Source organism: Crocuta crocuta, unplaced genomic scaffold (assembly GCF_008692635.1).
Source record: "Crocuta crocuta isolate KB4526 unplaced genomic scaffold, BGI_CrCroc_1.0 scaffold25, whole genome shotgun sequence".
In the NCBI taxonomy this organism is placed as follows: domain Eukaryota; kingdom Metazoa; phylum Chordata; class Mammalia; order Carnivora; family Hyaenidae; genus Crocuta; species Crocuta crocuta.
In genome coordinates, this window is record NW_027532015.1 from 2,673,796 (window position 1) to 2,741,394 (window position 67,599).

The 67,599-nt window shown below is 44.4% G+C and overlaps 1 protein-coding gene across 1 annotated transcript; it reads right to left on the reverse strand.

Moving 5' to 3' along the window:
• Window positions 1-40,474: 40,474 nt before the first annotated feature.
• IYD (iodotyrosine deiodinase) lies at window positions 40,475-58,780 on the reverse strand. Its single transcript, XM_077776095.1, has 5 exons — window positions 58,603-58,780; window positions 48,884-49,075; window positions 46,430-46,589; window positions 42,632-42,788; window positions 40,475-40,874 (listed from the first exon to the last, which is right to left on the reverse strand). Exons 1-5 carry the CDS (start codon window positions 58,778-58,780, stop codon window positions 40,692-40,694), a joined length of 870 nt encoding a protein of 289 aa, XP_077632221.1. The 3' UTR covers window positions 40,475-40,691.
• Between the last annotated feature and the right edge of the window lie 8,819 nt (window positions 58,781-67,599).

Here is a 67,599-nt window from a genome sequence, read left to right on the forward strand (position 1 = left end):
AGTTTTAAAACAACTGTTAATTGACTAACAGTCAATTTAAAAATGAGCAAAAGCATGGAGTAGATGCTGCTTCAAGGAAAATACACAGTTGCCAGTAAGTATATGAAAAGATGCTTAGCATCATCAATCATTGGGGAAATGCAAATTTAAACCACAATGACATACAGGGCTTCTGGGTGGCTCAGTTGGTGAAGCATCAGACTTCAGATTGGGTCGTGATCTCACGGTTCATGAGTTCAAGACCCGCATCGGGCTCTGTGCTGACAGCTCAGAGCCTGGAGCCTGCTTCAGATTCTGTGTCTCCCCCTCTCTCTCTCTGCCCCTGCCTGGCACTCTGTCTCTCTCTTTCAAAAATAAATAAACATTAAAAAAATTTAAACCACAATGAGATACAACTATATTAGAATGACAGAAAAACCAAACCAGATCAAACCAAAACGGAACTGACATCATTAGTGCTGATGGGGATGTGAAGCCACTGGAACTTTCATACATTATTGCTGCAAAATGGCACAGATACTTGACAATTTCTTGTATAGTCAAACATGCGCTTTCCATACAACTCAACAATCCCACTCTTTCATATTTATTCAAGTGAAAATGAAATCTTATGTTCACACAAAAATCTGAATGTGATTGTCTATGATGGCTTGATTGGTAACTGCCAGAGACTGGAAACAAGCCAAATGTCCATGAATCGGTGAATATATAATCAATCTGTAGTACACCCATACATAAAAATTCTACTCAGCACTAAAAAGGAACCAAGAACTGATACATGCAGTAACAAAGAGGAATCTCTTCTGTCCCCTATGCCCCAGGAGGCTATCAAGCCAGAAGCTCAAGTTCACCTGGATTGGCAACTGCTCTCAGAGCAAAAGCTCTTTGGTGTTTCTCCTTACCACTACAGGTTTCAAATTTCACTTATATTTTTGGCCTGATCATTCCCTACTATCTTCTCATTGCTTTGATGCTTTCAAGAAAATATCCCAAAATCTTTTTATTGAGAATGTTTCATTTTCAGCGGAAGAGCTGATCCAGATAACATAGGCTACCATATTACCAGAAACAGAGGTCGAGTAATTGTATTTAATAACAGTCAGAGAAAAGACTTGGTGTGGGTGGATTTCAGGAAACTGGACAGAGAGTCAGGAGACTCTTTCCCCTTTAGGGAAAAGGGATGCTCTGCCTGTGCTACTCATATGTCATCACAGAAGACTATGTCCTCAGAGTGCTGGCAAGAGACATTGCCATGCAGAAGGTGTATCCTTTAGGGAACAGCATGAGAATAATCTACCATGTGTAATGAGCCTGATGCCGTAATTTCCTTTAATTCGCCACCACGTCTCCCAGTTTCTGTAGGCAGGACTGTGGGAAAATGGGACCTTGATGCCCTGTCTGCTGGTGACCTCAGTCCGCTTACTCCAGCTCGGCCACTGCACTGGTCTTGTCCTGCTACTTCAGATTCAGTCTCCCTTTCTCCCATCGCCAGCATCCTTTGCCTTGTCATACTTGGTACTTGTCCCTTTCTTCCATGTGGCTTTGGCTCCTCTCCCCAGGTCTGGGCTCCTGCTTCCTGAGTCTGCCTCCCTGGGTGTGACTCTTTAGAGATGGCCGCTTTTACCTTCATCAGAGCTGTGGGCAGGACCCAGACGCTCCGGGCGGGTCCCATAGCCCCTTGCGCAAGAATTTTCTATCAAAATTCATATATGAAAGTTGAATAATTTCCATCTCCAGAACCTGCTTTCACAGCCAAGTGATTCATTTCCAGGGTCAGTGACATTTTAGAAGCTACTGGAAAGTGTGAGTTTCAATTTCTTACACTTGAATACCTTGCGCGATTCATTTAAAAAATTTGACGGAGGAACAAGGGGGAGAAGAAGGGCGGAAATGGTGGGGGAAAGGGAGAGAAGCAAACCATGAGAGACTCTTGAATGCTGACAAAAACTGAGGACTGATGGATGTGGGGGGAGGGGGGGATGGGCATGGAGGAGGACACTTGTGGGGATGAGCACTGAGTGTTATGTGGAAACTAATTTGACAATAAACTATTAAAAAAAAAATTTGAATAGAAATGAGTTAGATGCCACTCCAGCTTTAATGCCTTTTACATGCAGTCTCTACATCTCATCACAACCTGACAGTCATCGATCACTAAGAGAGCTGCGAAGATCAGCTTTGGGAGCATACAAGGGTAAACAGTTAGAATCCTATTTGGTTGGGGCTGAAATAACTTTTTCCCAATATCTAACATGGGCTTATGCAATACAAATGTATCATCTGATCATAAAATGCTGAGCCTGGAAGGAGATGGCCCCAGGAGAGCTCAGCCTTTCAGCACCTTCCTGCTATCCCCAGCTAGGAAGCGTGTCCTGGGGGCATCACAGAACAGAGCCAGAGCTCTGAGCCCCCAGGCTTCTTGCCTCATAAGACAGCAAGAGGGAGTTGGTATACAGCAGCCATGACACAGTAGCCTGGAGTGAGTGGCTTCTACAATGGTGATGTGGCATCTCATGGTGCCGGGGGCTGGCAGCCAGGAATCAAGCTGCCGGCAGATTGGTTCTTTTTGAAGCTTGTGAAGGACAATCTGTCCAGGCCTCTCTCTTTGGCTTGTCCATAGCTGTCTTCTGCCCACATCTCTTCATGTGGTCTTCCCTCTGTGCATACCTTTCTCCGTCCAGATTTCCCAGATTTTACTAATCACTCTGGACTAGAGGTCGCCCTCTTGACCTCGTTTTAACTTGATTACTGCTGTGAAGGCCCTCCCTCCACTGAGGTCAGATCTGAGGTGCTGGGGCTTAAGACTCTAGCGTGTGTGTGTGTGTGTGTGTGTGTGTGTGTGTGTGTGTGTGTTGGGGGTGGGGAATGTTTCAACGCATGCCTACCCCTAAATCAAATACTAGAAAAGGGGAATTGCCCTGCTTGGGTCCAACCAGCAAGATTCGTGCCCTAGGCTTAACAGCAGGACCCACCTTCCCCGACTATGTGGCCACCGGAACAAACTAATTTTTTTAGTAGAACATTTATTTAGTTTTTAAATTTTTTTATTTATTTTTGAGACAGAGAGAGACAGAGCATGAGTGGGGGAGGGTCAGAGAGAGAGGGAGACACAGAATGTGAAACAGGCTCCAGGCTCCGAGCTAGCCGTCAGCACAGAACTCGATGCGGAGCTCGAACCCATGAACCGTGAGATCATGACCTGAGCCGACGTCGGACGCTTAACCGACTGAGCCCCCCAGGGGCCCTGGGAACAATTATTTTTTATAGACGAGAGGGAAAGGGGCATAGCCGTCAGGTGGGGAGCGGACGGTGTCTACCGTGTGCACCCATTCAGTTTCCTCACGGGACAGTGGAGGCCCAGGGAAGTGAAGTGGCACGTTCAAAGTCACATAACCTGTTATGACAGCTCGGTGCCTGCTCTTTCTCTGACACCGTGCTGAGATGTGTCGGATTATCGTAGGACTTACCAGTGCTTTCTTTTCCTGGAAATGGGCTCTCTCTTCCTTTTCCTTCCCACCTAAACATCTACACTCAGGGCGGAAGAGGGGAGGGAAAGGCCGCAGTTATGCCTTAGTCATCTCTGCCACCTGCCCCCGCCCTCCAAACCATCTACTTTCCCCTTTGCTTCTTCTCATCCCCGTGACCCCTGAGACACAACTATGATAGAATTCAAGTTTTGAGATAAAACTCGTAAACAAGACCACACAACCTTAGAGCTTCCACCTGGTGCCTAAAGATAGAAATGGCCGTTGCCTCGATGTCTCCTGACCAGAATGAGGTAATACCCAAGCGCGTCAGAGGGAACAGCATTGACCGGACTGCGGCACCCTGTGGCTGAGACGCTCTGCAGAGGGAATCTCCGACATAGGATGATGCAATCGAGCTTTGCAAGCTGTTCTCAAAAGTGAAATCTTCAAAATTCGGCTGGACCTTCCAGTCAGCACCTGCTGTCCTTGAGCCAGCTGCCCCCTCCCCCACCCCCAGCTGTCCTGCCTTGCGACGCTCTTTCCCTAAAAGCAGAAACCACACGCAGGCGTAGTTCCCCAGGCTCAATGTGGATTCTCAGGGAAGGAACAAAACAGGAGCAGAGGAAGCCTATGCAACGTACTTATGTTTATGATTAAGTGCCAGTGATTAAATACGCGGGTAGTTCACAACATATAGAGTGACCTCCTGTGTGTGTGGCCCTCCTGGATGTAAATGATGATTTGGTCCCAGAGTATCCTCAAAAACCCTAGTCTGTAATGCTTCTGAAGTATGAAACTGTGTGTGTATGTGTATATATGTGTGTATGTGTGTGTATTCATACTAGCTACACAAGTGTGCAAGTATGTATACATACATGTATACACACTTATGTACGTAAGTATAGAAGTAGAGGCCAGACATGTCGCCTACGTGAAGCGGCCTCGTGAAAACTTCTGCCTGTGCTTTGTCCCTGGCTCTCCCTCCTCATATCTGGTCCTGCTCTGCTTCTCATTAATCTCTGGTCGGCCGAGCAAAGGCAGCAGTTGACTTTCTCCCCTGCATGCTGTCAGCAGAGCCTGACTCACGGTCCACCAGCTCTTCCTGGCATCTCACAGAGAAACCTGTAGCTCCTTCGCATGCAATGAGATTTTTATTTAGAGGCAAGTAAATGATTTCATGCCTTAATGACTTCAGACCACTTCTTCGTTATTGGTTTTTCTGCCCCATTCCTGGCCTAGCATCACCAATATTAAAAATTTTTTTTTAACGTTTATTTATTTTTGAGACAGAGAGAGGCAGCAAGCAGGGGAGGGGCAGAGAGAGAGACACACACACAGAATCCGAAGCAGGTTCCAGGCTCTGAGCTGTCAGCACAGAGCCTAACGCAGGGCTCGAACCCATGAACTGCAGGATCATGACTTGAGCCGAAGTCGGACGCTTAACCGACTGAGCCACCCAGGCGCCCCTCGTGCAATTTTATGGAGAAGGGGAAACCGACTATATGCAATTTCTGCTCTTTTCCAAATGTTTACCAGAGGTCATTTTCAAACCATGTGAAGAGCAACAGAGCCAAGGGATCAATTTCAAGTATTGTGAAACAATAGAGGGTAAACTGGTGTGTGCTGGGCCTAGCATATTCGACCTACAGTGTTACATTTAAGCTGCTGTTCAGTTTCGAGGTTTTATATCCCAACTGTTGATGTGTATGTTTGGGCTGAGGGTTCAGGCCGAGAAGTATCCAGAGACAACCGCTGAGAGGTCTAGCCACACCCAAAGACAGATGTTCTTAAGTCCCTGAAAACCAATATTTTGATAATTATCCATCCAGATAAACAAGGCCCCAAAGCCCTATGGTGGTTGTGGTTACTTAAGTTCTTTACTTCTCATTCATTCATTCATTCATTCATTCGGTATATAGGGATTGAGCATCTATATTTTGAGAATCTCCTAAAATTAGAAATAACTCCTTTCTCTGGGCTAGACCATATTTTGATTCTTTCACCTGCAATGAAATAGAAACTTTAGAATGTTTTCATGTAAAGATCCATGAAACATTTTCCCAACCTTTTTAAATTTTTTTTAACATTTATTCATTTTTTGACAGACAGAGAGAGACAGAGAGTGAGCAGGGGAGGGGCAGAGAGAGAGGGAGACACAGGAGCTGAAGCAGGTTCCAGGCTCTGAGCTGTCAGCCCAGGGCCTGATGCAGGGCTCGAACCCACGAACCGAAAGATCATAACCTGAGCTGAAGATGGCCGCTTGGCTGACTGAGCCCCCCAGGTGCCCTTCCGGATCTTTTTATTTCCTTCCAAGAGTATTGCCTGTGCTGTGGGGGATGCAGAGGAGCTGGAATAAGGGGCGATATGAGGGAAGGACTCAAGAGTTCTGGTTTTGCCATGTTTAATTTGAGATGCCCGTCAGACATTGAAAAAGTGAAGTCGAATTGGCGGTGATGGAAACTCAAAGCAGAGGTCAGGACTAGAGGAAAAGTTTGGGAGCCATCAATGTATAGATGATGTTTAATCCCATGCCTGTGACTGAGTGTCCTCGGGAAGGCTGAGGACTGAGTCTGGAGCATTCCAACAAAGACCAGGAAGGAGAAACGAGGAGATAAAAGGAAAATCATGGAAGCGTGGAGACCTGGCAGTCAAGCGTTCAAGGAGAAGTGATCAGTTGCTTCGGTGCTGCTAGGAGGTCAAGTGCATTGATTTGAGAATTGTCCACTGGACTGGCTCCATAAAAATGGTGCAGGACATGGGGTCAAGCGTGGTGTTGATGGAGAGGGGCAGGTGCAAACCTGGTCAGAATAGGTTGAGAAGAGAATGAGATAGGAAGCGCTGGAAACTTCAAGTAGGGATGATTCTTTCAAGAAATGTTTCTGGAGGCGCACCTGGGTGGCTCAGTCGGTTAAGCATCCGACTTCAGCTCGGGTCGTGATCTCACGGTTCGTGGATTCGAGCCCCGCATCGGGCTCTGTGCTGACAGCCAGCTCGGAGCCTGGAGGCTGCTTCAGATTCTGAGTCTCCCTCTCTCTCTGCCCCTCCCCTGCTCATGTGTCTCTATCTCTCTCTCAAAAGTAAATAAAATGTTAAAAAAAAAAAAAAAAGAAATGTTCCTGGAAAGCCAGCAGAAGCTACTGCCAGGAGGTATCTCTTCCTAGGGAACAGTCCTCTCATGATCTCTGATGCGAGCAACTCTTTTCTTGAACCAGGTCCCTCTTTTTTCTGTCTGTCCTGCAGCGCAGAATAAGACACTCTGCAGCTCTTCTCTTTTGGGTGAGTATCTTCCAGGCCGAGTCCAGATTAAACAACAAACGCCTCCCGAGATAGCAGTCTGAACGCTGCAGCCCTCTCTGCATAAAGCTCGTCCCTCACCCTTCCTGGCTGCGTCATGTTCACTGTCACAGGGCCCAGGGTAAAACGGGGCTGGATTCTTTCAAACAAATGTTGTAAACAAACCAGATTTCATCTCAAGTGAATTTAAATGCTGTCTGTCCTCAATTCAGTTTGAAGTAGAAACGGGAGTTCAATGCGATGCCTACACATAAAGTGAGTCCATAGATGTTATCCTCTTCGAGAGGGAAAAGGCTGGTTGTGCATTAAACTTCGGAGGAGGAAAGCAGAGTCTTAAAGCCCCTGTGAATTTTCCCAGGCAAGTCGGGGGCTTGGGAAGTGTTGTCTATCCGGTGGATAAGGCAACAATCCCTGCTAAGAGGAACAGGTAAAAGGGACAGGCTATTGGACACGTGACAGGAACGACTGCCATAGGGGGTCCATGCCCCCCAAATTCACCCACCTCACACTGTTTAAAGATGAAAAGAGGGAAATAAAGAAAAATGAGACACTCTTCTCATTTTTGAGCCTTTGGCCGTAGTAGAAGAAACCTAAGCATCATTCAGGGATAGACTGGGAAATAAAAGGAGTATCCATTAGGGAAAGGGGGCGAAGAACACAGAATCATAGAAGGCTAGAGCTAGGGAGGTGAGCTCGCTCAGCTATCATTCAGCTCACCCTCCACACTCCACAGTGAGAAACTGAGTCTGGAGCAGGAAGCTCTGAGCCCAGCCCAGCCCTCCCCAGAAGGCCGCACCTCGGGGAGGAAAATGAGACACCTGCCCAGAGGAATCCCATGTAAAAACACCATGACTTACATCTTTCCCTTTGTAAGCATTGTTTTTTAAATGTTTATTATTTTTTCAATGTTTATTTTTGAGAGAGAGATAGAGAGCGGTGGAGGGGCAAAGTGGGGGGGGGGGACAGAGGATCCAAAGAGGGCTCTGTGCTGACAGGGCGGGGCTCGAACTCACCACCGTGAGATCATGACCTGAGCCAAAATCAAGAGTCAGATGCTTAACCAACTGATTCACCCAGGTGCTCCTGTTTTGTAAGTATTTTTTAAATTGTGAACTATGTCATATATGGCAAGGAACGCTCATGGTATGTATGTACAGTTCCTTCCTGCTTCTCCTTCTCCAGCTTTCTTATGGAAAAAAAAAACACACACACAAAAACCCAGGTTGCAAAGGAGCCTTTTGCCCTCCAGTGCTCAGTGCTCAGTGCTCAGTGCTCAGAAGGGAGTGTGGTCAAGAGGAGGAGAGGCAGCTGCCCATGCTATGCATGTCACTACCGACCCCAGGGCCACAGGGCCCTGGTGCCCTAACCACCTTGGGCTCACACTGGCTCCTCACCCTCAGCAGCCCTCCCCCAGCCCCTCCCCCCACTGCTCCCCTGGCAGCTGGCTCTGCAGGGGGCCAGCAGGGCAAGGCCCAGCAGCAGAGCGAGGTTCTTCTTGTCATTGTTAGAGCTCCAGCCGCTTCCTGCAAGAGGGGAGGTCGCGCCTGCAGGAATCCCCGCTACCTCTGCACAGCCTCAGGCAAAAATTTAAAGGTACCGCACGCATATAAATCGGTTATTTGGAATTCTCACTGGAAAGAAATTTTAGAGCCCTAGATCCTGATTCCCAGCTCACACGGCAGAAGCCCGTTTATCCACACAGTATTGATTAAGAGCCCCAAACATTATTGATTAAGGGCTCACCTGGTCACCCAATTAAAAAAAGAATCCAAATGAGTGGATTGTGTAATCCTAATGGCATTATGGAAGTTGCCCTCTCTCTGACTCTTAACATGCACTGTGAACCCCACTGGTAAACGGGGGTAATTGTCCCGGGGGCTGGGTGTGCACCCCTGGGCCCGGCACAGAACTTCCGGAAGGGCCTTCTGACCAAGACATTTCCGGGCCCCATCGCTCCATCTCACGTGTGTCTTCTGTGGCCAAACTCCCTCTAGAACCCGCCTGCCACCTCGGCCCTGGTGAGCAAAACCCGCCTTTCTCCACAGGCCCGATTCCCCGCTAGTTCCTGCCTCACGGGCCTGGGGATGGATGAACGATGATGCCTCACACCCCAGCCTTAGGGAAGCTCCCTGGGGTGCCCAGCACCCTCCCTCAGCATGGCCTCCTGGCTCCACGTTGGCCCACCGGCTGCTCCCGCTTACCTCGTGATGCCCCAGCAGTCGGCATGCCAGGGCCGGGCATTCCCAGCAGAAGAATGGGTCTTTTAGGCCCTGAGGGAGTAACTGAAACCAGAACAGCCGTGTCTGGGGGTGAGCGTCCCTCAGGACCGCCCTGGCAGCTTATTTACAGCAGTCCCTGGGGACCGATGGGCGCCGAGGCCCAAGGCCTTCCGGAGCTTTCTCCACGGGTCAGGGTTTATGACAATGAGTTAGGGAGGGAAGCAGAGCCTCTGGTGGGAAGCCCTCTCACCCTGGCTGCACTGTCGTCAATCTGGATTATTCTAGATTCTTTGTTCCTCTTGCCACGTGACCGCGTAGCGTACTAGCTGGTGACATCGGGTGTGGCCACGAGAATTGTTTTGGCCGGTGAAATGTCAGCAGGCACAGCCTGACCGGAGGCCTACCCTAACTGTGGGGTTTGGCGCATCATCTTGCTGGCGTCGAGTCTGCCCTTTCCTTCGGTCCCACGCACGCTGCCTGCCTCAGTTACCTGCCTCTGGCGCAGGGAGGTGTGGGAATACAGGGCATGACTCGCCTGCTGGCCAGGTGCTACCCGAGTTTACTCCCTGGGTAGCTGTCCTGGGCGCTCCCTGCTCTGTATGTACCCCCTCCAAGGGCAGGACTCCCTGGAGTTTCCCTGGCTCTGTCTCGGGGAATGCCTCCTCTGTGGGCTGCTCGCCCACGTCCAGGGCCGCCCCCACCTGCTTTAACCTGATCCCACCTCCATGTTCGCTTTCAAGGCCTGAAAGATTTGTGTCACCTGTCGGCCCTCCGTTTGGTAGCAAAAATCACACTAGTTGCTCCTCATACTGACTTGTCAAGTAACTTCCAATAACGCGCGCAAATAGACAAAACTTTTGAGTGCAAAAGCAGACAGTAGAGAAAAAAGAATTTATTAAAGGAAAAAGCAGCCAAGGAGATAGGATTCCTAAATATCTGAGTGCATGTTCCAGACCCCATATATCAGTAGGGTTTTCTGTTTGTTTGTTTTTTTATGGAAAAGTACTACAATTACGAAGTGTGTTAAGTCCTTTCCCCAGCATGAGAATCTCACTGACAAGAGCCTGTCTCAACCAGCTTGCTATGGATGTCATAGGCAGATTCATTTCTCTGCAAGCTTAAAGAACAATTATTTCAGGACATTTTTTTCTTGCTCTATACGATAAACTCTTAGTGGGTAAATTAACTCTTTTTGAGTAAATTAGACACATCTTGAAAGCTGCCTCACACTTTCATGGGCGTGTCACCTGTACAGTTGCCCAGGGCCGGCACTCTGAAAAGCCTTCTGCTTTAAGGCTCTGCTCTCCAAATTCTTTTTTTTTTTTTTTATTTCTAGGAGAGAGAGAGAGAGAGACAGGGTGAGCGGGGGAGGGTCAGAGAGAGAGGGAGACAGACTGAAACAGGCTCCAGGCTCTGAGCTGGCAGTCAGCACAGAGCCCGACGCGGGGCTCGAACCCACGAACCGCGAGATCATGACCCAAGCGAAAGTCGGACGCTTAACCGACTAAGCCACCCAGGCGCCCCTCTCCAAATTCTTAATAGTTTGGAACTGGGGGCCCTGCATTTTTCATTTTGTGCTGGACCCCACAAATGATGTGGCTGGTCTTGCTTCCAGATCATGACGGAAGAGAGAGGTTCCAAATATTACTTCAGTGTCTTTTGTTCTCTGTCCAATTGTTTGTTAATTCACATGCACCGTGGGCATCTACTTGGGTCACTGAAACCCTCCGGGACAGTAGACTGAGCTTTCTTCCCCCACCCTTTTTAATTGTGGTGGGAAGGGTCATGGAGGTTGGTGTGATGTCACTGGTTTTCATGGTCAGTGGAGGTATCATATTCCCTAATCAATTCGAAACACACCCTTAGGATTTTGTACACGTCCCAAAGCCTGCTTTTCTGTGGCCTGCCTCCTCCCAGAAATAATACGGTAAGAATTTGGGAGAAATGGCCAGTTCAGCCAACTCAAGTTTGCCTTTGCGATAATAGTTCGAAAAGGAAATCGGAAAAGTGAAGACCTAGGAACACAGTAGGCACCACTGTGGCTCAAAGAGCTGTTGGCCTGCGACATGGGTGTGGGGCTGGCCCAGGGTAGGCCACCACTAGTGAGATTGATGTTCCTCAGTGGCAGAGGGAGACAGCCACCTCCTTGTGGAAGATGGCCCATTAAGGATGGGAGACTGTGTTTATGAATATTTAATTGGTACCTTTTAATGCGTTGAGTTATTTTTATCATCTTATTTAAAAATAATTCTGACTTCATTCCTTCCCCCCCTCCTCCCCCCCCNACAAAATAGCGCTGAAAAAGCATTTCATTCGGCTTCCAAATCATTGTGTTTGTCTGCCTGCCCGGACGCAGTGCTCCTTGCTTATACTTGAGGTTAAAGCTGCTGTGAAGTGCCTCATCCTTCCTCGCTCTCCTCCCGCACTTCCTGACCTTCACCTCTTTTACTGGAAGAACGACTCCATGATTAATTACCACATACGAGCTGGATTTGTCATGGGTCTCTAGTCTCCCCCGCCCCTAAAACATGGGGTCTGGAGAGCTCAGCAGGTGCACGGGCGGCGATGCCATCCTTCCTGAACAGAGAGGGCTGGAAAGGATAACCTGTTCACCAAAGCCAGCAACTCGCCAGCACGTCCACCTGCTAAAAGTCACTCAAAGAGCGACATGAAATGAATTGAGAGTACGTGCCTCTAGGATAAATTGCTAAAGGTGGCAAAAGCCAAAGAAAAGACACTATTTAACCATCTAAGCCGTCCCGCAGTGCCCCGGCCCTGATTCTGGTTCAGTTGATCAAGAGCCCCTGAGGTTTACGTGGCATTCTCCTGGTTCTTACGTGCCTTGAGGTACATGATTGCATCTTCCAGTCCCTGCTGTGAGAAAGTGCAGAGGAGCAACTTCCCATTGGAGACACTCATTCCAGGGACCTGAAAAAGAAATAATGAAGCTAAGACTTCTATTTATACACATGAAGCATCTGTAAGAGCAGCGATTGTTGGTCTCTAACACCCGCGCAGTTGCTCTTGCAAAATTGTCTAGTGAGCAGGGTTTCTTCCATCACTCTTTGCTCCTTTTATGTGTTTTTTGGTACTGTTCTTCTACCTTTGGGCCTCCAGCCTCTCAGACTGATCGGTCTACCTGTTCCCAACTTGACCTTAACATTAGACTCTTACTGCTACGTTTCCCAGAGCTCACCATTATCCCAGGGCAATGTCCAAGCAAGGCCCATGGCCAGCCTGATGCTGTTCCCTCTGCCCGTCTCCCACCTTTCCCCACCTCACCCTCCTTGCTCTGGTATCACTGCTTACAACAGGTGGATCAGAGAAGTTTCCACCTGCGTGAAAAGTTGCCACACTTGTGCTATCCGTCAAGGGCCAGATAGTAAATATTTGAGCCTTTGTAGGCCATACAATTTCTGGGGCAACTACTCAAGTTATGAAAGAAATCACAGACAATACAGAAACAAATGAAAACGGCTGGGTTCCAATGAACTTTGATTTATAGACACAGAGAATTAGAATTCCATATCATTTTCTCGTGTCGTGAAATATCATTGTTGTCTTGATTTTTTCCAGTCATTGAAAAATGTAAAAACCATTCTTGTCCACGGCTTATATAAAAACCTCGAATCACCCGGATTGGGCCCATGGGATGGGGTTCCCAACCTAGACTGATCATAGCTCTTCACAGCCAGGCCAGACGTGGCCTTCGTCAGGAAACTTCTCTGAACGTCGGACATGTCGGGCAAAAGGCCCTCCACCTGCACTCCCACGGGACCCAGTTCATCCATGATTTTTAAGCTCCTTCCATAGGATATCGGAATGATCTGCTTCTGGGTCTTGACTTCCTACGAACAACTAAGTCCTCCGGGGCCGGACTGGTGTCTCCCTGTTCCCAGGCTCCAGGCTTGGGGTGGCACCGAGTGGAGCCGAGTGTTGTCTCAGGCTTCTCCCCCGATTTGTCTAGGCCCTGAGGAAAACAGACCCCCAGAAGGGAGAAAGGGTGTGAGAATACACTGTGGGCCAGGTGGCCACCTGATCTGGAGAGAAGGAAGCCATCATTATGGAAGCATGAGAGGCACTTGGAACACGTGACCCATCTGGGAAGGAGAGCAGACCCTCTGAACGTGGGGCATGTGAGAGGGAGGGCGCTTCTCTGCTACAGGGTCCTTCCGACGCTGGGATGTCCTTCCACCTCAGCATCTCCAGCCTCTCCTCAAGCCTAAAGCTCAGAGTCGCTTGCGGAGCCGGGGAGCTGCATTTCCAACAGGTGCCGCTAGGCGGCCCTGTTGTACTGCTCGGACACAGACTCTTGGCTGTCCCCGAAGACTGAGTCTGGGTCCGTCAAAGCTGGGGGGTGTCTTAGTCAGTTTGGGCTGCTATAATGAGATACCACAAACTGGATGGCTTTATAAAGCCTAGAACTTTATTTCCCACAGTCTGGAGGCTGGAAGGCCACCGTCAGGGACCCATTGTAGGCAAGTTCTGGTGAGATCCCTCTCTTGGGTCGCAGATTGCCAGTTTCTCGTGGTACCCTCACGTGGTAGAGGGCAGAGAGGGGAGGCAAGCACTCTTGAGATTCTTAAAAGGTCTCCGTCCCCAGGACCTCATCTAAACCAAATTACTTCCCAAAGGCCCACATCCTAATAGTATCACATTGTGGAGGTGAGATGTCAAGATACAAATCTGGGGATGGGGAAGATACATTCAGTCCATAACAGAAACTTTGGGAAGAACAACAGTCTAGAACCCATACAGCTCTGGCAAAGAACATGGCGACCATGCGGGTATAAAGAGCTGGCAGACCACAGGGCATCAACACAAGTGAGCTGAGCCACAGAGGGCAGGGATGGAGTGGGCGTTGACGTGGAGGGCAAGACACAAGAAGGTGTGGCAAAGGGAGAGGAGGGCGGAGGGAGAGAAGGGGGAGGGGTGTTTTAGCTTCCTACAGCTGACATAACAAAATACCACAGACTCAGTGACTTCAACAATAGACATTTACTTTCTCACAGTTTTGGAGACTGGAAGTCCAAGATCAAGGTGTGGTTTAGTTTGGTTTGGTTTGGTTCCTTTTGAGGCCTCTCTTCTCGGCTTGCAGATGGCCACCTCCTTGTGTCCTTACATGGTTTTTCCTCTGTGTGCATGTGCCTCTGATGCCTCTTTGTGTACCCAATGTTTCTCTTATAAGGGTATCAGTCATATTCAATTAGGTCCGCCTCTCATGGCCTCATGGTGATGTGATCTCCTCTTTAAAGAGCCCATCTCCAAATACTGCCTTATTCTGAGATACTGGGGGTTAGTGCTTCAGCATATGAATTTTGGAGAGACACAGTTCAGCCCATAAGCAGGGGGAAGAGGGAAGGCAGCAGATAGAGGGCAAGCCCAACTTTGTCACTGAAGCAGCCTGGAAAGGTGCGCAGTCAAGTTAAATGCATAGATTGTAATCAGCTACATCATAAATGTCATCAGCTTCTCAGGCTTGGAGTCCCAGCTCTACCACTTCCTAGCTGGGTGACCTTGGGGGGGTTACTTCACCTTTCTTTGCTCTGGTGTCTCATCAGTCAAACAGCATGAGTAATAGTTCCTACCATGGGTTTGCTGTGAGAATGTGGTGAGTGAATACATGGGAGTGAGTTAGGATAGTAGCTGACATATGGTGAACACCATTCTCTCATTAGCACCATGACCATGACCATTAAGAACCCACAGGCCAGGGGCACCCGGGTGGCTCAGTCAGTTAAGTGTCCCACTCTTGATTTCAGCTCAGGTCATGATCTCATGGTTTGTGAGTTCAAGCCCCACATCGGGCTGTGTGCTCGCAGCACAGAATCAGATCCTCTGTCTCCCTCTTTCTGCCCCTCCCCTGAGTTCTGTCTCTCTCTCAAAAATAAATAAACGTTAAAAAAAAAAAAAAAGAATCCATAGGACAGTAAAACCTAAGGACACAATTTACCAAGTTGGAACTTAGTCAACAGTTATTGAGCTGCCCTGAACTGACTTCAAACGGAAAGGGGTGTCTCTCACTGCCCATGCTCCAAAGCTGACCTTGTCCCCCGCTGGGGGTCTCTTTCCCAAGCCCAGACTTTGCCCACGCCTGCCCGCGTGCAGCATGAGGGTCTGGCTCTGTCGAGGAGTACATTAAGAAGTGGAACATGACCCTGAAGCCAATAGTTTTGTATCTCATCAAACTCTATAGTGCCGGTATGTATGTGGGCTAAAAACATTGTACACCAAATGTCCAGCTTCTCTTCTTCCTGGCGTGGGTTACTGGGAACGGTTCTCCACAGTGGCATGGCAGAAGAAACAATGTCTGTCACCTCCAGACTTCAATGGAGTGTGATTTTCCCATTCTTTTCTCACTTGCTGATAGGATGCAAAGCATTGGTGGAGGAAATAAAAGCACCCGAGTATGACGAACCACCAGCAGAGAAGAGTCTGGAACCCTGAATGAAGGTATGAATGTCCCGAGAGACGCACGTCCAACTGGGACGAGAGTGAGAGCTACACATTTATTGCATTAAGCCATTGAACCGTTCAGGGTTTCGTTACTGCATCCAGCATTTCTAGCGATGACTGATGCCAAATAGAAATCGTATGTCAATGTTTGCCATCCCTGAATGCAATTTACTTTTTCCGAAGCTGAATCCACTTCTACTTTCTTTAATATTTGTGTTGTCTCCTGGGACACACCATTTTCTAAATAACAAGAGCACCGAGGCTGTAGAACTTTGTTGCAAGGCACAAATGTACAATGCCACAACTTTTTACATGACATCGAGATCAAAAGAACAGAAAGGCGGGGTTTAAAATAAAAAGGAAATAAGGATTATAAAAAATGCAATGCTGTATAAAAATTGATCCAGTGTATTCAAAAACTGAAAAGACTCTACTTCTTAATGAATGTCAAAGTGCCCCGAGGTTCTTTTTATATCTCAAGTTCAAAGCCAGCTAAAAAAATCTTTAACCATACACTTCTAGAATCAAAGGTCATCTCTGGGGAGCGCAGTAACATACTTATAAATAGATCCTAAAACCTTGTCGACACAATTGAGGGATGTTTCTTAGTCCTTTGCTAGATCACACCCTTGTTTTCTAATTTAGACCTTATTATTTTTTGCTTTCCCTCTTGTGGAAAACGAGCACGGAAAGAAAACTGAGGGAAAGCATGCTAACGTTCCATTCTTACCCCATCCACCTTCCACCTTCCTGGGTCGGGTCTGCTGCCCTTTCCTTAACACTGCCTACTCCAGATTCCATGAGATCCCACACTCCAGCACGTCTTGGGACAGCAACAGAGTCCCAGCCAAGAGGTGAAACTCCCAGCCTCCCACGCAAGGAGCCTCATGCTGGCCACATTTGTGACACTGTGACCTCGGGGTAAATAAGCCTCATTTCTCTCTTCTTGCCCCTGAGCCTCTTGCATTAGTTTCCATTGTTGGTGCAGGACTTGCTCTAAATGGTGTCCTACTTAGCTTTTCCTCTGGGGGCATAGTGTGTCTGGCTTTAGAGGGGGTGCAGGCTGGGGCCAGAGGTAGACTGGGAGGTGGCACATTTCAAGTGATCACAGGACACAGTCCCACTAACATGCCTGTTCTTGCTGGTTTGGCCTCTGACTGTGAATAAAACGTTTCCTCTAATTTTGCTTTGTTTCTCAAAAGACAAGGACAAATAAAGCTGGGTAAAGAAAGCATTTGTTTACTTTGTGTCTTGGGCCATTTCTTTTCTCTAACATCTTTCCAAAAGCTGGAAGTCCCTAACACAGTGCGAAATCAGATGAGTGGCATCTCTAAGAGGGGTAGGAAAGTGATGTCCTGGAAAAGAATTTTCAGTACATTCAAGACCGCGGTTTCCCTCTCCATCAGTTTGTGTGCAAGAGAAAAGCAACCCATGCACTGATGTAACCATATGGAAAGTAAAGGAATGTGTGGCAAAGGAATAGTCAAAATACTTGAACTGAAAACAAAGGGAAATGATCAGTTATACAGCCCAGCTTTAGTCACTGAACAGTTGATTTGAATGACTAACTCTAGCACATCTGTATTTACACGATCTGGAACACATAGGAAAATTCTAGAGGAAAAAAAGGAAGTAAACTACAGCTCCTTAACTATCGAAGTTGTCTGGAGAGATTCATTCTCATCTCTGGGGAGACCTGGGCGCATCTGGCAACACAGTGCCATCTAGCGGCTGTGCAGCAACCTCCTCCAGAGGGAATTCCTGTCCAGTTCAGAAATGTGCTTTGAATTTCCCATTAGCTACAAGAAAATGGGGTTCAAGGAGTATTTCCATGGCGTCCACATCTGGCTATTGCCAAACCACCTAAGGCAATGGAGTGAAAGCTCGTGAAACTCACACAAATGCCTGATTTCCTGCCACTGATTCCATCGGGTAAAAGCATCCACTCAATGCCGAAATGTGTATCCTGGCTGTGTCTTAAAGCCACCAACCGGCTCTGCAGATGCAGTCCCTGCCATCCAGAAGCGTAAGTGTCGAGGAGAGGAGTTGCAGACTTGTCTTTCCTTCTGTTTATAAGGCGCTGAGAGGTAGCAGTAGGATCCGCAGCAACCAATAAAGATACAGATGAGAAATTCCCGAACTCCATAGACAGCCTTCAAATAACCGAAGGCTGATGTTTTTCACGAAGCGGCGACGTTGACCTCCCAGAGTTTCTGCTCTGAGATTTGATGATCTTTGCTAATTTTAGCTCTAAAGGCGAAGCCTAGCTGCACCAGCCTTCGGCTCTCTTACTTTACCTGGAATCCCTTCTCCCTGTCCTGTTCTGAAAGCCATCGGTACTTGCCTACAGTGGTCCTCAGCCTTCAAATTTCCCCACACGTGTGTAGTTCTCTGCTCAGCCATCTATGCTTTCAGCATGGGGGGAGGTCAGTGCCCACCCCAGTGAGAAAGTCCAAAGAGACCTGGGGAGGAAAAATTAGAAAACCATCTTCATGGTTTATTTTCGACGTTGCTTTGAAATGACTGTGCGTTTCATGTTGATCTATAAAAACATATAAAGGTATAGGATAGCCATAAACTAGCTGAGCCAGGCAGGAAACCAGGTGGGGGCAAGAGCCTTTGGAGCCTTTGGAAAAGTTGGAAAAATCGAAGAGTGTCAGAATCGTAAAAACATATTCTACGTTGGAAACTAGAACATTCCAAATATTTGGTCTTATTCCTTATCGGTATTTTTTTTTATTGAGATAGAATTTGCATAACACAATTCACCATTTTAAGGTGTACAGTTCAGTGTTTTACAGGTCATTCACAACATTGTGCACTCATTGCCTGAAACTAATTTTAGAATATTTTCATCACCCCTTTCTCCATGGCACTTTTTTTTTTATGTTTTATTCATTTCTAGGAGAGAGAGAGAGAGACAGCATGAGCAGGGGAGGGTCAGAGAGAGAGGGAGTCACAGACTGAAACAGGCTCCAGGCTCTGAGCTGGCAGTCAGCACAGAGCCCGACGCGGGGCTTGAACCCACGAACCGCGAGACATGACCTAAGCGAAAGTCGGACGCTTAACCGACTAAGCCATCCAGGCGCCCCTCCATGGCAGTCACTTCTTATGCCCTCTCTCCACTCCAGCCTCTGGTAAGCAATAAGCTACTTTGTTTCTCTATGGATTTGCCTGTCCCAGCTATTTGAGATAAGTGGTGTCACGCAGCATGCAGTTTTCTCTCACGGAGCTTGTTTTCCAAGTTCATCTATCTTGTAGCATTTATGCTACTTTATTCCTTTTTATGGCTATGATATTCCAGTGTACAGATATATTGCTCTTTACTTACACATTCAGTAGTTGATGGGACCTTGGTTTGTTTCTACTTTTTGACTATAATAAACAGTCCTGCTATGAACATAATGTGCAAGCTTTCGTATGAATGTATGTCCTCAATGTTCTTGGGTATATATCTAGGAGCGGAACTGAAGGGGCACATGGTACTTATATGCTTGACTCTTTGAAGAAATACCAAGTTGTTTTCCACCGTGGGTGTACCATTTATATTCCCACCAGTAATAGGTGATGGTTCTAATTTCTCTATATTCTCACCAATACCTGTTATTTGCTTTTTTGAAAATCTTATTATTTTGGTTGTTATTATTATATTATTGTAGCCATTTGAGTGAATGTCCCTGATTTTTAAGAGCAAGTATCAAGGCAAATATAGACTGGAAAATCCTGGATGATGTTTGGGCATAGAAAAGATCTCAATATATTAAGGCCAAGTATGTGCTTTGACCGTGCCTAATCCAGAGGAGAATAATCAAATGGCTTGGTTTTTTTTTAATTTTTTTTTGTTTTATTTATTTCTGAGAGAGAGAGACAGCATGAACAGGGGAGGGTCAGAGAGAGAGGGAGATATAGAATCTGAAACAGGCTCCAGGCTCTGAGCTGTCAGCACAGAGCCCGACACAGGGCTCAAACCCACAAACCGTGAGATCATGACCTGAGCCGAAGTCGGACGCTTAACTGACTGAACCACCCAGGCGCCCCTGCACACGTATATTCTGCTTCCGGGTCGCTTATAGAAGCAGAGAGTCTGAGTCACAGCTGCCACAAGGAGACTTTGCCGCCGGATGCAAGAAAGTTCTCCACAATTTACCTGAGAATTTATTTCATTCAATCCATCCAATGACAGGGAACTGTTTTCTTCACAAGGCTTACCATTTTATTTATAATTTCTACAGTGGTCTTCCTTACATTTAAAATCGGTGGTCTTCTAACTTCTTGTGAAGTGTGAGACCACGTGAAAATTCTTAAACTATGTCAAGCCAAGTACCATGTCCCTGCCCTCAGTGCATATCCCCACTAAGCTAATGATCTTTAGACCTTTACCTTTTCTGTAGATTCATGGATTCCATTTCTTTGCCATCTTCCTTCCTCTAGACAGTAAAGCATGTCAATATCCTTCTAAACATGTATCACTCAAATGTGAGCAAAATGTGCTCTGGGCAGTGGGGAATGGAATGAGAGCATTATTTGGCTGCAATACTGGGCTTCCTCTAATAATGTAGTCTCAGACTATATCGATTTTTTTCAACTATGTAATATATTGGCTCAAGCTGTGTTTGCACTGATCAGCTAAAATTCCTATTTTCAATGACCTGCTTTTGTCCCAATGTTCTTGGGCAGTTTTTTTTTTAATGTTTATTTATTTTTGAGATGGAGAGAAAGAGAGCACAAGCAAGGGAGAGACAGGGAGAGAGAGAGAGAGAGGGAGAGAGGAGAGAAGAGAGAATCCCAAGAAGGCTCCACACTGTCAGTGCAGAGGCTGATGTGGGGCTTGAACCCATGAACCATGAGACTGTGACCTGAGCCAAAATCGAGAGTCAGATGCTTAACCAACTGAGCCACCCGGGCACCACTTGGGTAGTTGGTTTTGACAGTTTGGGGAACTTTGTATCTATCTCTATTAAATCTCATCTTTTACATTTTAATCTATAATTCCAGCTTATTAGAATCTTTTGGACTCATGAATCTGTTTCCACTACACAACCACTCTCAGCTTTATGTCATTCATATATTAGAAAGCCATTTTTCTTAGTCTTTGACCAAAAGTGTCCCCTCCCACATAGTATTTACCCTCTCATGCGGCACCATGTTGCAGTTAAAATACCTGTTCACTTGTCTGGGTCTCTGCTGCGACCCTCATTGTTCCTGTAAGTATTAGTCACTCAGTATGTGTCTATTGAATGGAAATGAACTGATTCTCTCAATTGCCAGCTTAGAGCTTAGCTGATAGGACCATTTGCCAAACATGCAGGCACCTCCTGCCTCTTGCTAAAATCCCACTGTTGAGCTATGTTAAGCCACGGTCAAGGAAAAAACAAAAAGCTGTGCATTGACTCAGTCAGCTTTCTAACATTCCCTCCTTTAGATTCCCAGCTCTCATAATAGTAGCTTATATTTTTCAGTCTTTTCTTTGTGACAGGATGCATGCTAACATTTTATGTATATGATCTCGTCCCGTTCTCACAACAAACCAACGATGTACACCAACGATGTATACCTGTCTTTCAAAAATGAATCATAGGGAGTGGTTTTCTGGGAGAAAGGAGGAAATGGCTTGAGACCAAGAAGAGACTGGTAAGGTCTTACGTATTCATTGCTAATGCTTTGCTTCTTTTACATCAAAAAAGTGGGGGGAAGGGGCAGTAAGGTTACAAAAGGTAAATATTCACTAATTCAAATGCTGGGTTCATGTGTGTTTTTATGTTCTCTATACTAGCTGGCATTTTTCAAGTTACGAAACTAGCATTTCAAATAGCAAATCCACAGCCGTGTGGACATTTTGATACACAATAAACTGCCGGAGCCACCATTCTTTTCGAACAATGAGAGTGCAGTCTAACAGGGGACACACAAGGGAGCAGGTATTTTAAGTGCACCATGGTGCTGCATGAGACAATAGATGCTATGCGACAGCGGGCGCTTTCTGTACGGGGTCCTAACAATGAATCGGTCAAAGGCCAACAAAACCGTCTGCAGATTTTACATCGTATTACAACAAATTTAACACATGCCGATAAAAAAAGTAATTTAAAAATCACTTCAAAATGGCTGCAGTGTTCTCTGTAGTTTCTTCTAGAAGACCAAGTCAGCTCACAATAGGAGGGGAGAGACTATCCAGAAGCCCTTTGGCTCTATGGATTCCTCTCAGAGGCTCCAACACTAAGCTTCTATATAAAAAGCGAGGCCAAGCATTAGGAAATGAGCTAATAAAAAATCTTAGCGCTATGCAAATTTATTGCCCATGCTGACAACTAGACAGAAATACAACAAATGGTTGGCAATGAGTATTTCTAAGTTATAATATCATAAGGGATTTTTTTCATGCTCTTTATGTTTCAAATTTTCCAAAGAAAAAATAAAAATTTCTTTTACTATATCCTCCATTGTCTCCCAATGTTGTAAGACCGATCTAGAAGTTAAGTGCTTTAACTCGGTGTTACCCTGCAACACGATTAAGGTTACAAGTACTCTAGATAATTAACTGTCCCCAGGCGGCTATCAATAAGTGCATTGAGGCCGACTGCTTTCTGTCTGTTGTCTAGTAGACCACTGTGTCTTTCTTGACATTGCTTCTTCCTGTTTTTATCACCTTCTCTCACCTCCCAAGTTGCTACTTAATTCACTGTATGCTGGGAAATTAAATAACTCTGCTTTTATGACACGTCTGGAAGATGAATAGACTTTGAGTGAAGATCCAAAGACCTTTGCTGTGGATTGTCCTGTATCTTTAGAATGGGTTTTGTGACAGCTGTTTAAGACCATTGGGGGGGAATTGTTCACTCCTAGGTTAGAGCTTATGAACCAGAGGGTTGAGGCTTTTGTAAATCCAAGCATTTGTCACGTAAGTCATTTCTATATTTTATATAAATGTTACACACTTCTCCTTTTTACCTTTTGACAGTATGTGAAGAAATTATCTGCTTGCTGCTGAAAAGTAGCTCCTTGAAAATCAAAACCAGTTGGGAAGACATTAATTTTTTTTTTTGATTTCCAGACTTTATTGGATGATTTATTAATTCAGCAATTTTTATTTGGAGCAAATTCACTTAGCAATTTGGTGTCCTGTGATCAGGTCAGTTTGGACTAGGACATTATAAATTGATTTCTGAAAAGTGCTCTTTTAATATATTAATTAACTATGGAATTAATATGTTATTAATATCTAACTATGCAGTTGTTGAGCGTTTAGGATGTATTTTGTATGACTGTTTATATTTTCCCCCAAGATGCCAATGGGTGGCTCTATCGTGTTTTGAAGCTGCAGATTATGAGAAAAAGCTGTCTTTTGATTTTCAGACTTGATGGGATTATTTTGATTCTGCTTTGAAGTAGCTGTCATTCACCTGCTGTCCTTGACAACAGAGAGCAATGATGCATTGATTCCATTTCAGAGGAGCACACTTCGGGTCATTTTTTGGAGTAAGAATAGTTTGCATTGAATCTCCAATATTTCTGTCCCTACTGTGACTACCACATCTAATATATAAATGGTGCTTTATAGTGTCAAAATATAAACGATTGCATTTGAGTCTTAGAATGAACAGTAGGAGAAGACGTGGCTCGCGTTATTCACCCAAAGAGGAAGAACTCAGTGGTTGTTTCCTGTCTCTCGATATAGGAGGCTTTTGACCCCTCAGAGTAGCTGACAGCATTATCCTTGAGAGGGCAGATTTTCTGTAATCAAAGGATCCTGCTGACCCATGTAGGCTCTACGGTTTATATATATTTGGGCTTATTAATTGTCAGTTATGGGAAAGAACCCTCGCCATGAGGCTTCATTTTATAAATTAATAGTTACAAATAAGAAATAGTGAACCCCGCACATGATTTGTTATATAGAAGACCAGCAGTGAGTTGTCAGCATCTCTCCTTTCTAACCTGGGTTTTGAAAAGGTTAGATCTTCTGGTAATTGGCTGGCACATAATTCACTTTGCTTTTTATGATCGATCATAGAAATATGGCTTATAAAAAGGAAAATGGCATTTTAAATCATACCTATTTGTATGTAAGGCTTGGAGTTGTTTTAATACTTCAACATAATTCATCATTTTGAAGTGGGCCATTTATCTCAATGCCTCTGATCTATAGCTTCTTCTATAACTGATACATCACGTGGCACATTGAAATTGACTAAGACTACAGCTTTTTGTGATGGAGAGCAAACACTGAAGTATTCTTTAGAAGAGCCTTTCCACATTCAGACTATTTTCAGGGGTTCTTACGTTGCAAAAACAATGCAAGGTCATCAACTTCAATTCTACATATTTGCCCCTAAGAATGTTAGAAAAAGGAAAATATCTCATTAGAAGGTGTCTTCCTTATTGTCTTTAGCTCTTCTATTTTTTTCTGTGTGTTTTCATTTGAAAAATCAGTTTCCGTAGTGTCAGCAGTTGCCTTAAATCTTTATTGAAAGTAGACAGAGTGAAACAGTAGGTAAGAAGGATTTGCGAATTTAGCAAATATTCCTATTGTTATTGAGTGTGGACTTGGCCACGAAAACCAGGCTTTGGCTATGAAGTCTTAAAGAGTCAAAGCAACTGTGTATTAGCTTGGATTTTCATGTCCCGTGTTAGTCTTAATTAGTGGACATCTGCCTCTTTTAAGCTTTGTTTACTCTCCAGCTTCTCCCCCACCATTTTCCCCTTATAAGCCACTGACAAGAGTTCACCCTAGCTCTGGTTTAGTTTCCGCCCCTCAGCTAGGAAACTCTGCATTGTCCATTGAGCGTGAAAAAAAATTCATGCTTGGATGGAAACTGGCCTAGGTTAAATCACTTCATTTCCTTAGACCTCAATTAAGGGAATTGCAGAAGTGTTAATTTAATTACATTTAAACACCTAATTGAAAACCAGAAGCCCACTAGGTTGTAGGTACTCAAAGAGCTTGTGATGAAAGTCTCACAAGTCTCCATTCCAGTGAACCGGACCGTTGATACTTGGGCCGTCTCATGTATTTGACAAAGTCCTTTTTTATTATTTTTCAGTGATTAGTATGTTGAGTATTTAAGCATATAAGCCACTGGGATCTCTAGTGGCTCACTTCTTATTTTTTCAAGAATTTATACTGTAACTTTAAAAGGTGAAGAGGCATATGGTACAGAAATGGGCTTTGGGGGAATAGGCCCCACCTGCCAAGCACGGGGAGAGGGTGCCTGCGGTAATAGTGCTCTGGCCCCTGCAGGCTGCTTCCGGACTCCCAGCCCTCTGGCCCGGGGCTGGGGGTGGGGGTGGGGGCGCATCGCATGCCGATGCCCAGGGCCCTAATTCCACAGGTGCAGCACATTAACCCTGATTTGTGCTGGGGCAGCAGCTGAGCCTGGCAGGCTTTGAAATGCCATCGTGAGACAAAAGAGGGGCTTATTTTGTCTCTCCTCCTTCCTGCTGCTGGTTTAATTGGGTCCTCACCAGTTGACATGTGGCGGGATGCCAAGGCAGCACTCGCCTCCCACTGGTGGAAATAGTGTATGTTTGATTAAAGGCTGAAAAATTAAAGGCTGATATCTGATCTCCAAATCCAAATATTTCCACAGGAAGAGGATTGGCAGGCTTTCTATCGGCAGACTTGCCAGGAGGCAGTGGAGGACCGGGGGACTGAGGAATCTTCTTGCGGATAAGGGCTCTTGTATTGGTTGCCAGTCACTGTCCCTTAAGTGTGGTGACTCCGTAGTCCGTACAATAACCCTGTGAGGTAAGGACTTCTGTGGGGTCACAGGCAGGAGCACTCGATGACCAGGTCGACTCCTCCGCAGGGGCCCCTGATTAGGAAGTGGAGCTTGAACATGGATGACGCTGCCTGCCTCCAGGGCCCATGCTCCTGCCCCCAGGCCTGCTGGCTCTCAAGTGAGAGGGAATGTTCCTCCTGCCGTGGATGTAGGTGCTTTGAGGTCAGGAAGAATAGGGAGTCAGTTCTCCACTGTAATCAGGGCTACGGGGGCCCTATAGCTTTCACTTTTTCATTTTTTTGAGTTTATTTATTTTGAGAGAGAGAGAGAGAGAAAGAGAGAGGGAGGGAGGGTGGGGCAGAGAGGTGGGGAGGAGAGAGGATCCCAAGCAGGCTCCACACTGCCAGTGCAGAGCCCGCAATGTGAGGCTCGAACTCACAAATGGCAAGATCCTGACCTGAGCTGAAGTCGGACACTCAATCGACTGAGCCTGGCAGGTGCCCCTACTTTTTCATTTTAAATGTGCTACTTTCTTTTTTTTAGATGTATCTAGAGAGCCCCAGCACAGTTTTCCCTATTTTTAAATTTTTTGTTTTTTGGTCTCAAAAACAAGGAAGGAAGGAAGAAGGGAAGAAGGGAGGAGGGGAGGGAGGGAGGGAGAAAGAAAGCCTCCGTCAGTTGGAAGCATTAGTGGGGGTCCAGAGTGTGGGAGGAAGTGTAGTCAGAGAACTTTGTGGCCCCGTTGCCATGGCACCAGCTGCTACTGGGCCTGCCATCCTGTTCCCAGCCTCCCGTAATACCTTTCTTAGAAAAAATGTTTGTCTCATGCGGCAACATGGGCGCCATGCATCCCTTCCAAGGGCGGACAGTGGGCTTAGAAAGAGGTTATCAATTCTATTTTAGTACAAAAGTTTACACAAACATGCTGTTTAGTCAGCCCAATGCTCCTGGTTTGTGACCAGAAATTAAACTATGAACTCACAGTATCAAGGAGTGAAGAGATTGTGCTTCGTTTAATCCCATCTCGCCATCCCACCCTCCAAACTCACGCTCCCACTCTGCCCGTAGTTGTGTAGGTTTTGTTATAGCTCATTTATCTAGCCACCAAATCGGACAGACTCAGGCTCTTCTTGTTTTTCCCAGATTTCCCACCAAAAATGCAGGAAAGACTTTGGGGCAGTCACCCAACCATCCAGTGATAGCAGCAAATTGCAGGGATTCTCTGTAGTGTGAATCCTATCAGCCAGTCCTTACCAGGCACTACCATGGGCCAGGCTGGGGGCTGGATGTGGAGGGGACTCCGAAAGCCGAGAGCCTAGTAGAGGGTTTGACCCAAGCAAGAGGATGGCAAGGGCCACAGGAAGGGACACTTCTGATGCTCAAAGGAGAGAGAGGTGCCCAGCCTTGGTCTTCCTGAGTGAAGGGAATCTGAGCCTTCTTCATCAAAATGGCAGGAAGTTGAGAAGATAAAGCTGGGGAAGTATGGAAAGGTATTCTGTGTCTGGACAGGAAGGACAACCATGAGGGGCTGACTAAAGGGGACCCCACAAGCAAGACCACCTGAGTGAGGGTCAGACACCCTGATGCTGGATTCTTGGGCTCGCTCTCTTTCACATGTGCTCTGTACACATGCTTAGTCTAGCACACTCTGTCTCTCTCTCCCCCTCCAGGTATCGAGTCTGGCACAGCTGGCCTTCCGGAACTCAGAGACACTCACTGCCTCAGTGACTCACACCCCCAACTCCTTTCTGCTCCCCCTTCCCCCCGCCCCTGCACCAACCCCGCACCCGGCTACTCTTCTTCCTCTCCCCTTTCCCCAATTGCCCTTTCTCAACCCCACTTTGAGGGTTTTCTTTTCCATCCCTTTCGTGGCCCCACTGTTTGCTTGCTTACTGCGTGATTGATACATTCCAGGCTGAATCCAAGGCAGTGTGGGCTGAAAACCAAATGAAAATCAACTAGAAAGAAAGGCCAGAATAAACACAAAGTTAATGACCTCAAACTAACAGCTTCCAAGGCTGGATATCCATCTGAACTGCCCGCTGTGCTCCCATGAACTGTCCTCACCAAAGATGTGCAGGGACTTGGGGAGAAGGTCTCCTTGCATTCCCTCTTTGCCGTTTAAAGGTTGATGTGATCTCAGGGCTTGACCAAGGAGCCTCTGCTGGGTCAACATTCCCTCCGCCACAGGAATGGCCCCCTCGCCCCTGCTGCCTCTCCTCTGCATGGGTCCCCCTCTCACTCCAGCACCCCACTCCCTAGTGGCTCTGTTCCTATACATGTGGGCCCAGAGCCTCACCTTTTGAAGCCTCTTCAGAAACTCTTAACTTCCACCTGCACTGGGAGCCTGTGTCTGGCCCACATGAGTTCAGACACCATGGGAAGTCCCATGGGTTAACAAGAGTGAGATCATTCCAGCCTTTCTTCCTGTCTTCCTAGGAGCAGAACCTTTGGACCATTGCTCAGGGGACTGTATTAACAATAACTGCTTCTTCTTAATCAGGCTTTACTGAGTCAGCAGCCTGGGCTCACACCCCCGTTTTGTCACTAAGATAGTTTTGTAACCCTGGGCAGGTCGCTGTACATCTCTGGGCCACCAATTGTTTAGCCACTCAGCAATGTTCATGTAGCAGCCTCTGTTCTAGGCACTGAGGCTATGGAGGTGGAAATGATTTATCAGATGACTTGGAATGTACAGTCTGATCATGGAGATAGCCACTAAATGAGCTGAAAACACCAGAGGAGAAGTGGAAACCCTTAGGAGAACAATTTATAATATCTAGTTGAAATATGAATGCCCTTTGACTCAGCAATTCTATACCCAGGTGTATACCTTAGGGACATTCTTAAACACTTGCACAAAGAGAAAGGATGAACTTGAAAGAATTTAAGTACTGACTCACTGGAGAAGAATAACCTATGATGTAGACACAGTCGTGCAAAGCAGTGAAAACAGACAATGTGGATATCTCACAAACAGCATTGGAAGAAGCATGTTGCAGAAAAATATGCCAAGTATGATGCCTTCTGTGCAAAGTTAAAATACACAAAATAGTATCATGTATCTTTAAGTGGCAAAGTATATTTTTAAATATATGGGAATGAATAACACCAAATCAGGGTTAGTGCTGTCCTTACTAACAAGGTAGCCTGCCAGTCTGGTGCGTGCTGATGGAAGACATGAGACATCTGGGTCAGACCACAGATTTTAGTATTCACAGCAGTAGGCAGTGTGAGCTCTGTGTCCACGTGTCCCTACTCCCTTCCCGTGGGCACTGTTCAGAGGTAGAGTCTGTAAGTGTTGGTGATGGATTTAGATGTAGGGGATAAGTGAATGATGGGAATTTAAGATGCTTTCTAGATTTGGGACTCCACCCAAAGGAGATAAATTGAGGGCCCAGGCAAGGGGTGACAAGGATTCATAAGTACTATTTGGAGCATGTAAATGTTGAGATGCCTAATAGACACCTACATAGAAAGGCATAGAAACCAGTGGGTGTAAGCATTTAGGGGAAAGGTCACGGCGGGAGGTGGAGGTTAAGAGGCACTGCTAGATGGCAAGTACATACAGCCCTGAGATAGATGAGCCCATGAGAGAACACTGTCCATGTTTACCGGACTCACCTGGTCGGCAGAATCACCTGGCACACTTATTAAAAACACAGATTCCCAGGTCCTGTTCAGATCTTTCATTCTAAAATTTTATGATACATATTTTCTATCATATTAAATGATAAAGATTCACAATATGTATTGCATAAATTCCATTTTACCAATTAAATGGTCTTCTTCTGTGGTCAGGAAGAAAGGCCTGGAGAACCACTGAGATTTCACTGAACTGATGAACTTCAATCCAAACTTGTCATTATGAGGGGAAGATAACCCCTACTTATTTAAGCCGCTAGAGTTGGGGGACTTGTTTCTTACTTTCTGCTCAGAACACTCTAAGTTAATACACACATTTCATTATTATATTTCTACATGTAGCAAATTTAAATAAAATAAAACTAATCACTTTGGGAAAGAGAGGCTTTGATTAGCGTTTGATTAGTTCAAGTTGAATAAGCTAAGCCCCCTTAAACCATCAGTCTCATTTATGAAGACTGTTTGTTAAAGTCTCTTAGACATTTTAAATTCCTTGGATAAACTGATCATACTTGATTTTCTGTTTTAGCACTTGAAATAGTTGACCTGGCAAGTTGACAAGCAATTAAGCCAAATGTTCTCGTATCTTTAAGTGTCTTTTCTAAATGTGGTACACTTTTAAATAGAGTGAATCTGTTCTTTTTTAAATGTATAGATAATTTAAATTTTTTTTTAATTTTTTAATTTTTTTTAAAATTTTATTTCTGAGAGAGATAGAGACAGTGTGAGTAGGGGAGGGTCAGAGAGAGAGGGAGATACAGAATCTGAAGACAGGCTCCAGGCTCTGAGCTAGCTGTCAGCACAGAGCCTGATATGGGGCTCGAACCCACGAACTGTGAGATCATGACCTGAGCCGAAGTCTGACGCTTAACCGACTGAGCCACACAGGCGCCCCTTAAAAAATATTTTTATTAAAGTATAATTGACATACAGTGTTATACTAGTTTCAGGTGTACAATATAATGATTCAACAATTCTGCACATTTCTCAGTGCTCATCAGGATATGTGTGCTCTTAATCCCCTTTGCCTATTTCACCCATCCCCCACCTCCCCTCTGGCAACCATCAGTTTCTTCTCTATAGTCAAGAGCCTGGGTTTTGTTTGTTTGTTTGTCTCTTTCTTTGCTTATTTGTTTGTTTTGTTTCTTAAATTCCACATATGAGTGAAATCATGTGGCATTTGTCTTTTGCTGATTTATTTCACTTAGCATTATATCCTCACAGTCCATCCCTGTTGCTGCAAATGGCAAGATTTCATTCTTTTTGTGGCTGAGTAATAGTCCACTATCTATATCTAAATCTAAATCTAAATTTATATCTATATCTATATGCCACATCTTCTTTATGCATTCATCTATTGATGAACACTTAGCTTTCTTCCATATTTTGGCTATTATAAATAACACTGCAATCAACAAAGGGCATCTTTTTGAATTAGTGTTTTTGTTTTCCTTGGATAAATCCCCAGGAGTGAAATTATTGAATCGTATGGTAATTCTATTTTTAATTTTTTGAGGGAACCCCCTGCTGTTTTATAGTGAATCTGTCCTAATACTGTTAATGAGTAAAGCCAAATTTTCTTACACCCTTGAACTGAACAGCACACCCCTAAAATCAATTTCACATTTTAAATTGGCTTCGCAAATTTTGTAAAACATTTAAATCACTTAAATAAGAAACATACATAAGATGATTCCTAAACTTAACATGAAAGTATCAATATTATGGGTTTGATTTATTTCATCATTTCCATTTCCCAGACATCAAAAGTCACTTACTCAACAAGAGAACAGATTTTCTACCTCAAGGGAGTCAAAGTTCTGCTGCTCAAAAACTCATGACAGCAATATGGTGGACATTTCAGATAAGCTAAGGTTTTTAAGGAGCCAGAGTCAGAAGGAAAATGAACACCTGGACCCTTTTGGTCATCACCATGACAACAGTGGACCCCCTTTGGAGGGGTTTGAATTTAGAACCTTCGTTCCAGTTACTCTCAGTTATTCTTTAGTTTTAATTATTAGAGAAGAAAGAAGTCTGCAACTTCACCTCCACCCAAATTAGCGAACTTCCTTTATTACTTCACTGGCTTTTTCATTTACTTGACCTTCTGTAGACATTGCTAGCATATTTTCGTGTTCTAAGGGCATTTTAATGCTGTTGAGTTTAATCCTGAACACTGGCTCTGTGCCATGACTTTAAAGTCATGATAATTACACAAACCATTCCCTTTCCTTGTGCCTTTTAAGGAATCCCCAAAATGAGATGATAGCACCTCACATTTCATCAGAACTACTGAATTTAACCGGACGGGATCTCTGCTTCAAGGGCTGTTCTCCCTGGAGCACACTTACTATCCTGTAAGTTAGCCTAGGCCACCCAAAGGGGACACTGCTCTGATCTCAGCCTCAGATGCACTGGCACATCCTCTCCACTTACCATCCCTGCCTCCCATCCTCTTCACTTACCTCTCTGTGAAAGGTAGATAAGTCCTTCCTTTGTGAAGGCCCAGACTTTTTTGTGTGTGAAACTGTGGGCCCCACAGCACCAAAGCTGGAACAACATTAGACCTTTTCTTGCTTGTAGATGCGTGTGGATTGAAGCATCACAACTGTTCCCCTTTCATCAAATTATCCTGGAGCGCTCTGCAGGTAAGTTATGGTTCTCAAGACTCTCGAGCAAAATGTTTGTTGAAACTAGGTTTTTTTTTTTCCAGGTTATAAATATTCCTAAAAGATATTTACAAAGTTGAAAAAAAAATACCGCATCAGTTTGAATACACCTTTGAAAACTGCAATATTAGCAGAAATCCATTGGTGAGGCATCCTTCTAAGGTGAACAATCACCCTTAATTTGTACATTTAACTTAAAGTGGAACGTTCTTCACTGGGCCCTGAACACACACAATCACCCATTCCACTCCCCCCCTCCCAACTCCAATTGCATGAACCTTTTCCTTTTGCCCAGATGCGCAAATTAGAAGTGAAAATAAGGACTTTCTCTCAGTACTTCTGAGATAGAAGTTTCCATTTTGTGGGCAGATGCAGGAATATTTAGGAAGAAGAGAATTGTAATTCCTTTCTTACATATTTGTATTGATTTTCTTGGCCTAAATGGATACTATATTTTAAAGTAGCAGATGAATAGCAACCAATTTAATGTTAATCTTTCAGGAGACTCGACTCTTTATGCCTTTCACCAATTTCTTCAACTTTCCATTCCCACCCTTCTTTTGAATATCCAATTTTATTCCCTAGGTTCAAAGTTCCTTGTTCTTGGGGAAGAGACTTCTACTGCCAATCCACATCTGGGTGTCCTCCCCTTCTGGGACACAGGATGACATTTTCCCACTGGCTGGTGAAGCCATGTGACTAGCCCTGGCCGATGGGCTGTGAGAGTGAGGCAGTCACCCCCGAGCCCCAGCATATGAGTGTTGGAGGCAAGGTGCTGTAGGTGGAGTGGCTGCAGGACAGCTGAGTCATTTATGGATAATGATGGTCTTGGAGGGGTGCCAGGGCCTGCAGCAGATTTTGCCTGCCCAAGAAATACAATTTTATCATACTCAGTCACTCAAGTGTTGGAGCTGTTAATTGCAGCAGCAGAAACGTCACCTGGGAACTTGCTGGAAAAGCAGCCTTGGGCCCCACCCAGCCCTACTAGATCAGACACCCTGGAGCGGGGAGCCGGGGCCCGAGCCTGGCTGTGAGGCAGGCTGACACTTGAGGACCCCTGCTCTGGCCCATCGTGGTGAATGTGGCTCTCAATTACAAACTCCCTCCTGGCAAAGTGCGGGTCCTTTAAGTGAGTCCTAGCAAAAGAACACGAATCATTTTCTGAGTTTCTTCATTAATTATTCTTTCTCACCGTGATGAAATAATCCAATTATTCCCCCCTGTTTTCAGGTCTGAAAACCACAAGAAGGTCTATAAGCCTGCCAGATCACTCTTTCTACTTTGAACAACGTCATTACGGGACTGCGGTTAATGAACACAAAAGAAAGTAGAAACAAAGCTTGAGGCTGCAGAGAGAAGAAAGAAAATTATCTTTATTTTTCCAGGCATGGCCACTGGCTGGGGGCTGGGCTGATCTGCTCAGACTATGATGCACCAGCAGAAATTAGTGTGGGGTGTGCTTGGGGTAGCAGGAATGCCAAGTAGAACTTGTTTCCCTGAAAGCCTCCCCAGGCCAGGAGCCGGCAGGATCAAATGTGCTTTACATTTTTCCCCACGTTCCTCTCCCTGTCCTTCACTATCCAGTAGGCTCCCTGGAAGCAAGTTAAACATCTGGCCTCATTTTCTTGTATGATTCCCATCTTCCCACCTTAAATGCATCTCCTTGGGGGACACTGCAAGATAATCCAATGACATAAATTTGATCTCTGGTGCCTTCAGTAAATCTCTAAACCTAAGAATGAACTTGGCCATTTTAGACAAATTCTTTCTGTTCCTGAAAACATTGCTTACACGTAGCATTTCCATTCAAATCTAATAATTCTAAGTGTTTTTGTGCCTTATCTTCTCGCTTTGGAAAACTGCAAACACAAAGAAAGATTAAAATAAAAGTATAATGAGGGAGTGACATCAGCAAAGCGGCCAAATAAGGTGTCCCTCATTGCATCCGTCCCCTCAACAAAAGCAACCTGGCACCCATCCATGGGCACCTTTTCATAGGACCCACTTAAAAGACGCCCACTTTGCCAGGAGGAGATTTGTAACTGGAGCCACGTTAGCCGAGATGGGCCAAAGCAGAGGTCATCAAATGGCAACCTGCATCATGGTGCCGCTATGGGAGGTATGGGGCCAGGCTTTGAGGGATAGAACTGTGACACTCCTGTTTTTTCCCTTGGAGACATTGACTTGGAAGAGTCTAGGCCTATTTCTGGTAGAAGGATCCACATTCTTGGTTTTTCTGATTGTTCACCATATCCACCTCCACCTGTTTCTCTAGCCTCTATTTACACGCACACCTTGTTTTATCACACGTCACTTCTCTGTGCTTTGCAGATATTTCATGGTTCACAGATTGAAGTTTTGTGGCAACCCTACTTCAAGAAAGTCCATCAGCACCATTTTCTTCCAACGCATTTGTCCACTTCATATCTCTGTGTTACGCTTAGGTCATTCTCATAATATTTCAAACATCTTCATTATTATTACAGCTGTCATATTGATATATATGTCACTTGTTATGACTCACTCGCTGAAAGCTCAAATAATGGCTAGCGTTTTTTCGCAAGAAAGTATTTTTATTTTTTATTTTTATTTTTTATTACTTTATAATGCTTATTTCTTTATTTTGAGAGAGAGAGGCAGAGAGAGGAAGAGAGAGAATCCCAACCAGGCCCTGCACTATGAGTGCAAGGAACCCGATGCAGGGCTCAAACTCATGAACCATGAGATCATGACCTGAGCCAAGGTCTGATGTTTCACTGACTGAGCCACCCAGGCACTAATGAAGTATTTTAGATTAAGGTATGTACATTGTTTTTTTAGACATAATATTATTGCACACTTAATAGACTTCCCTATAGTGTAAACAACTTTTATGTGCACTGGGAAACCAAAAAATTCATTAGACTTGCTTATTGCAATATTTGCTTAATTGCAGCAGTCTGGGACCGAACTCTCAGTATGTCTGAGGTATCCCATACTGTAAACTAGAAGTTAGCTAAACAGGCCTGATAAGTTTCCTTTTGGACATTTTGGTCCAAAATGTGATGCTGAATCCTTCATGTTGTATCCCAGAGGGAGGCACTTAATGTCAGTTACCCTTCTGTTGGTGCTAAGAGATGTCACTGAGTCAAGGTGATGGGCATATCTTCCCATTGTAATTTTTAAGTAAAAAGGTTAAAAATGCACGCAAACAGACAACTCCGTGGCGTATTATATTGGTAACATTAGCCACACAGAGGAAAAAATAAATTCCCAGCAGTGGTCTCTGCTGAAGAGCTCTGGGACACAGTGAGGCTGATGCCCTCAGGGCCAGAGGGCCCTGCACCTGCCGCCCGAGCCACAGCTGGACTTGTCCACTGAGGAGGAGGGGGTTTCTTGCCCCTTCTTCTTATCTTCATTTACCTGGATCCCAAAGCAGGGCTGCCTTACAATGACAGTGGTGTCAATGGCCACCACCACAATAAAGACTCTTCCTGTGGAGGAATGCTGTGCACCAGAGACTGTGCTGAACTCTGCAAGGTAAGTATGATTGCCACCATTTTGTACAGCAGATATGAGCCTCCATTAGGCCATTGGATCCGGGTCAGCAAAGAAATAAGAATTTTTTCTTTAGGTCTATGGTAGGGCGGGGATATAAACCTAGGCCATGTAACCCCGAAGCTCACGTGCTTAACTTTTACACCCACCACCACCCTTGCGTCAGACATGACCATGAAGGTGATACTGCCAAACAAGGCTACACCATCTCCTCTCCTCTCCCTGACTGGCTGAGAAAAGTCTCTCCTCACCTGCTATTTTTAGGCCTTTATTACCAGGATCAGAATAATGTAGGCTGGAGGTGGGGCAAAGCCCAAAAGCGCTAGAAGGGCTGGCTGGGTGTACAATGTTGAAAGGTAAAGAACAGACACAGGAAGTGGGAAGGAGCAAGGGCGATAAGAGAGAATGTGTGCAAGAGTTTGAGACAACTAACAAATGGGGAAGATACATACTTTGGGAGCAGCTGCCGTACTTTGTAGGTTAGATACATATTTAGAGGAAGTTGGGAAAGAAGGTTTTAAGCTTTGGAACTTCCTTCACTGTGTTCTCAAGTGAAGGCAAGAAAGATATTAATTGCTTGTCAGGTATTACTGGATAAGCAAGAAGCATCTGATGTTTCTTTGAACACAGCCGTGCACGTGACTGGATTAAGTGGCTGGAATGTGTGTGCATCACTCAGGCACCTTCAGCAGCGGCACTGGGAGCTCACTGGCAACATTAGTGAGAGTCTGTGGACTGGGATCTGGAGGGCAGACTCCAGACCACATGGAGATTTGCCTCTTTTTTCTGACATTGACTGTTGTCATGGGATCTTACTATACATCCCAGACCCTCTTCCCTGAAAATGAAGTCTTTTTATTACTCATTAAATGGACCCCTGTAGAGTTTCCCAGAACCCAGTCAGATATAGCTAAAGTCAAGACTAAATTTTTTTAAGAGTTTTAAAAATGTTTTATTTACTTTTGAGAGACACAGAGACAGCTCGTGTGCTGGGGAAGGGCAGAGAGAAAGGGAAACACAGAATCTGAAGCAGGCTCCAGTTTCCGAGCTGTCAGCACAGAGCCCGGCTCAGGGCTCAAACCCACGAACCACGAGATCATGACCTGAGCTGAAGTCGGGCACTTAACCGACTGAACCACCCCGGCGCTCCAAGATTAAATTCTTAAAACAGCCCAACTCAAGCTAAGATAGCAGATACGTTCCTTCTACAGACTAGTTAGTGCATCAAAGACAAGATTCTTAAAGGGTGTCCTTTTATTTTCTTGCTAAACCCTCACAGCACCTAGGATGAATAATTGTAAGACTACTAGTACTGCTGCTTCTAATGCCATCAGGAGCCACCAATAAAAGCTAGCACTCAGTGTTCCCTCCCATGTGCTAGAACTTCGTGTGAGTTATCACACGCAGTCACCACCATATCTCAAGGTCAATGCCACATTTACTATCATTTTACAAATGAAGAGAATGAGGCTTGGAAAGATCCAGTTTTTCATGGCCACCCAGCTGCTGAGTACCAGAAGAGAAACCGGGTCATCGATGCTATGCTGTCTAGACTAAGAATTACTGTTACAGTTGACTCTCAAATAGCACAGGGGTTAGGGACACTGACCACGTGCTGCTCCCTGCCACTGCACAGCCCAAAGTCCACATATAACTTTGGACTCCCCCAAATCTTTTTTTTTTTTTTTTGCAGTTCAACTTTTTATTTTAATAAAATCAGAATATGCACAGCACATGCAGTGCTAGCATCTAAACTAATACAATAAGCAATTACTAAAGCTACAGTGACTTGAGGTTCAATCTTTACATTCAGCAAGTTTAAATCCATTCTTAATGTGATTTTTGAAACCTTATTAACTGAAAATATTGCTTGCTGATAAAACTTGCTCAAATGCTATTGCTGAATGTACAAGTCACTGAATATGCCAATACAACAAAGATAACCACATGTTTGAGGATTGCAATGTGCCAGACATTCACTGAAAAAAAAAAAATACACACAACTAAACAAAACTCATGCAACAAACATCTGAGAATCTGGACACTTATCAGTGTTTTGAAGTGTTTCATTAATATCTTAAGACAAGTGTATCAAAACCTTGGCATGATTTAATTTCAAGTCGCCAATTTTGTTTTTACTAACATCAGAAAGTTATGGCTACACTGCCAATGCCGGGTCTGCTTAATTTGACTTAAGAGTTTAATATGACTTAACATTAAAAGCTCACACTACCCCGAAATATATAATTTCACGCATACGGTGACATTCAACATTCAAGTGCCAGTGTTTTTGTACTGTCTTTTGGTCAAGTTTCTTTAAACTTTCAAAGAATCACTTTTAGGCTTACAAAAATAAATATTTGTCAAAATGTTCAATAAATATTACATAAAACTAGCAGCAAAAAGTATCTAGAAATCTGTCGTGTGCAAATAGTTTTCTTCCCAACTATTATTCCCATGGTCCCAAATAAATTTTTAGAATCTTGGACTCCCCCAAATCTTTACTGCAGATAGCCTGTTTACGGGAAGCCTTACCGATAGCATAGTCAATTAACACGTATTTTGTATGTTATATGTTTTATATCCTGTATTCTTACAGTAAAGCACGCTAGAGAAAAGCACATGTTATTCAGAAGATCATAAGGAGGGGACACCTGGGTGGCTCAGTCAGTTAAGTGTCCGACTCCTGATATCGGCTTAGGTCATGATCTCGCGGTTTGTGGGTTCGAGCCCCGAACTGGGTTCTGTGCTGACAGCTCAGAGCCTGGAGCCTGCTTCGGATTCTGTGTCTCCCTCTCTCTCTGCCCCTCCCCACTTACGCTCTGTCTCTCTCTTAAAAATAACATTACAAGGGGCACCTGGGTGGCTTAGTTGGTTAAGCGTCTGACTTTCACTTAGGTCATGATCTCACGGTTTGTGGGTTCGAGCCCCGCATCGGGCTCTGTGCTGACTGCCAGCTCAGAGCCTGGAGCCTGTTTCAGAGACTGTGTCTCCCTCTCTCTCTGACCCTCCCCTGCTCACGCTCTCTCTCTCTCCTATAAATAAATAAAAATATTAAAAAAATGTTTAAAAAAATAACATTACAAATTTTTTTCTTAATCATCTAAACAAAATCATAAGGAGGAAAAAATATATTTATAGTACAGTGTATTTATCTAAAAAAATCTGTGTTGTTCAAACGTTGACTGTAATTCCATCCCTACTCCACCCCAAAGGGAAAGCTGGCTGTAGCGCTTCCCAAATGTGTGGCTTTGCACATTAGTTCAGCGTCTATGAACACCAGGGCTGGGTTTCTGGGCACAATGATCTGGAAGGTGACCACGCCTTTGCAGTCTGTAGCCAAAGGGCTTCCTAATTGGTGTGGCTGGGCTTTCTCTTCCCCCTCAAGTGGCTCTGTACTTGAACTTGTACTCAGACTCCCACCACTGACCTGAATCCCTTGTACATCTCAGCCCTCATCAGGAGGGTGAGCTAAAGCTAGCGCACGGCTCTCTGGGCTCAAACAGTTTCAAAACATGAGAAGCAGAAGTTTACAAATATAACTTAAGTTAAAATTTCTTTGCACTCTTCTTTTTGTTGATGTTGTTTTTAAAATATTATTGTTTTAAAATTTTTAAATGTTTGTTTATTTTTTGAGAGAGAGGAAGAGAAAAGAGCTCAAGGAGGGGCTTGGAGGCAAAGAGAGGGGGAGATACAGAATCAGAAGCAGGCTCGAGGCTCTGAGCTGTCAGCACAGAGCCCGATGCGGGGCTTGAACTCACAAACAGTGAGATCATGAGCTGAGCTGAAGTCAGCTGCTTAACTGACTGAGCCACCTAGGCGACCCCAATTTCTTTGCATTGAAACACCACAGTGTGTTTATTATTCTGAAACTTGGAATTCAGAGTATCTTTTTCCTATTTAAGACAATCTGAAATACAGTGGTTAGGTTCCCATAGGCTCCCAGCCCACATAAGACTAGTGAGGCCATAATTAGTTAAAACAATGCTCACTTACAATAAAGAGTACAGGACAAACACCTGTCACAACACTAATTTAAAATAATAGAAACAAGCTGTAAGAAAGTTTTCATTTATTAAAATGTGTAGCCTTGAGGTAAAGCATGTTTAGAGAAAAATGAAAATACAGATGAAAGATTTTGTAGATTCTTTATAAAGGAGACTGCTAGATCCTTCAAAGGACTTGGGAGGTTGAGGGCATAGGTTCTTGTAATATCTAATGATATTTTATTTTATTTTATTTTATTTTATTTTATTTTATTTTTTTATATCTTTATTTTATTTTGAGAGAGAGAGAGAGACAGAGAGTGAGCAGAGGAGGGGCAGAGAGAGAGGGAGACACAGAATCGAAGCAGGCTCCAGGCTCTGATCAATCAGCACAGAGCCCAATGTGGGACTCGAACCCACAGACTGTGAGATCATGATCTTTGCCGAAGTCAGACAGTTAACCAACTGAGCCACCCAGATGCCCCATCTAATGATATTTTAAAGGAAAAAAAAAAAGTCCTTTTTTCTCTGATACAGATTTGCCACCAGCTTTGACTCATAAAAAAATACTAAGGGCTTTTACTAAATTGTGTGACTCACAAGCGGAATGAAAAGAGGCAGAAGAGATTTTTCTTGAGGAAGCTGAGTATAAAGAAGAGGAAGAGGGTAGTAGAAAGGAGAAAGAGCTGTGTGCAGTTGTTTGACGAACCCTGGTCTGGGCTACGAGTGTGCCTGTGTGTGCGGTGTCCTGGTAAGGGGAGACAGAGTGAGCAGTGACAGATAGCGTCTGGCGACCCCAGCTAACACCTCGCACCCCATCAGTCCCAAACCTCTTGAGTTCCATCTGGACAAAAGGGATGCATCTTCTGGGGACTGGAGTAGAAAAGAAGAGAGACACGGTTTAGTGTGGGGCGTGAAAAGAGTTCTCTTCAAGAACACCCAATCGTGGTGTTTCAAATACTCCCACAATCGGTGATTTCAAGCAGCAGATAGTTTAGTAACGGGCTCACCAAATTGCTGAATATTTAACAATCTGCTTCCACAGGCTGGTGTGAGCCAGCTCCAATGCACCACCGGATGATACAACTGACCCTTTACATGGTCACCCGGTTGCCAATGACCCGCTCAGCATGCACTGTCTGTTCTCAGACTGTGACACTTTCATTAGTTTGCTAGTTACTTATTAATGGCAGGCAGGGTATCCGTGCAGGTCAGTAAGAGAGTTTATCTCAAAAGCACATCCGTGGCCTAAGCGCCACCAGAAATCTGACGGCGGAGGCTATTTGGTTAGTCTAAATGTAAATTCAAGAATGATCATGTAGCTGAGTTCTTGGGGCTACATCAAACTTTATGATGAATCTTTCCTGTATACGAGCTTTTAAAGTGTAAGAGAAAAAAAATCAGGGTTTTTTCTGGAACAATTTAAAAATCTTAAAATTTCTAAATTTTAAAATTGTTCTTAGTAAAATTTTTATGTATGTCCAAAGCGGATGGGAAATAGGAGAGAAGTGCCCATTGTTCTCTTACTATATATGTTCCCGTAATCACACAGGAGCTCCTCAGACTCTTGTGGAAAGGTTTCTTGAGTGGAGCGAAGGGCCAGGAAGACCTAACACCCATGGAAAGAGCAGCCTGCGGAGCCAAGAGGAACAAGAGAGGACCAAGTCATCGTCTGCCAGCATCCCAGACGGGCTCCTGCCTACACGGTCACCATGATCTGATCCAGAGGTTTCCGAGTTAGGTCGGGCACCGTGGCTTCCTTGCTGGGGTACCCCACGGGGAGCAGCATCAGCAGCTTTTCATTCCTGGGGCGGCCCAGGAGCACCCTCAGACGGGGACCACAGTTGAGCGGGGTGGTAGTGACAGTCACCAGTCCTGCATTCTACAACAGAAAGGGAGACAATACGTTGTCAAGTCAGTGAGCGAAGGCACGGCTTTGCTTGTCACCTGGGGACACTCTGCTTGTCCCATCATTTCCCCGAAGCTGTGCAGCCAAGAGTCCGCCAACTCGAGCAAGTGTACTTTAAACCTCACCTGTTTTCCTCAACCTCCCCAGTGTCCACATTCCTTGAACCAAACAGTGAGAAGCTTCTTGAAGAGGAAAAATACTCGTCTTATTTGTCACTGATGGTTAAGAAATAGGAATGGTTATTTCTTGGAAGGAAATTTGGGGGGTTCAAATACACCCAAGGAATGGTCCAAACGACAGGGAGTTCCTATGCCTTTATAACGAGCAATGCAGGCAGAACATCATTCCCAGCTGAGAATACCTACGTCCAATGACAGAGGCCCGGTTGCCTAGGGATCCGTTGGAAGTAGAAGAATTACTCCATTGACCTCTCTACAAACCCCTTCAGATAATAAACACCTAATAAAAATCACATGCAGCTTGAAGGTACTTCCCAAGCTATCTCTATCCCCTCTGATTTCCCAGTCAGAGGGTCACCGCTAAGCCTGAGCCAGACAGAAGTTCTAGAACTGCCTTTGAGAGTCCTACAGGACAGGCTTTTTGGTCTGGTCACTATGCCATCTGTGTAGATGGGGAGCTTCAGGAAGATTCCTCTTTCCTCCCTCACAAATCCAACCTTAGAATTATGCCTGAGGTGACGCTAGAGGGCAGCAAACTCAACACTAACGTGGCGAGGCCGCTGACTCAGAGCTCAGAAATCTTTTTGTCAACTATTTGCTCCTAACCACAGATGAATGGTGTGGCCTGTAGTTGCACATCACTTCTTTTATTTATGTGCTCACAGAATTAAAAAGGAAGTAAGATGCCACTTCCCCTAAGCAAACTTTTCAAGGAATCTAAAAGCACATTTCTCTTTTGTGTAATAATGATTGCATTTTGCAATGTGTTCTCACCCAATTTTGCTGAGTTAGTGAAGAAGCATTTAGTTGTTTGGAACTGACTGTAGTTTTTTGGAATTGATTGGCTCACGGAAGTATGACCATTCACACTCATCATCTTGTTTGCTTCATTTATTTTATGTGCTTGCTGTCTCTCTCTACCCCAGGATCCCAGTCCCCACCAGAATGCACACACAGCTATCCCTGGTGCCCCCCCACCCCCTACCCCCGGCCTCCCCACCGGCTGGGACCTGCCACACAGAAGGAGTTGAGTGAGTGAACTGAATCATGTAAAAGGTGTACCTCAATCCTGCTCCATTGCATGCTTAGCATTGCTCTAGCTACCTCACAGATGGAATTTTTTAAAGCACATGGACATCTTTCCAGGACCATGCAAAGGAAGCTCAACTTTACAGGAAAGGAGTTCTATGAGAGAGTTCTCTTTCTAGCTTTTTAGCCATTCCATTGGCTCAGACAACAGTGAGCACAGAGTGTCTGCCGAAACTCTTGAAGCTTCGTGTCGTTATAGATGAAGGCAAACACAATGACCCTTTTTTTCTGAGCCTCAAGTGACATTCTAAGTCCTTTTCCAGAAGGATCCCGGTGTGCGGCACCAGGGTACTTACCAGGGTCATTTCTCACGTCAAGCTACCTTTCCTAGGAATTCAACGTTAGATAAACAACTTCCAAATGTCTCTCAACTCGAAACTCAGCTGAAATTTGTGAATAAGGCCGCTGTTTGGCTTTCAAGTGTCACTCCTCTCTTCGGGGCGGGATGGGCGGGTAACACACCTGAAGAGCAGCCAGCAGGATGCCGCAGGCAATGGAAACACTGATCTCATTGTAGTAGTGGACCTTCCTTTTGCCACTTGCTTCGAGACCATGTACTTGTTTGAAAATCAGAATCAAAACGGGCGCTGTGTCCAAATACTCCTTAATCCAGTTAGTCCTGGAGGGGGAAAAAAAAAGATATTCCAGAGACTCTTTGCTCTTACTGATTTTTGTCCTTTGTTTTTATTCTACAACCTTATCTTATTTACACCTTATTTACATTTACATTGAAAAAAGAATTTTTGTTTGTTTACTTGTGTCTTATTCATATTTTTCTGTCCAAGGTCATTCAATTCAATAAACACGTGATAATGAGGGCCTAGCGTGGCAGGGGACATGAAATGCAGAAAGACACAAATGAGGGTCCTATAACCCAGAGGGCAACATGTAAAATTTAGCAAACTAAAACCTGGTAATATAAGTTGATTGCATTAGGAGCCCTCCAAATGAAGGTTGATAATTTTGAATATGAATGTTAGGAGAACATTTCCAAAATTTCCCTGAGATGGAGTGCTGAAGACTGGATGGAGAGGAGTCACTGGGAAGGACATCTTAGTGAGGCAATGAGTAAATGCAGATCAGGACAGAGGCTGCTTGGCAGGTCAGGAAGTTTCCAGAAGCCTGATAGGCTGGAGGAGGGGCTGCACGGTGGAGCACGGGTGGTCTGGCAGGTTACATACAGATTTTGCAGAGTCCTGGACTTCGTTTGGTGGGTAACGAGACGGGACTATGAGCTTCTGAGCAGAAGCATCACGTGATCAGATCTGTTTTTTAGAAAGAGACAGATTGGGGTGGCCAAAGCGCAAGGTCAAGGGGGACCAGACAGGAGACAATGGCAATGGGCCAAGAGAATTTGGGAAGGTATAGAAGCTGGAGCTGACAGGTCTGGTACAGGAGCAAAGGAGAAGAAAAAAGATGATAGTCAAGTTTAACCAAAATTACAGGTGTAAAGGCGGTAACGCTGTCAGCCCAGTTGTGGAGAAAAGGAAGGGAACTTTGTGAGAGTGGGAGATAATTCGTGTGAGATATAAATATGAAATTAAAATTTTTGCTTTCCAGCTAAGGAGCATATCTTTCTATATTCCATTCCCTTAATCCATACATTTGGCAAAAGCTTTCTTCTTGCACAGATACTCAAAGTGCTACTCGTGCACTGACATACATTAGAATTTTTCTTAGGGTACATTATGTCATTAAATAACAAGAGATGATTTCATTTTAAGCCTAGTTCTGCTTCACTGTTTTCAAACACACTAATCTCACTTGTGCAGCTGTCTACGGTTCCTCTTATGCTATTAATTTCTACAGGTCATGTTTTCAAAGCTACCTTGTCATGCTTGAACCAGTTTAGTCACTTTGGGCTATTTTTATTATTTTTCTCCTTACAAAGAGGAAGAATGTTTGTATTTCAGGAAGAAGATAAATTCTGGAGTTGATGGGTTTTGTCATGTTGGGTAACCTACTTGACTTCCCATGGCTCAGTTCCCTCTTATGTAAAAGACACTATTTTTTTTTTCATTTTAAAAATATTTATTTATTTTTGAGAGAGAGACAGAGCGTGAGTGAGGGAGGGGCAGAGAGAGAGGGAGACACAGAATCTGAAGGAGGCTCCAGACTCTGAGCTGTCAGCACAGAGCCTGATGTGGGACTCGAACTCACAAACTGTAAGATAGTGACGCTTAAACTGCTGGGCCACCCAGGCGCCCCTGTAACAAGGCACTATTACACACTCACCTCATTCAGTTATTGTGAGGGAGATATCAGCCACATATATACAGTCAAACTATGTGTGTGTTCGTCTTATTATAACTACTAATATTATTTTACAGTGAATAATTCAAAAAATTTTAATGCAAGATGAAGATGAAGCAGTTTGCCTTGGTTCAAAGGCAGATTAGTAAGTTTTAATGATTTTTGTACTTATTTTGTTTTTTCTAGAGGTACCTTGGTATCTAATATTTCCTACGTGTTCAGCTTTACAAGAATTTATTGTGACATCACATTGCAACTAATAAAAACACAGCAACAAGACTTATTGATAGAAGGACAACAAGCACCTTCTGCCTGGGGTGGAGGGCTGACACCAGCAAACAGAAAAACATAAGGTTTGACAGGCAGGTTGGACCCAGATTGTATATTGAGTCCTTAATGTCAGCTACGGGTTTCAGAGTTCACTCAAACAGGATGTCAGGACATATGTTCGTTTGCGATTCAATTTAACTTTTATTCAATTACTTACTATGCAACGGCACTATGCTAGATGCTGTGAGACATTTTGAAACCTGGACCCCTAGAGTTTTATGTATATATGTGTGTGTGTATATTGCCTGCAAAGAAAGTCTATAAGGTTTCTAAAATATGGCCTATGAAATGAGAAGAAAAGTAAGCCAATAAGTAAAATGCTATGTGATAAAATGGCCATTTTTAGATGCACAGAAGTTATAGATTAGGTGCTCTGAGCACAGAGACGAGAAAGCGACTAATCTGCCTTCACTGGGGAAAAGGTCAGGGGCTAGCAGCATCTTGCAGACGCTCTGCACGCACAGAGCAGGACATCTCTCTAAGGGTAGGAACTCAACTTAACTCTGACCCATCACATTTTTCCCATAAATATGCAATATGATTTTTGTATGTATTATTAATATTCTGCACTGGTTCCAGAGCAAGGTAACAAGTTACAATTCCAAAAGGCATCAGTTTAATAGGGTTTAAATGTCTTCCAGTTACAAAATGACCTCTGGGGCCAAATAAGTGAAGTGAGAGCAGAGCCAGGAGACCCTCTTCGATCACCCAGGCCTGACTACTGGATGACAGGTCCCCCCTTTGCCTCCAGGGCTGCCATCTCATCACCTTTTCTTGCTTTTCTTATATCACAAGCTTGTGTCACTCTGGAGTGTTGGATAACACCCCAGGACTGGCCACTGAAGGCCTACAGCTGGGAGCCAGCGGCGTGAGCGCCCTCGCATTCTAAATGCCAAAGCCTAGAGCAAGCTTCCCTTCTTGGAAGGAAGAGCCACTCTGCCCACTGTCCCTTCTCACACTCGGCCTCAGAGCACACTGTAGGGGAAAGGAAGTGGCCCTTGTGCGGAAGGCAGTGTTCATAAAGAGGACTCTCTGAGTGACAAAGCTGAGTCTAAACAATGGAAAGTGACTGCTGTAATGACAAAAGTGACAGAGGAGTTATGGAACGCATCTGAGACATTATGAAGGCTGACTGCCTCTCAACGGGCAAACAAGGACTCCACAAGTCACTGGTCGTGGCAGCTACAAGAGAAAATGAACACTTACAGGGCCTCCCCTAGCGCACAGAGGCTCTGCCTTAAATCTAGTCACAATCAGTTCCACCACACTTCTTTCCTAGAGATAAGGAAGCCCACACAGTTACCGATGCCTGATAGATATTATACTTGTACTAAATCTTTACTCTTACTAACCATGTGCTAAGATTACTTGGAAGATGTTATCACTTTAGCAAATGTAATTTACTTCAGTCAAGGTCCTGAGAAATATTTCTTTCACAATCTTACATTCCAGATGGAAGAAAAGTGAGGTCCTCAAAGGTATATTTACCACTACGTGAGTCGAAGCCTATTTATTTACCAATGATGCGCATGGTGCTTACTACCTGTCACCATTCTACGTGCTTACAAACATGCTTACACATTTAATTTTCATAATGAAGTAAATCCCAGGCAGCCTCATTTTCCAGATGAGGAAAGTAAGGCACAGAGAGTTTAATCATTCCATCAACTTTCGTACCTCAGTTTCTTCAGGTCTGTAACCCATTGGTGTCCCATCCTTTTCAAGTAGTTTATTTCCTCCTCTTCCTCAATGATCTCCCGAATCTTGTGTTTCACGTCCAGGTTCTTCACAACCACAAAGGTCCAGGGCTCAGTGTGGGCCCCACTTGGGGCTGTTCCTATCATCCATAAAATTAAAATCAGCCGTGCAAACACAGGAAAGTGTGAGAATATTCATTAAGAATAAATATAATAACTCATACTTGCTGAAAATGAAGTTCAATCCCCTGGTGAATGAAGTGCTTGGCCACAGACTCTGGCATGTGGCTGTCCTCTATGTTTCATTCTGCATCACTTTAGGGGCCACAAACCAACTAACTGAGGTCAACTGGGAATTTATTATTGCTTCTCTAATTATGCGGGGGAAAACATTCCTATGTAACTGTACCACGACCACTAAGGGTATCCAGAAAGGAAATTCTGACAGCCCAAATTCTCCAAAATGTTGTGTTTTTTTTAATATTCTTTTTTTTAAGCTGATTTATTTTGAGAGAAAGCATGACAGGGAGAGGGGCAGAGACAGGGGTAGGGAGAGAGAACCGACGTGGGGCTTGAACTCACGAATCTGCACCGATACCAAGAGTCAAGTGCTTAACCAACTGAGCCACCCAAGCGCTCCTTGATATTATTGGAAAAGGATAAAGTTATGAAGCCTTATTGAAAATGGTAAAATTGAAATGGTAAAATGGCTTTTAAAACACTCATGAGAGGGGCACCTGGGTAGGTCAGTCGGTTGGGTGTCTGACTCTTGACTTCGCCTGGGGTCATGATCTGGAGGTTCAGGGGTTCAATCATGGAGGTGAGCTCTGCACTGATGGAACCTGCTTGGGGTTCTCTCTCTCTCTTTCTCTCTGCCCCTCCCCTGCTAGTGTTCACTCTCTCTCTCTCTCAAAATAAATAAACCTTAAGTAAAAAGAAAAAAACAACATTTACAAGAGGCAACTCAACTACAAATTGTTTGGTACCTGTATCAGAATGCTGAATGAGACTTTGTGGGTTTTGTGGTCCCACTGGCAACACGTGAGAACACTTGGCCCTGGGCACTCAGTACGCAAGTGTCTGTCTCCTAGCTCTCATGGGCTATGGGAAGCCTCAGCCCATACTTGGATCATCCCCTGGATCCTGGGAGAGCTTTGTAGTGTATCTCAGCACCCAAGGAGCCTGAATTCCCTTTCAGACTCCAACCAGGGCCAGATTCTGATCTCGGTATCACTCTGCTGTCCTAGAGATGGCCCGCTGTTCCCAGAGAGTCCACAGCGACCCCCGAATAGGTTATTTCAGAAGCAACTATTCCATTCTTCCTAGTGAGTACTTTATTGGTATAAACTCTACACCAGGAGGGTCAGGACTGCCTGCTTGATGGGGCTCTTGTTTGCCACCCACCACTCCCTATGGTCAAAAGGGTATGATTGATTGTGAAATGTAAGTCAAGAGGTAAACATAAAGCCCAAATTTCTGAACAGAGTGATTCAGGTTCCCTTTGTACCCATGTTGTTTGTTCCCTAAATATTTGTGTCACTACACATAAAAAATACTTTGTTCTCTAATTTTTCAATTGTGCCAAATGTATCTGAACATCATATGTGTACACACATAGAGTACAGATAGATATACAGAAGGAATTTAGTGACTACAGTTGTTAGACAAACAGCTAGGTGTTGCATTTGGATTCTTAACTGAAATGAAATGCTCTATTCTTGCTTCCTTTTAATTTGAGCAATGGATTCACAATGGCCATGTAATAATCTTTGGAAATGAAGTTAAATGTGATTTACATAGGAGTAACACTCCAATCAGAGGAGACTTTCAAATAGGGGACTTGCTCTGACATCTCCTCCCCACCTTTTTCTGTAATTCTTTTATCTTCCTCTGTGGAAATATCAATTTATGTTGAAAATGGGTTGGCCTTGCTGTGGTTTACATGGCAAATTCATATAGGTAAACTTTGCTAGTTTATTAGAAAACAGTGCTAGAGCATTGTGGTGTGTAATCTACAAAAATTAGTTCCAAAAAAAAATTTTGTTCCAAAAAGAGAAATGCACAAATGTAAGTGAGTCTGTGTGTGTGTGTGTGTGTGTGCATGTATATTAAGAGGAAGAGAAAGTAAGGGGGTGTTTCTCTTACAGAGCATAATAGTATGTTCAGAATTTTTATTTTTAATGAAAGATCATAGTATTCAATAATTTCAGAAGTTTTAAACTGTTGTCACATCTAGTCCCAGGAAGTTTGTAATAGTCAAAGGTTTGTAGAAAGTGGAAATTATTATGTTTCTGGCACTCAGTCAACACTGGGGTAAGATTTTATAAATAAACTTATCACTCTAAGCTTTATTCACTGTATTTGAACTTCAGCAATGCTTCAATATTGTCACTTGCAGCTGACATCCTCAAAGACACAATGTGCAGTTACAGACCTGCTGTTTTGATGACATTATCAATGACTTCCATGGGGATTTGCTCATTACTTATGAATCTGACAGACCGTCTTTTATTGAGAAGTTCATAAAATTCCTGAGATCTCTTCACCATTTCCTCCTCAGGATACCGGGTGTGGGAGAATGGAATATGTTCAACATCTTCCTCTGACTCTTGCCAGTCGTTGGCATCTACAAATGAGAACAAAAAAGGCAACACATTAAATTCTATTTCTTGGTCATAAAAGGGAGCAGAATATGCCACCCCATAGTATGCTTCTTTGGCATAAGAATTATTTGGGGCTGATTAGTTTTAAGAAACAAAAGACACATGAGAAGTTCTGAAAACCAGAGTAAAAGTTACCTTTTTGTAAGGGGTATGTGCTTTTGTAAAGGGTATCTCCATCCACAAGCCTTCTCTGTACTGAGAAGAAAAGGATGACTCTCATAAGAAATTCTTATCAATGGAGAAGGTGGACTTAAATCTGCACAACAACCTTCCCCTAGTTTAAAACACTGTGATTTTTTTTTAATGTTTTGTTTATTTCTAGGAGAGAGAGAGACAGCGTGAGCAGGGGAGGGCCAGAGAGAGGGGGGGGACACAGAATCCGAAGCAGGCTCCAGGCTCTGAGCTGGCAGTCAGCACAGAGCCCGACGCGGGGCTGGAACCCACGAACGCGAGATCATGACCTAAGCGAAAGTCGGACGCTCAACTGACTAAGCCACCCAGGCGCCCAAAACACTGTGATTTTCTTGATAACCTCCCATAACTAGATCCCCCTCCCCTAACATCCTTCTTTTGTCTTTAGTTGAAAATGGGATTTAAGTAGTGACTTGGCCCATTTCAGGGACTTACTCAATTTTCCTGGGTCTGTCCCATGTATACAGGAGGTATACATGTTATTAAGCTCCTATTTCTTTTTCTATTCTTAATCTGTCTTTTATTATGGGGGGAGGAGTCTCAAGCAAGAAGCTAGAAAGATAGAAGGAAAATAATTTCTCCTCTCCTACAGTCATAAGGTGGCCAATGGAAAGAAAGAAATACAGTTCTTAAAAATGTTTGCAAGATTATCAGCTCAAAAGAGTCAATAAAAAATGAAAAGAATTGGTCTACAGAATTCCGAACTCTGATCCTGACTTTGACTATCCAAATTCCACTGGTTATAAATCAAGAAAAAGAAAGTTTTACCTACACAAAGATGAGAAATGAAAATTTCTATTAATGGTGAACTAGTTTATTTGAAACAATCTCCAATTAGCTGAAAACCACTACGATCATGAAATAAAAACTTTTAAAGTCTTTTAAAAAATCAGTAAATCGCTGACAATATAGCAAGAAATTCCCAAGCCAAAACTGAAGGGAAACATGAATCTGCAGAGGTGGGTAAGCACAGAAGCCACATTTCTTCTGATAGTACTTGCCAATCTCTACATATTTAAATTTTTATTTTTATACTTTCAGGAACTGAAGGAGCAGGAATCAAAGCCCAGGCCTACACACAATGGGAAGACTAATAAGCTGGGACCCCAAGATTACATCCTTAAAGAACGCATGAATCATCAGTAAATCAGCCCACAAGGGCTATTGCCATTTGGTACATCCTGTCTCAAACTTTAACTTGGAATTAGGTGGTCTTGCCTGAAAATACCTCCATTGCCTCGCAAAAGCAAATGTCAATACACAAGTAATTTTAAGTACAATTACCAGCGATGCACCAAATGCAATCAAGCATAAAAAGAAACAAGACATTTTGAGCAAGAAACAACAGAATTGATATTTAAAAACAGAATCAGACTTCCAACCTCTCCAAATATTGGAATTATCAGACTCAAAAGATAAAGCAACTATATCAGACTCAAAAGATAAAGCAACTACGATTACTACACTTAGAGGGGAAAGCACACAAACTTATATAAACCTATAGGGTACATGAAAAGATAAAAAGTAACAAAGAAAATATGAAAACTTAAACTTCTAGAACTGAAAAATAAAGTAACAGAATTAAGAACTTGATGGATTTAAAGCAGAATATACATACCTAAAGGAAAAAATTAATGAACTGGAAGATAACTCAGAAGAAAATATCTCAAATGGAGCAAGGAGAAACCAAGAGACATAAGTGAGAACAAACAAAGCGGAGTGAAGCACATATTGGAGGAAGACAAAAGTGAAAGAGGAAGAACCATCGAGAGACCACTGAATAGCCAGGGCAGGAGAATGCTGGCCAGGACTAGTTGGGCAACAAAGGAATGACAAATTCTTGGAAAATCTTGGAGATACAAATGGGAAGACCTGTCCAGGTGTGTGGTCAGGAGTAGAGGGAGAGAGGGCCTAGAGATGAGTCCCAGGTGGCGGGCTTTAGAGCCTGAGGAGACAGTGGGACCATCTACTGAGACAGAGAATGAGTAATGAGCCATCTGGGAGAATTAGGGGGACATGAATCATCAGTCTGTCACATTAGAGATGCCTGTGAGTTTTTCAAGCAAAGATGTCAAGTGTGAAAATAAAAGTCTGAGTCCAGAAGGCAGGGTGTCACTTTGGGAACCTTCACATAAAGATGAGAATGACAACAGGAACAGAAGAAAAGAGAGCAAGAGAATCCAGCCCCTGGCCCTGAGGGTCTGGGATGTTTCAGGGGGAGTTCAGGTTGATGGTTATTTTTCTCCTGCACTCACATACATATACTGTACTTCACTCTTAGGACTCTGAAGACTGACCCGGGAGGGGAAGGCAAGAAGAAATGACTTCAAAGACACTGAAAACAACAATGACAAAACAGCAAGTACTGTGTTTCCTCATCACTGAGAAACTTCTTTATCTGTTTAGTAGCCAGGGCAGTTTACACATTTAATGAGAAGGACGAATTGCTCAGTTAAAATGAAGTGGGTATGATGGGGGAGGGGCAGCAAACACCTATCCGCTTTCTAGCAATTGATTCTGAACCAAACCCAGGTGTCATCAGTACCAACCCTGAACTTATCAAATGTGTCAATAAAGGCTTTTAACACCCATGATACCTTTCGTGTCATATGTTATGAAGTCTGACAACTTCTGTCCTTAGTAAGTGGTTAGTGAGTAAATGCATGGAAGTGCCTCATTAACGTGTGAGAGGTAAGTTGCCAACTCTTAATATCCATTCAGCATTTGTATAAACTAAAGACAGCCCAGGTTTATGACTTTGCAGTTTCCACAGCTTCTAAAGTCGAAGGTAAGTGTTCCCGCTGTAACCCAATGAAGCAGTGGCTGCCTGGATGTTATCAGTGAGCAGGGCAGACAAGTCAATGCCAGGTTAGGTTGCCCTGAAAGGCTTGCTGTTCCTGGATCCTGTCCCAGGGCAGATGGTCTACATCTTGCCCGGGGGAAGGGGGCAGCCTTGGAGGGAAAGCACCCCGGGAACCGCAGGCAGTCAGCCAATAGCAATGGTACCACCTTTTCCCTTCCCCCAACCTCCTTGCTGCACGAGGAAAGAGAACAGCCTGTGTAAACTCTAGTCTTTCTGCCTGCATGCTAGATCGGCCAAGCAGCTGTGGAGGGTTCATTCGAGCATGAAGCCCACATATTTCAAAACAAATGCATGCCATTATGGTCTCCTTTTTGACCTAAACCTGTGCTGTCACACTTGGGGTTTGCTATCAACACCAAGGACAATTCACCTTTTATCATTGCTCTAATGCCAAAGACCACCAGACTGCACCATAACTAGATTCAACAGCCAAGAAGCTCTAGGTCGTGTGTATTCTCTAATGCTTAACACAGAGGTGGTGTGGTTTTTCTTGTTTGTTTGTTTTTGGCTGCATCTCTACACAAACTTCTTTTGTGTTTTTGGAGTTCTACTTCAAAATCTTTGCCAATGAACCAACTTTTCTAACTATGAAGCTAGAAGGCCAGTTTGTCCCTCCTCAGAATTTTGGGGAACGTTGAAAAGCGTTATTAATAAGGCTGAAGGTGAGGCAGCTCTTGCAGGAGACAAATTCTGAAGGTGAGGATGGAGCAAGGTTAGAGCCCCACACCTGCCCTGAGAACACCTCCTTCCCGGCTGCCTCAGCCATCACTCTGTTTCCACGTGGGCCTGTTGGTTGCTCAGCTCCCTAAAGTATGTTCACTAGCAGCTCCCGAGGTGTGTGGGGCTTGGGGAGTCCAGGGGGTGTTTAGATGGAAGGTCCTTGAATAGAGCCATGCTATTTAGGGACTCAGGGCTGGCTGCCCCAAGATGTGCCGCAACGACATATTGATTATTTTGAACTGAAGTTACTTGGGAAATAGCCAGTGGAGGAAGGACACTCTGACCCTCCTCTATCCCGCTGAAAGCAGGGATAAACCTCTCATATGAAAGGCACTCTCCCTGTACTACGAAGTAGAGAGATATCCTTATCACCAGAGACATGAACTTTAGAGCCAAGAAAGCTTTAGAAGCAAAGCTCGTTACTTTTTACCAACCTACTACCTCAGCCCAAATTCTGAGCCCAAAATCTACTATCTCAGCCCAAATTCAACAAATGTTGAAGCTCTCAAATATTTGTTTTCTTTGTCCTGGCGATTCCTCACACATTTATTGTCTCTCTCTAAAATATGTAAAATCTGCCTGCCTTGATCATTTCTTTGGGTCTCAGTTTGATTACTGAAACTCTATGCACATGTACTTGTTTGTTTCCTCCTGTTAATCTGTCTCATGTCAATTTCATTCGTAGACCAGATGTAAGAATCTTGACAGGTAGAGAGAAATTTTTCCTCCCCAGAGCTATCCTGAGTGAATTTGACAGAACTTCCTTCTGAGCCCCATCATCTCATCCCAGTGCAGCCCCCGCCCCCATGTTTGTCTGCCCTCCCCCTTTGATACTCCCCCAGACTTCATCTCAAAGACAATGACTCCATTCAAGTCCTTTCCCTTTGCTAATCTCTCATCTGAATTTACCTGTCTTTTGCCCTTAAACCTTAAAGTCTTACAGGAGTCTTAGTAAACTAACCTTTTAAAATGAGCCATGTAAAAGTATTAATGGGTGTATGTGTCAAAGGATGATGAAATGAAAAGACAAAGCCAGATTTATTGCTTCCTATATCAAAGGAGAATCTCTGTGAACACAGTAGTGTACTGACCTTGTATAGTATTTTTGGCAGTGGTGTGCTGGTAAACCAGCCCTAGGAGAGGGGTGAGGGGGCCTGATTCATCGCACTTGCCAATTTTCATTGTGTAAATACTCCCATCACGGCCCGACTTCAAGCTGATGAGGGAAAATGGCTCACAATGTTCCTGAACGTTTAACAGTTTCTTCTCGCTCATCCCGTTGCCTACCTCTAGCACACCACTTGGTTGGGAAGCTTGAAGTTCAGGGACTAGTGGATTCCCAGGAATGTGAAAGGATTGATATCATCTGTAGGAATGGTGTTACTTGTTTGAAACTGTTGTTGATTGGTTGGTGCTCAGACGGGCTGGTATGGAAGTGAACCCATCCCTGACTGACTGGCTTTCAGGAGCAAGAGGCTGCCACTGACTGGTGGCTTTGCTAAGCTTTTACTGAGGGGAGTTGTCATCCATCCATTGAACAGGTTCAAAACCTGTTCCAACAGCTGCCTATTATCATGGGTACATTAAAAAAACAAACAAACTGTCCTTCCCCAAGTCTGTGGGAACATTTTAATTCTCACGTGTTACCCACACTAGATAATTTTAACATAAGCATTTTTTTAATGGCCACAAACCCTGAAGTTGTTTATTACCATTCTCTACATACAAATATATCCTGTACATATGCATGTAGAGATGTATCAATTTGAGTGTGAAATTTATAAAATCACATGCATACTTATACATGCACATCTATGTACACATATCTACCCTCACCACTGAGCTCACTTTTCTAACACACGGTTTTTACTTGCTTCTGTCCTCCACTACCTTTTTTGCTTTCCACTGGTATGACTGAGTTTTCCCCATTAGGGGAAACCATATTAGTCGAACCATAAAATTGCTAAAACAAGACTTTCTTTTTTAAAAAAAATTTTAATGTTTATTTTTAAAAGAGAGAGAGAGAGCAGGAGAGGGGCAGAAAGAGAGGGAGACACAGAATTTGAAACAGGCTCCAAACTCTGAGCTGTCAGCAGAATCCAATGTGGGGCTTGAACTCACAAGCTGTGAGATCATGACCTGAGCCGAAGTCCGGCGTTTAACCAACTGAGCCACCAAGGGACCCCTAACACTAGCTTTTCTTAGTAGTGACTAGAAAATCTGAGACCAAATTTCAACTGGGACAGTAGTTTTTGGATGGGCAGTAAAGCTAAGTGAAGACAAATCCTCACCAACATTAAAAGAAACACATCCTATTGAGAAGTGTTCCCTATATCTTTTCCTCCTCGCTCCATTTCCATGAACTTCCAAGAATCTGGGCCTGACTAGAGTATGTTTGTGCAGGATTTTTGGCTCACTTTTAGGAGACAGTCTGAGGTTTCCTCTTTGTCATTTCTCTTCCTTAGACCTTTGCTACAGTTAAACAGCAAACTGAAAATATTAACAAGTCACATGTTTGACTGTTCCCCAAAGGTCTGTGCCAAATGTCTAGTCTTCATGGCCACCACACCACACCCCTCCCCATTCTCCAAGCCGCCCACACACTTGCTGATTCTGTGGAGTCAGAATTCTTTCTGAGCCAAAGTTGGAGGAGGTTGGATTGGTACCCACATCTTCCCAAACCCACACTACAATGGCCTATAATGCTTATTTTATTGTTTTGTCTCTTGTAATCAATTTTCAACATGGTCTGAATCTGGTATCCATTTGCTGTCATCAAAAGCATCTCCGTGTTTCTTCAATAATGGAATCCTTTTTATTCTCCAGTTACACCCCTACTCAGTCTTGTCTGAACATGCAGTACCAGCACTGAATCCTCTCCTAGCCCATGTCTACCCCTCCAGGGGTTAGGAGCAGGGACTCAGGTGGCCGAGAAACCTGGGTTAAAATGTCGTTTCTCACTGACCACCTGTGAGACCTCAGCAGGTATCATTTAAGTGAACAACAAAAATTCCAGCGAGAGACTGAACTCTACATTCAGGGCAGAGGTGCCCATGGCTGCTGAAGAGGCCACTAAATGTTCAATTTATTCTTCCGCATGAGGAGCAAAGAAGAAAGAGGCAGAGGATTTTGCAAAAATGAGCAAGCAGAATGAGACAGGGCCATACAGCTTTGCTCTGTGTTCCCAACATTCAGGCCCAGGGCCAGGTCCCTGGTTCCCCACCAGCCTTATCAATCCCGCTTGTACCCCCAAACTCTTCAAACTGAGTGGCCTTTCCTCGAGGCACACTACCTCTGGTCTCTCAGGGAATTTTTAAGCCTGTTGGTCATCTCCTGCGCTCTCTATTCTAGGCTTTTGTCCTATGAGAAACACAGCCTAACAGCTGGCTATGTGCCTGGACTCCGGAGCCAGACTGCCTGGGTCCTGGCTCTATCACCACTTGCTCGGGCAGGTGGCTTAGCGGATTTGAGCCTCAGTTTCCTTATCTTTAATAGGGGGATAATAATGTGCCTACCTTGCTGTATTGGCATGATGACTGGGTGGTTTACTGTACATAAAAGGTGATGCTAAGTGGACACAGCCAGTGTACTGTAAGAGCCTGTTGTTGTCATTATCTTGAAGCTCCTTCCCCAGGTGGTCTCCTCTGGGACCCCCTTCTCCCACCACAGACCCTCTTACCTGCACATGCCCCCAGTTCTATTCTTATCACCAGCAAATACCCCACCAGGGAATTCATCAGTTTTAGAAGTTCCAAGTATCACCCTGCGCTGTGACTCTCCAATCAGTGTCCGCAGCCTGGATTCCTCGCCTGGGCCCCCTCTCCCTTTCTGCTTAGATGTGTCATCTTCTCAAACCCAACACGTCTTTGTCTATGTTCAACATCTCTAGTATAGATCTTCTTCCCGCCCCCATTTATGATAGTGTCCTGCTTCCGCCAGCCTCTAGCTCTTACCCTCTCCTTCTCCCCATATTTAATTTATTACCAAACCCTGTCGTTCTTCCTTGAACTTCGCCCTGACTCACTCCTTCCCCTGCGTTCCCACTGCCACCACCATCCAGGCCATCCTTACTAGGGCAAACCACCACATGGCTTCGTAATGGATGTCCCCTTGTTCAAGAAAAGTGCTTCTCAACCGGGCAGGATTGGAATTCGGGTGGGATGTCCTTCAGGGAAAGAGTGAGAGACAGCCCTGCTGAGAGGCTACCTGGGCTTGAATTTTGTGCAGCACATTCAGCATTGCTGGCTCCCAGCACTGAGGGCCAGCTGTCTGCCCCACCCCCCAATCCTGAGATTCGGGCAACTCAGAACATGTGCACACGTACATGCTCATACAGGAACACACCCACACACATGTCCAGGTGCCTCTTCTGAGGCAGGGGTATCACTAGTCCAGCTGAGGATCACTGAGCCTCTTCCAGGTCAAGTCCATCCCATGAACCCACTTCAGATGAACATCAAACACTGATCATCACTCTAGGCTCCTCAAGAACCTCTCGCTGCCTGCTCCCTTACCACCTCTCCATCCTCAGGTCAACCATGGCTGCGCCCATGGTCACCACCCCATTTCACTTGACCGTCTTCCCCTACTGCCTTTACCAGTGAGGTCTTCCCATCTCCTCCACATCTTTCTCAGGGGGTCCATCCCTGCTTTCATGCTCTTTCTGCTCCTCTTATCTGAGATGCTCCTAACCATTGCTCTTCATGTCCTATTAATCGGCCAGGCCTGATTCGTCCTGTCCCCATTGCACCCCCACACTCCCCACACCTCCTTGACGCCCTGATGATCACTTTGACCCCTCATTACTCCCTAATTGTTACCTGTTTCTTGCCTTGTCCACTAAATTGAACACCCAGCTTTGAGGACACAGGGTGACTTGTCTCCAACCCACAGGGCCTGGCATAAGGAAGGGTAGTGAGCTCCTAGATCAATGCCACTTTTTACATTTCCAAGTCCTTAATTAAAACCTGGCCACATTGGGGGGTGCCTGGGTGGCGTAGTCAGTTAATCATCTGACTCTTGATTTCAGCTCAGGTCATGATCTCATGGTTTGTGAGACCGAGCTCTGCATTGGGCTCTGTGCTGATAGCGTAGAACCTACCTGGGATTCTCTGTCTCCCTCTCTCTGCATCCCCCTCCTCTCAAAATAAATAAATAAACTTTTTTTAAATGTTTTATTTTATTTCTAGGAGAGAGAGAGAGAGACAGTGTGAGCAGGGGAGGGTCAGAGAGAGAGGGAGTCACAGACTGAAACAGGCTCCAGGCTCCGAGCTGGCAGTCAGCACAGAGCCCGACGTGGGGCTCGAACCCACGAACCGCGAGATCATGACCTAAGCGAAAGTCGGACGCTTAACCGACTAAGCCACCCAGGCGCCCCAAACTTTTTTTTTTAAGTGACAACTTTCCCCAAGGCCACCACCAGCCTGTGATGTGCCCCTTCACAAAGAACAGGAGTGGAACCAGGGAAAATGTCAGCTCTCAATAGCTCTTTACTGACTCTTGACCCAGAAATCAAGGGTGGGACGGTGCCACAGGTGCCAAGCTGACCACCCTAGAGAGATGATCTGTCTCTGTCACACGCTAATTTACAGAGTAGAGGCTGATGCTGAACCTGACCTGCACGTGTTTGCTCCTTCCCCCAAGCCCTGCTATCACTTGGCGCTCAGCATAAAAACGCAAACGGCGCAAGCTCAGCAGTCTTGCCAGCGTCCTTACCTTCTTCTCCTTGGTGGAGGTCAGTGTTGTCTTTTAGGTCCTCGTCCACCCAGGGACGAGCATGGGCCCTGGCTCTAGTCTCCCCCTTCCGTCTCTCGATGCTTCCATCGGCATTCTTAAAGATCCACAGGACCAAAATGCAGACCACAGCTACCAGGACTGGAGTCAGGAAAAACATGGTCATGAGACTGACTCGGACTCTGAACAGGGCACACACTTCCCACACTGTATTTAAACAAACAGACAGGAATGAGGAATGAAGGAAGGGAGAGGTGTGGGAGGGACAGAGACTCACAGTCTCTGAGGACTTTGCAAAGGAGCAAAGATCACGGCGTGTGCGCGGGGGTTTGTGTCGTGGGTTTGGTAATGCCAAGGTGCATTTGCTTTTTAAACTTGCGTGCCCAACAAGTATAAGCATAGACCACACGTTCCAGAATGTGAGTAAACACTTGAATGCACTAGATCTTGCCAACAGTGGTAGGAGGTGTTTAATCTTCCTCCTGCGTAACTTTTCTCTGAGAGCAATGGGTCTTCAACTTCCCTGAAGCTAGGAATTCCCTGGGGAGCTTGATTTTAAAAGGTGAAATTTCCAGGCATCAACTCAGGTCTAGCAAAAGAAATTTTCCAAGAAAAAGTCCTGATAGTCTGCATTTTAAAAACAGCGTATTTGTGAAACACTGCCCTGGGGTTTTGATATTTATTTTTTTACGAAGCCTAAGACAACAGATAGAGCAGGGAAATGATTGTATTTTGCATTGGAGAAAAACTTTAATCCAGGAAAAGTGATCTAAAAAAAACCCTACAATGACAGCTTGGTTAACTGTGTAACTTACTGTAGGGTTTGTTTGTTTGTTTTTGTTTTTAAGCAAATGTCTTAGCATTTGTTTAGCAAATGTGGGTTTGGATCGCTGTAACAAAAATACCATAGGCGAGGTGGCTTAAACAGAATTTTTTTTTTCTCTCTCACCATTCTTGAGGCTGGGAAGTCCAAGACCAAGGTAGGGGCCCGTTTGACTCCTGGTGAGTGTACTTTTCCTGATTTGAAGGTGGGTGCTTTCTTACTGTGCCCTCACATGGCAGAAAAGGGAGACCTTCTCTCTCGTGTCTTTTTTTTTATAAGGGTACCACCCTCGTGACCTCACAGAGACCTAAGTAACCCCCCAAGGCCCCTCCTCCTCACACCATCCCATTCTCCAGTCTATAGCAGCAAGATACGCAATTACGTATGATACGAACCATTGGAATAAAAACAGCAGAAAATACTACATATGTATATGTGCTTGTATATTCATAACATTTTACGAAGGCTTATACTATAAATTTAAAACAGTGGTTATATTGGGAGTTCTCTGTACTCATTTTGCAATTTCTTTGGAGTCTATATTTATTTTTTTTAAAAAGGATAAGAAACAACTGTGGCTACTTCTTGTGGGTGGGGGGTGGTGGTGGACGGATGGGGTGCAAGCATGGGAGAGAGAATTGTTATTGTACACTACTCCATAATTTTTGAATTTTTAACCATTGTGATTATATTACCTATTCAAAAATTTAAATAAATGTTATTTTAATAGTCTTTTTATGCTTTGTTTAATTTTATCATATATTTTAATATTTCTTTTTGCAGTAGGTAACTATTCTTTTGATGTATGTTATACCAGTTCTAACTCCAGAGAACTGTGTAAGATTGTGGACACCATTTCCGATGGAAAAACTGGACTCCATAGGAGACATTGTAGCGGGGGTGGTCCTGCCTGCCATGCCCACGGCTCTTTTAAGGGAAGTCCCCTCCCGAGCTCCTCTGAAAGGACATCAGGGGCGGCCATGTATAGTCCAGTTTGATTCAACTCCACACCTGACCCAAGGCAGCTGGTCCATGTGATGCATGGCAGCCATGCTGTGGCCAGCACATCTTTTCATCCCACCAAAAGTATAGAATAAATAAGCCACTCAGTAGCAAGAGAGGAGAAGATCAAACATGCAGAGAGAGGCAAAACCTGGAAGTAAGACGCACCATCCAGGTCATGTGGAAAGACACGGGGAGGGGCCGCTAGTGGTGAATGCCTCAGTCCCTGGCAGGTCCCAAGTCTAGCTTTGGTTCAGGCTGCATGGCTTCTTATCTTTAAAGGATAGGAGTGATCCGCTTTTTCAGTAACCACAGAGCCCAACTCATTTCAGTGCCAGGCCAAGATGAAGCCAAGGAAATGAAGGGGTGGTGAGAATTTATTATAGCATGCTGGTAGGCACAAGTCAGGGGCAGTCCTCACCCCACCCCCATCTCAGGATGGAACACCAATAGCAAATGAGGTACAGAGGCCGCTTGGCTCATTAAGGTGTTGCTTAAACCTCCTTGGTTTCAGGCCATGTGCCCAGGAAAACAAGTCTTTAGGAGAAATACGAAACCATCAATAACCTAAAGGATAAAAAAAAAAAATGTAAGGACAGCCATGTTTGGCAACTTGCAGCGGGAAAAGAAGACCCTTACCAACTGGATGGCTTGGCTAAAGGCAGAGAAGAAAAGTAGGGTAATAATTTGTTCCCTTAGTCATCCACTCACTCATTCATTCAACATATTTTTGAGGATCGACATGAAAGATATTGCATTATGTGCTAGCCATAAAATGGTGGGCAGAACAGATAGTACATGCCATGGGTGGAGCAATGGCTAAGGGAAAGATAGGCAGGTTCAAATGTCACAAACTAATGTCACATTTCAACTTCCATAAGAACTATCAGGGAAAAGAATAAAGTGTGGTTTGGCTAAGTCAGTGAGATTGGAGGTTTCCCAGAGGAAGGAACAATCGAGTCAAGGTTGGAACCATGACTGGGAATCGATTAAGTAGCAAGAGGAGCAAAGAAGCTTCTAGGCAGAGGGGCAGGTCTAGGCAAGGCCCTTGTTTTGGAAGGAGCCGGCACCTCTGGAGATTGAAATGGCGGTGGACACAGGGGATGCAGGGAGCCAGCTGATATCAAGAAGTAGGTACTAGATGATGCTGGGTTCCTTGAGTCATTTAAACAGACTATTTTCTTTACCCTAAATGGAATGGGAAAGGGGGTGACAAGTCAGTAACAGCTGACACTACTGAGTGCTTATCAGGTCCTCTTAGCCCTTTATACGTATTAACTCACGTATGCTTCACCACAACCTGTGCAATAGATCCCATTATACAAAGAAAATGAAGCATAAGGAGGTCAAGTAATATGCCTAAGTAAGGTCAGTGTTATATAAATGCGCCAGAAATAACCCCTGTGTGTTAGCTTAAAACCTCTCCATGTCATTGCCTTTTCCATAGCAAGCTAGGACCATTAACTCAAAATGTACTGGAGTCAAACAGGTTTGACTGGGGAAGGGACAGTGGGATTTTATGAACTGAATGTTTGCGTTCCCCTCAAATTCATATGCTGAAATCCTGATTCCAATGTGATGGTATTTGGAGATGGGACCTTTAGGAAGTAATGAGGTCATGAGGTTAGAGCTCTCATCATGAGATTAGTGCTCTTAGGAGAAGAGACCACAGAGCTAGTTAGCTGTCTCCACTGTGTGAGAACAGAGCATGGCTGCCTTTGAACCAGGACGCAGGTCCCCACCAGACACCAAACCTACTAGCTCCTTGATCTTGGACTTCTCAGTCTCCAGAACTGTGAGAAATATATGTTTATTGTTTAAGTCACTCAGTCTGTGGTATTTTTGTTATAGCAGCTTGAGCTGACTAAACAATGGCTTCCCACAGCTTATACTTAGCTTAGGGGGAACATAGACAAGAGGTTTAAAAATATGTCCAGGACAGAATAAAGGAATTTAGCTGCAGTTTTCAGGTAAAGGGTGAGAAGAAGAAACAGTGTCGAGGAGCTGAGGCAGTGAAAGGTGATGTCTGGAGGTCAGGCACACAGCTCCCAAGAGTTAGTACCCAAGCCACCTTTTATCCCAAAACACCTCACGGTTCTGGTCTCAGTGAAGGGTGGCCTCCCTAAGGCTCTTGTTCTTAGATTTCTATGTGACTATGCCCTTTCACTTCATGTGAATCCCTACCATACTCACCTGAACCAGGCAGAGTGGGTCCTCACAGCTCTCTACAACAAACACAATCCCGTGACCAGGCTTCCCACTCATAATAAAGTCAGGACAGTAAGATTCTCCATAGTCGCCACCAAGCTTTATAGTAAAGGCTTCTGATAATATCATAGTTTCAAATCAGTTTAACTTGAGAAACAAAGCTTGTGGTGTTGGTAGACAGACATGCCATGTTGTTGATTTTGGGGGGTGCCCAGTACCCCACTCTACTTTGAGTAGTCCCAAAGCATCTTGGGATAATTGTTGTCCCAACCCTTAGCCTTATCAAGTTAGGAGCAGGGAATGAGTGCTGAGGGAAGATGCCACGCAGGACGGTATGAGACACTTTCCACCATTTATGATGATGATTTTTTATTACTCACTTTAGATTCATTGTCTGTTTAATTGCTTCATTTCCACGGAGTGGCAGAAAACTTCATTTTGCTATCAAGACAATTCAACCAATACTATTTAAAAATGGAGACAGTTAGAAATGTCTCTTGCCCTTCCCTTTCCCTCAGTGTGTCCTGATAAGGAGAAGAGGCATCTGAGCCTAGATGTGGGCCCCTTTCTCCCTGGGTTTCACCAAAAGGTACAGACTCAGGCAACAGGCAGCCTCCACATGAAACACCCTACATCCCTATTCCTGTCCTCTCTTCCAAGCCCAGATCACAGGGCCCTTCTAATTGGACCATTCTCAACGAATCACCTGCCCTTTCAAGTAGTTCCAAAATCTCCTAGGATATTCCCCTGTAGTCTGGGAGACTGGAGGCAGAATTACCTCTCTCCAGCCTCTCACTGACTGCCTTATATATGTGCACATTATTTGAATTTCTTGCAAAGCACTTGATAAAATGTAGTAACATAAAATGTACTATTTTCGCCTTTTTAAAAAGTTTATTTGTTTATTTTGAGAGAGAGAGAGTGAGGAAGAGAGGGTCAGAGGGAGAATCCCAAGCAAGCTCCACACAGTCAACACAGAGCCTGATGCGGGGTTTGAATCCTTGAGATTATGACCTGAGCCAAAATCAAGAGTTGGATGCTCAACCCACTGAACCACCCAGATGCCCCAACTTTAGTTTTTTTTTAATCTGTACAATTCAGTAGCATCAAGTACACTATTAATGTGGTACACCCATCACTACTATTTCCAAAACTAGTTCATCATCCCAAATAGAAACAATTAAGCAATAACCTCCCAATTTCCCCTCCCCCACCCCTGGGCACCTCTTCTCTGCTTCCGGTCTCTGTGATTCTGACTACTCTAGACCTGGTACGAGTAGAATCAACAACATTTGTCCTTTTGTAACCGATTCTTTCACTTAGCATAAGGTTCAAGTTCCATCCATGAGTTAACATGTATCAGAATTTCATTCCTTTTTAGGCTTAGATGTGCTATTTTTTATAACTAAAAAATAGATACCAAATTGATACTACATAAATACTCTGTGATGTCCTAAAAAGACCATTACAATACTGTCAGATGAGTGCTGTGATAGATGTGCACTCAGGGGCCTTCATTCAGCCTGAGACAGGACAGGATCCACAGAAAACATAAAGCTTCCACTGAGCTTTGACAGACTCGAAGTCTTCTGAGACAGCTCTACTCAAGGAGTTTGTGCTCAGAATGATGTAATCAACACATTGTTCTCTTCTTCGAGAAAGTCTTATTACAAAAAAGAGTTTGGGGAGGGGGATCAGTTGGCCTAAACAGTTTATATAATAACTTGGTTTGTTAATCTGAATTTACATTCTAGCACATACTCCTTATCTCATTTTGTGACTCATGACCAAAAATGAATGAGCTGGCCGGTCGCAGACCATACTGTGAAGAGTATTCTTTTAGAAAACACATTTTTCATTTTCAGTGCTGATGTTAAAGCTGATTAACTCTGTCCCCATTTCCTTCCTGCTTTCCTAAATCCCACAAGTGGGTTTGCAGAAGTCAAATGAGGTGTCCCAGAAAGCGACTTTTAGGGGCATTGAGTGAGGTAACGCCGTTCTCATGGTTCACTCAGCAAACCGTCACCAAGCATTCCCATCACATGCTCATTTACCAAGCGTTATAGAGAGTGCTTGAGCCAAACATTTAAAATAGGATATGCTGGTGTCTGCCCCATAATCTTATCTCAGTTCAAGTGTGAAGTTGGAAGACAAAAAAATTTCAAAATGTTTTATCCATTATTATTTTTTTAAGTAGGCTCCAAGCTCTTTACACAGGACGGAGGAGCAAAGTGTTGTAAACATCAAATGTTTATTGCGAGTCTTTCCTACATGGCGTCTCAGTAAGGCACAGTATCCTACACATACTAAACTCCCAGTAAATATAAATTCAAAATTTTAAGAATGGAAGTGATGCTTTTAAACCTTTATAAGGGATGATGAATATGGCCACAAAACCAGGTGCTGATAAAGACTGAGGCCAGAAAGGCCAGCTGAGGAGGGATTGCAGCCTCCCAGAAGAGAGCTCACAGAGTCTCCTGTGAGGGACAGAGGGATTTGGAAGGGCAAATGGCGGCACATGATCTGGATGGGGCAGACACAGGCATATCCTATTTTAAAGGTCTGGACATGGGGGTTAGAGAATGGGAATCAAAAATTACAAACCCCTTTTCTTTAAGCAAATTACATGTTCCAAGCCATGCTTTGTCTCACACCCTACTTTCCCCGTGGGAAAGAGTGGGGGGTTTCACAGGCTTCCTGTGCTATTTAACCCAATGAGCATTGAAGTGGAGTTGGCAATGATTTCCCTGGAGGAAGAGACTCTTCACTAGAAAGAGCTCTCAGGAAAAGTGCTTGAAAGAAAATACGGTTCTCACAAAGCTGGGGATAGTTCTGGAATGCGACTCGTCAAGCGAGACTGTCTCTACCCCTATCAAAACAGGACTTCTGAGGTTGAAGATTTTCCAAGTGTTTCTTTTCCTCACCCAAGCAATATCCACACAATACTATCGGGTCATGGATTAGGGGCTACAAAAGAAAAATGACGGGAACTTCCCAATCATTGCATTATGCTCTCTTTCCAAAACAATGTCTTCATCTGAAAGAACTTAGTCACAAACAAAATTACATCCATTCTAGACAAGATGACAAAAATTCTGGGACTCTATTAATCACAACCGTTGTCTTAACGGGAAAATGGCATGTTCCAGAGCAATATTATGTAGCATTTGCCAATACTGTATTTGCTATCCCAATAGAGATTTGTTATCACTTTTCTGCAAAGTAAAAAAAAAAAAGTCAGAACTAGTAATTGTTTCTCAGTCTTACTACTCTTCTGAGAATAAGTTATGAGGCATCATTTTGACAAAACAAGGGGTCTCTTGATAAAGCCATTGGTTGCTTGGCTTTTAGGTGATGCCCGGTATACTGGTTACCAGGGTTGTTGTTACAAAGCATCCCAAACCGGGTGGCCTAATAGCCCAGAAATGTACTGTTTTACAGTTGGGGAAGCTAAAAGTCTGAAATCAACCTTTCTGCAGGACGGTGCTCCCTCTGAAGGTTCTAGAAGAGAATGTATTCCAGACCTTTCTCTTTGCTCCTTCATGGCTGCCAGTAATCCTTGACCCTCCTTGGTTTGTAGACACCTCACTCCAGCTTCTGCCAACGAATACACGTGGTGTACTCCCTGTCTGTCTTTATGTCATCCTTCCTCTGTGGGTCTCTGTCTCTGTGTTCCTTCTTAAGGACACCACTCATTTTGGATGAAGGCCCACCTTAATGACCTCATCTTAACTTGATTATATCTACAAAGACCCTATTTCCAAATAAGAGCAATTCACAGGTTCTGAGTTGACATGAACATCTCTCTTTTGGGACTCGTTTCAACCCATAACACCTGGTAAAATGGAAGAAAAGACACTTCAGCCTGTTTCCTTTGAGGGTAAGTTCATTGGGACAAGGGAACTGCTGGGCCACACGGTTGGCAACTGTTCAGCTTTGCGACATAATGCCCACCGGGCTTCTTGCAATCCTATTAGCAGAGTATATAATGCTAAAGAAAACTATTATTCCAGCATGTGTTAAAGATGGTAAGAAAGACTTAATTAAAGGGACACTCAGTGGGCGTGTTGCATTAGAGAGAGACTGGGCTCCACTCTGAATACAACAAAGACAAGTAGGGATTGATACCTAAGATGCAGGGTGGGTCAGGGATAGAAAATTATTAGCAGGATGCATCGAGGCTAGGGGGAGTCTTGCTGGGCCGAGCAGGATTCTTGCTGAAGGCAGGCCGGGTTAGAAGGTATTGAAGGTGGGGGGTGAGGAATTTGATGAGTTAGAAAGAGTGAGGATTTTCACTAAACTGACCCAGCAGGATGCTTGCTAAAAACTCGAGTAAGAGGGCGTAGGACACAACCCCAGGTCTGGACCTAGCGGAGAAAAGGGCTCAGGGGAGCCTGACTCAGTTTTGGTTAAGGAGAGTCTTTGTCAATAAGCATTTTTATCTACACCGTCATCAACATATGACACGGTTCCAATAGAAGACACCAATGTTGCAGCATACACTGGCCTGGATGAATGAGCTCCCTGCGGGTCAGGTACAGACCTCAGAAGGTCTGGGCTGGATTCATATTGCTTCCAATCAAGAGGCTGCCCCTTGGGGGTGATCCCCAGCGACTAAGAGGTTGCTGGGGACACCGTGGAGGATAGGACTTAAGGAGGTCATATTGGAACTGGTCTCTCACTTCATGACCGCACTGTGGACACGCCTCTCTCCAGAGCCCCTGGCAAAGGAGTGATAGAGTAAATCAAGAGGAGAAAGTTTGATAAAGTGGTTACATAGAAATTTAAAACACCTATATATCAAAGTAGTGTATACAGAATTAAAAGACAACCAAATCAGAACACAGCTATGATGAACATGACCAAGGGAAAATATACTTCACATACTGAAAGTGTGAACAGATAGATATAAGAAAACATCCAGATCCAAATAGTGAAAATAGGCA

Coding starts and splice junctions, on each gene's coding strand:
- IYD (XM_077776095.1), bottom strand. CDS start 58,780: ATGTTTTTCCTGACTCCAGTCCTGGTAGCTGTGGTCTGCATTTTGGTC. Junction 49,076..58,602: donor CCTCCACCAAGGAGAAGAAG/GTAAGGACGCTG, acceptor TCTCATTTGTAG/ATGCCAACGACTGGCAAGAG. Junction 40,875..42,631: donor TCCTGCTGGCTGCTCTTCAG/GTGTGTTACCCG, acceptor TTTCTGTTGTAG/AATGCAGGACTGGTGACTGT.